The sequence below is a fragment of the Chanodichthys erythropterus genome, chromosome 16 (assembly GCF_024489055.1).
Source record: "Chanodichthys erythropterus isolate Z2021 chromosome 16, ASM2448905v1, whole genome shotgun sequence".
Taxonomy (NCBI): Eukaryota; Metazoa; Chordata; class Actinopteri; order Cypriniformes; family Xenocyprididae; genus Chanodichthys; species Chanodichthys erythropterus.
Genome location: NC_090236.1, coordinates 4,326,501 through 4,398,589, shown reverse-complemented (window position 1 = coordinate 4,398,589; position 72,089 = coordinate 4,326,501). Strand labels below are relative to the sequence as shown.

The window sequence follows — 72,089 nt, the reverse complement described above, 5'->3', positions numbered from 1 at the left end:
AAACAACTCAAATGTTGCCAAGTCAAAGGCATTTGAATCAAACACTTGATATATGAAATTACAACAAATGTTTGTCTATTATTTTGTGACAATTAAAAAGATACTAATCTGTCCATTTTGGATTTATTAATGCGCACGATAAAAAAAAAGAAAAAAGGTCACTAAACCATCTGACTCGCAGACCAAAGAAAAGCGACGTGAGCACACAGATCCATAGGTCACACAGACCTAAACATTATAGACTGGACTCAAATCACCCAGAGTTATGCAGACGACATATGCGTCTACATTAAAAGCACCATGTGTACAAACAGCAGTGGTCCGCTACAGCTACCTACTATACCAGTGACAGGACACTCCATCCACAGTTTGAGAAAGTTTCCTGTACCATCTTAAGACACATACTGACTCTAATGATCAACTAGATATTGGACTAAAGCAGGTGGTTCTGGTAATTGTGTCTTGTCTTTTTGTATAACATTCTTAATGCATTCTTGACCACATCTTACTTACAAAATCCCTGTTATCTAACCCAACATGACTGGTTTTACCATTCAGGAAAAACAAGGCAGATCTGTGGCTAAAAATCAAAATTGTAATTGTCTAAGATTGCATAAAAAAGTAAAAACTCAAGTTTATACATACTGTACAGTTCCAAAACAATGCATAGAAACACAGGTTAATTGATTATACTGAACAGTGGCAAATGCACAGCCAAAAGGTGATTTAAAAACAAACACAAAAAAAGAAGAAGAAAAAAAAAAGTGAACTTCAAATCTTCCGTTCCTCTTGAATTGTTCTGCATACAGTGTTGCTTGGAGATGGACAGATTCGTCCATTACTTGCCCTCATATTTTGGGTTGACCACCGTTGTCACAGCACTCTTGTAAATGGGGTTCTCACCCTGGAGGCCAAAATGAAGAGAGAATGATTAGATCAACCTTTAATACAAGTACATAATTGCCAGGTTAGGGCACTTCACAGCAAATACAGTAAACTTTGGTTGGGAAAAAAAAAAAAAAGTGTATACAAAAACCAGCAAGCATTACAAAAGGCACACAATCAAACGCAAACACTGTATTTGTAATCATTTTGTATATGCAGCAATGTAAAAAGTTTTAGTATTGGATTTTTTAAAGGAATAGTTCACCCCAAAAGTGAAAATATACTCATCCTCAGGCCATCCAAGATGTAATGAGTTTATTTCTTCAACAGAACCATTTGAGAAATTTAGCATTACATCATTTGCTCACCAATAGATCCTCAGCAGTGAATGGATGCCGTCAGAATAAGAGTTCAAACAGCTGATAAAAGCATCACAGTAATCCACACAGCTCCAGTCTATCAATTAACAAACTGTAAAGTGAAAATCTGTGTGTTTGTAAGAAACAAATTCATCACTAAAGGGTACTTCAATAAAACTTGGCTGACTATACAGCAGATGAAAATAAATTAAATTGGTGCAACCTGACTAGATAAAACATAGGGAAAAGGCTGTTGTTTTCCCATTTGCCAAATAGGTAGGAAAATTTCAACACCTATAATGCACTGGGCATGATACCATCCAAGGCCAGTCCCACCAGTCTGCTATGGATACGCTTGACCAAAGTCAAATACAAACTTTCATAATAGTGTCGACTCCCTGGGTGCAAGAATTCAATGGGTAAACATTTAGCGGGAGTGATTTACTTTCGGGTTACAGTGAAGGATCCAGCGTGTTGTAGGCAGTGGCTTAAGGCTGCAAAGAATCATAAATATGCAGATTACACCGCCAACGAAACTCTGAAAAATCTGTTTGTAATCACCATTTCAAACTGGACAACTACAAACAAGTGTTTTAGGTCAAACAGACTGAAAGGCTGAAAAAAAACTGCCATTCTGTGAGGTTCGCCCAACCCACAAAAGCAAAACGCTGTCATGTACAGGAAAGCTTTTGCCATTTTGTTCCATTTTTACCATGTTTAAAGACAAATTATGATATAATTTTTCAGTGATAAACCAGTGATACAATAACTGTTCTGTTAATAATGCTCTGTTGATCTGACTGTTTGAGGACGGGGACAAAAAAAAAAAAAAAGAAGGGGGAAGTGGAATTTGTGGACTTTTGCTGACAAATAAACAAATTTCTCTGTCCAGATAACACAAAGAATGAGTAAACATTGTTAATTTACTACAGACACTAACAATACAAAGCTTGTTGAAAAATCTGCAAAGTTACACTTTAAGGCATTTTAACTTTAAACCGTTGCTTCTGGTCAAAATGCATCAATACATAAGTCCATAAACAATAATATTGCTTCCTCTAGTAAAAAAAAATAATAATAAATAAATTAAAATCAAAATCCACAAACTAGTTATTCCACAAACAAATATTTTTTTTATAACTGTTTTGGACTCTTTTCACTTGTAAGCTGTGCTTGATCTGTGCATATTTCTGTCCTGATTCAGACGATATGACTTTTTAATTTAATTTAATTTAATGCAATTTAATGGATAGAGGACTATCTGGAAGTTTGACATTAAAAACCTCTTAATGATGGATTTGTTTCTTACAAATACCTATTCACTTCACAAGATATTAATCAGTGGACTGGAGTCATGTGAACTACTTGCAGATTAGTGTTATGTGTTTATAAGCAGTTTTTTAACTATCATTCTGACGGCACCCATTCACTGCATATTTCTTCAAATCTTTTCTGGTGAAAAAACAAACTCGTCTACATCATGAATGGCCTGGGGATGAGTAAATCTTCATTTTGTATGAACTATTCTTTTAGGGATCAAAAGTTCACGCAAAAATGAATTTGTCGTCATGTTTTCCTTGTTGTTCCAAATCTGTATGACATTTTTCTGTGGAAACAGAGTTCAAAATTGTGTGTTTCACAGATTAAAGTCATACAAGTTTGTAAATGATGACTGAATTTTTCATTTTTGGGTGAACTCTCCCTTTTAATTATTAGGACATGCCTTTTCTACAATGTGAATGTGAACACACATTCACATTGTAGAAAAGGCATGTCCTAATAATTAGTGAATTAAATTAGATAACTGCAAATGACTTTGCAGGCCGTCCTTATTATACACGGGTCTGAGGTTGATGTTAAAGTGACAGAAAGGTAAACAGACAGAAAGGGGGAGAAAAAGCACATGCAAGGAGCCAAGAAGAGTACAGACTCAGAGTGTGACGCCCTTATTTCCATAACTTGGATTCTGGAATTTATTAATGGGGCTCTTGTATATCGGGTTCTCTTGCTAGATATGACGAGAAGAAAAGGTTTAGAGAGAGAAAGGCAGAAAAAAAAACATGACAGAACGAGAAAAACAGAACTGAAGAAAGATAGAAAGCAGAACAGCTGGCAGTTTTGATTGATTCAGTGCAAATGGCATATGATAATATATTTATAAAGCCTCTAATTTGTTCATACTTTTTTAGCAAGTAAAGATCATTCTAAAAATGTCCATCTTCAGGTTGTGGTACATAAGTCATTTTGCTGTGAAATCTTGAATTATTTTTATAAAGTAAACATATGGATAACTTTTATATTATTATTAATATTTCAAGATGAACATTTACTGGACTGAAGCAACTTAGATTTACTTGATTATCCATACATAATATTTTAATGAAAAACAAAACATTTATTTGTGGATCTCTCTGTATTTTGCCACCCACAATTAAAATTATAGATCTTTCATCATAAAACTAAGCATTTAAATATCATCAAAATATTTAAACATAAGACACATTATTAGGAGATATAGAGTAACAACGTATATTTATATGCATTTTATCTAAGTAATTGTTATATTGTTATAAAGATCTCATTTTTTTACAATACAAGCTATCTTAATTTTTGGCAATATAAATTCCATTCCATATTCTCACTGTATGCCATTAAAGCCTGATGTATCAAATATGATACAAAACATAAAACACATATGCAACTTTTAGCAGATTTTCTTTTATATTTTGTCAAAAGATTCAATAAACTGGTTTATTTAAAATAAAAAATAAAAAATCAGACTATTAATTCATATGTCAGGCTTTACAGTGTTAATATACAGGACCCCCTTGATAATTCTACCTCTAAATGAAAGACAAATGACTCCATAAGTGCTATAACATTGACATTTTTTCTAATGCAGTAATTCTCTCTGATGCACTATGCTTTAAATAGATTTATATGCATTTTCACAAGCCTCAGAGCCAAACAAAAATGTTCTTGAAGCACCAAGCCCTTTTGTCTGTGTATGTTGCTGCAATATCCTGTAGGATTCATTTGCTGCAATGTTAGCAGCACCAGCAGGTGGCAGCAGTGACCTCCCCTGGTGCCAGAGAGGCCACACCCCACATGAGGCCAGATTTCTCCTTACAGCTGTACTGTGCATTATTAAAATGTAAAAAAAAAAAAAATCTACTTATTGAGGAAATATTACATTTTCATGTCATGTGGGCCGCTGAAGTGTTTACATATGATATGACAATGAATATAACTTTAAACGGATACTTGAAAATGAAATGTAACGTAAATTAGAGGAACTTACCGCATCCCACTTGGCGTTCATTTTCTCCTTCTCGAACTTGGCGAACTCTCTGCGGTCATGAATAATCATGAGCAGCTTCCAGATGAGCAGAAGCGCTAAACCAATCAAAACGATTCCTGCGACCACACCCGCTACGATGGGAATGATGTCAGGGCCAGAGGGACACTCTATGAACACAGGCACAAAGCATTATGGGACAGAAGTTAAATACATTTTTAAATCAAGATCTACTGGTACTCATTTCATCCCGCACTTACCAAGATCCTCCGCCACCTGGACCTCAATGGTGCCGTCTTCCTTGGTAGCGTAGGTGAAGAAGAACCAACAGTCGTTAGCATCCCGCTCTTTGCAGTGATTGATGTAGGGCTGGTCATTGGGCTGAGGAAGATCCTCCTTCTTCTTCACTATTTTAAGATTTAAGCCACCGCACTCTTTCTCACATGTGTCTTTCTTGTCACCAGTTTTAAATGCTCGGCATTGGACACAATCCCTGTGAGGAAAAAACATGGGCGAATATATTTAGTGCTGCTAGATGAGCATAACAAGCCAGTCGTTCAAGCAAGTGTTCAGTTAATAACTCACTTGTGCTCAGTACAAACTCCAGGGCAGGTTGGGCAGATTTCACAGGTCGGACCCTGAAACTTTGGGTCGGAACATTTACACTGGCCGCACTCGCAGGTTCCCCGACCGTTACAGATCTGTTTGTTACTGGCCAGACAGGTGGAGGTGTCCAAAGAGCAGTCACACGCACTGCCGGTGTAGTTAGCGTCACAGATACACTTTCGGCATTCACAACGACCATGACCTGAAAAGATGGAGAAACACTTTTAGTTTGTAACTTTTCCCTACATATGTCAGCCTACTTTATTTCAGTTAATGTTAATATTGTATTTCAAGTAACTATGGTTTTAGTTAAAGAACAAGCTGTTTTTATTGTGTGTGTGTGTGTGTGTGTGTGTGTGTGTGTGTGTGTGTGTGTGTGTACTTGTTTTTGTGAAATATCAGGACATAAATGTGTATAATGACATGGGTATGACATGGGTATTACAAAAAAAGGTGAAATATGAGGACATTCAGCATGTCCCCACTTTTCAAAAGGCTTATAAATCACACAGAATGAGTTTTTGTGAGAAAGTAAAAGTGTGCACAGTTTCCTGTGATGGTTAGGTTTAGGGTTAGGGGTAGTGTAGGGGGATAGTAAATACGGTTTGTACAGTATAAAAACCATTATGTCTATGGAATGTCCCCACATTTCACAAAAACAAACATCTGTGTGTGTGTGTGTGTGTGTGTGTGTGTGTGTGTGTGTGTGTGTGTGTGTGTGTGTGTGTGTGTGTGTGTGTGTGTGTGTGTGTGTGTGTGTGTGTATCCCTGGACAGATGCACAAAAATGTAGTCGTACCTCCACAGAGCTTGTTGTTGGAGCGGTCGCAGCTGAAGTTGTCGCACTCGCAGAACTTTCCGCTGTATCTCTCCTCTGGGTTGTCTCTTTTTTTGCACTCACAAGTTCCACAAACACAGTCTCCATTGTTGCCGCAGATATCTGTGCTGTTATCCACGCGGCAGTTTGCGTCTAGATCTTCTGTTCTCACCTCGTCTTTGCTACATTCACAAGTCCTGCCGATACGTCCCTCATTGCACCTGAATATAAGCAGAGGTAGATTGATATCAGAGCTGCTAGTTGAGGGTATGGATTGTATGGATGATACCATCAGTGTCAGTATATAACTCACCTGCATGCTCCACACTCCAGGGTACCGTTGCCGAAGTGACACACTGGGCTGTTTGGGATTCCGTCTTTGTGACACTCACATTCGCAGATGAAGTTGAGGACGATCTCCACCTCCTCAGTGAAGCCCAGAGGTTTGATCTTTATGGTCTCTGACTTGCCATTAGATGGACAACCCTTAGCCGTGATCGCTACCTCAAATGTCACCTATGACAAAAGGATAAAAGTCAGTGAGCAAAATACACATTTTTGCTTTATTTTTATTAGCAGTTATTAAATCATGTTGCTGCACAATTTAATTCCTTTAAAATAAAGAGCAGGTAAAAATGTTCTCTAAATACCTGCTTACACTAAGGACCATAACTAAAAAAAAAACTAACTATATCTTTTTAATAATCATTCTAATTCTATGAGAATAGGGAAGTCCACACCACAACTATAATGATAACAACACAGAGAAACAATATCGTTGGAATCACTTTCTGAACTATTTTTTTCTGCTGATGAATGAACATTGACAGCCAATCAGAATCCACCTAACTTTAAAGAAGCCATATTATGCCCTTTTGCAGTCTTGATTTTGTTTTTGTGGTTTACCTGAATAGGTTTTCGTGCTTGCATGTTCAAAATAAACATTATTTTTCACATATTTTACATTGTTGCAGCACCTCTCTTCCAGTCTGTCAGTAATGCTTTGTTTAGTTTTGGTCTCTATGAAGCCCCTCCTTCAGAAAAGAGCAATGTGATCTGATTGGTCAGCTGGACAAGCGTGTTGTGATTGGTCAACTGCTTTGAGTGCATGCCTCTTACATAACCGCAAATTTAAATACACTACAACTCAACCAAGCCAACCAAGCCAGATATTTTTCACGCATAAACGGCAACATGACACTAAAAAAAGTTGAAAAAGTAAAACAGCATAATAGGACCGCTTTAAAGAGCTCAAGCATTTTAAGCAGCAGAAGACATAACTGTAGCACACACTTATAATAAACAGAACGTTTGCTATTTTTTTGTTAGTGTAAACTGGCCTTAAAGATTGTCTGACTTAGCATCAGTAACTGGTAACAGTGATAGTATCCATTTATGAAATTGTACCCAATGGAAAGCACTGAATGCTTGATTAAACAAAGATGCAACTGCATAAAGTTTTCAACTGAAGGAAATAATTCTCACCTCATCCCCAATGGAGATGTTGGAGCACTTTCTCCCATTTTCTCCTTTTTCACTCACTCCATTCTTGCAGTGGGACACATAGGAGATGGACACACCTTCGGGCAGCCTGCTGTTCTCCAGAATGACCTCAGAGGACAGAGACTGAGAAAGACATGTAGTATAATATAATTTTAATATAATACAATTTTTACACATGCAGGATAGACTTTCAAGCAATGTTTTTTCAAGTCAACATGCTTTGCAATTTTTTTCTTCAAATATTTATTGTTTCAGGAATTTGGCAATAAACAAACAAAAAGCTAAATTAGCCAAGAAGAATGGACTAAATTGAATTTTAGCCTCAGTTCCTGTGATCTACTCACATTATATGCATCAATAATGAGGTCTATCACGTTGTTGGAGTCGGAGGATAATGTGCCCACAGCTGACTTTGGAATGAGGTTTTTCAGCTCCTGTGAATGAAACAAAAAACTGTTAATCCAGTTTTTTTTCTATGCAGTATTTTATTTCCATGACTGTTACAGGATCTTGCCTATTGATGTAGACACAAAAGGCTTTTTTTTTACCTCGTAAACGGGCTGGAACTCTTCAGTTACTGCAAAAATGGTCTGAATGTTGTTTTCGCTTAATTTTTGAACAAGATGTGCAATGGATGGATAGTCCTAAAAGTGACAGATTAAAATATGAGACATCTTCACATATATTAAATGAGGATAATACACAATGGTAGTGGATCATGGTTTAACACACACACACTTACATAATAATGGCTCATGGTGTACATGTTATCCTGCAGATGGCATTTCCCGTCATTAGGAAGCACGATGCCGCCTAATTTTCCATCTCCAGCGAAGTGGAATCCAGCATCCGTGGAAAACACAAGCAGACGGGTAACATTCCTCCAGCCGATCTGATTCTGATACACAATCAAGAGGAAGCATAAACTTTAGTCCCAAAAAGTCAGTAGAGGCTACTTCACTTTATTTGGTGATATGGACACACCTATCCAGTAGACACTTGGTTACAGTACAATAAAACAATAAAGATAAATTAAACATAAAAAAAAAAAATCACATTGCAATTGCTGCATTTATTTGGTGGGGAAAAAACAGTGAAAAACATAATACTGTGAAATATTTTCTATTTTAACATTTTAAAATGCAATTAATTCCTGTGATGCAAAGCTGTATTTTCAGTATCATTACTCCAGTCTTCAGTGTCACATGTCAGAAATCATTCTAATTTACTGATTTGGTGCTCAAGAAACATTTCTCATTATCAATGTTGAAAACATTTTGCTGCTTAATATTTTGCTGGAAACAACCATTCCGAAAATTCATAAACTGAAAAACTAGAATAATAGCATTGGAAAAGTCATCAGTCCCCTTTTTTAATACTTCGTCGAGACACCTTTTTCTTTAATTATAGCCATTAATCTTTTTGGATATGTCTGTACTAGCTTTGCACACCTAGATTGGTGAATATTTGCCCATTCTTCCTTGCAGAATTGCTCAAGTTCAAATTCTGTGGTGACCAGCAATAGATTGCTCTCTTCAATTCAATCCACAGATTTTCTATTGGATTTAAGTCAGGCCTCCGACTTAGCCACTCAAGAATCATTTACCTTCCTATCCTTAAGCTATTGCGTTGTTCTTTTGGCGGTATGTATTGGAAGGTGAATGACCTGCCCATCTTTTCCCTTCAATCCTGACCAATCGCCCAGTCCCCATTGAAGAGAAACACCCCCAACAACATAATGCTGCCACCACCATTCTCCACAGTAGGTATGGTGTGCTTTGGGTGATATGCCGTGTTTGCTTTTTGTCAAACATTTTGTCAAAGAGTGGACTGCAGCTGGAGTCAGTGCTTCAAGAACCACTACACACAGACGTATGCAAGACATAGTGTCAAGCCACTCTTGAACAACAGACAGCGTCAGAAGCGTCTCGCCTGGGCTAAAGACAAAAAGGACTGGACTGCTGCTGAGTGGTCCAAAGTTATGTTCTCTGACGAAAGTAAATTTTGCATTTCCTTTGGAAATCAGGGTCCCAGAGTCTGGAGGAAGAGAGGAGAGGCACACAATCCACGTTGCTTGAGGTCCAGTGTAAAGTTTCCACAGTCAGTGATGGTTTGGGGTGCCATGTCATCTGCTGGTGTTGGTCCACTGTGTTTTCTGAGGTCCAAGGTCAACGCAGCTGTGTACCAGGAAGTTTTAGATCACTTCATGCTTCCTGCTGCTGACCAACTTTATGGAGATGCAGATTTCATTTTCCAACAGGACTTGGCACCTGCACACAGTGCCAAAGCTACCAGTACCTGGTTTAAGGACCATGGTATCCCTGTTCTTAATTGGCCAGCAAACTCGCCTGACCTTAACCCCATAGAAAATCTATGGGGTATTGTGAAGAGGAAAATGCAATATGCCAGACCCAACAATGTAGAAGAGCTGAAGGCCACTTAATCGAAATTAAAAGAAATAAATACATTTGGAAAGGTTTTTTTTTTAAATGGGTTTTTCAGGCTACATAACATATAAAAAGTAACTATTTTAAAGGGGTATGATGATTTTATATAGGCATTGTAGATATATTTTAAGTTAATAAAATAAAAAATGACAAACCGCGCAGACAGCCACTTGCATGATGGCATCGAAACCTCCCTCTGGTGAGTCCAGGTTTCCTGATATCTGCTGCCTGCTGACAAGGTTATTGAACTGAGATCCATCCTCAGTCAGACTCAGCACATTTTTATAGCTGAACGGGCTGGTGCAGTTCTGGTCTGATGTACAGGGGTTCAGCAGCTTGGCTGGTGTCGTGCTGATGTATGGCATGACAGTTTTCTCCACAAAGGAGCCAAAACCTAGAAGCATTAACAAACATTAAAGGGAAATTGTTGTGAAATAAGCAGCATAAATAACATTGCACTTCAATAATACATGGATCCTCTAAGGTTCCTTACCAATCCTGAAGTCAGATGTGATTGTTTGCATTTTTTTCATAAGGTGGGTTCCCAGGTTTTTGACATTCTCTAAATCGTCTTTCATAGAGTAGCTGAGATCCATCAGGTAGTAGAGATCTATGGGATAATCCTCAGCTCTCTTGAATTTCAGAGGAAACGTCTGAGCTTCGCCTGAGTTGGAATGACAGAAGATCATGGGATTTAGACCGAAGCTTTTCAGGGGAGTGAACTGATTATTTCTAGAAGGAGGCCATCATTTCACTTGACATCCAACTTTATTAGGTGATGACCTAAATCGTTCAATCATTTTAGTGTTGCAGGAGTTGAGGTGGGAGTAACCAGTACCTGATCTGAGGTCTAGGGTGAGTTTCTGTGGCTTAATCTGGGTGATCTGGTCTGGTTTCAGTTTTACTCCATCCTTTGTGCGATTTGTTACAGGTTGGTCCTTGTCGACTTTAACTCTTCCCCGAGGATTTTCTATGCTGGCGTTAGAACAGCCCTTCTTAATCAGAGCATCAAGCTCGTCACAGCGTGTGGATTTCTGCTCACCCTGTTTCAGAAATTTCTGCAGAAAGAGGTGAGGGAATAAAAGGAAAAAGAAAAAGAGAGATTATGATCAATTGAACAAAAATAGTACCAGGTGGCTCCCCACCAGTAGTACTTAACCCTACAAAAAGATAATGCAATTTTGAGTGGACTTGTATATCCATGCTTAGTAATGTGTTCAAGTGTCCCTATTATATCTTCTTGGAAATTGCCTTTCATGTAGTGTGTAATAGCAAACGGTCTGCAAAGTTTCAAAGATCAAAGTGTAAGATAAATGAAGTCTCAAAAAAGAAAGAACTGATTCTGAACTGCCTGAAACAAGTCGTCAGTAATTTTTCCTGCTCAAACCTACACGTATTTTGTAACAAATTTGCATAATGCCAGTCTATGGTCTTCATTGGCTGCCCGCAAACAACTATTTTGACCCGCCCTCAAACACTGTAGTTGTAGCTGAGGCCTAGAAGGGTTTGGTTTGTGCTGTCGACATGTCATAGACACTGTTTTCTGTGCTGCGAAAGCAAATCCACTTTGCATGCACTTGCAAAGGATGAGGACTTTCAGATGTTTCAGAGTGCTCAGATTATTACGGTAAAACCGACATTACTGTTAGTATCACAATTTATCAAGTGCAAAGCTGAAATTCAGATATGGCGATGGACGTTTTGTTTCTGACACGTGCTGTAACTGGTAGACCAATCACAACAAACTGGGCCATCTGACCAATCAGAGTAGAGTAGGCTCACAGAAAGGAGGGGTTTAGAGAGACCGGATACTTTGAAGAGGTGATGTGAAATTAATATTACGAGGCCCTGTTTACACCTGGTATTAAGATGCATTTTGGACAATCGGAAGTGGACAATGCAAAATACAGTTGTAAACGGGGTCTTAACTTTTTGAGCTACAGGAGATGGTTGAAAACACATTAGTCCAGATTGCTTTCGTAGTGTAGACACTCATGTGGTCGAATGCACTCAAACAGCTACAAAAGACCTCCTACTCCTACGCATAAACGTTATGGGAAGCACACAAGCCACATTAAGCTTTGTCGGCTGAAGACCTAGGTTTGGTTTAAAGACGAAAAATGTACCAAGCACAATGTTCTCTAACTATTCCTGATTTCTAACACTCACTCACAGTGCTGGTTCAGCTCTCATAGCAGAAACAAAAGCTGTTGCTCTCCGTATGTTTGTCCGTTGCCTCATTTCACGTTTATATGTAAAATGCGTGAGCTTATTTTGTCCATTAGATTGTATGATCTGAAAAAGCCCATACATTTATCTACAGATAGACCCTCTCCTAAAATAAATTAGCAAAAGAGACGGATTTAAACACCAGGCGTAAACAGGAATGCGTCCAATCGACCAAAACGCATCTTAATAGCAGATGTAAACAGGGCTTAAGAAAATTAGTGTTTTTGACCTTGGATGCATGTAAACCTGTTGTAGGAGACCTCCAATACAAAATTAGGAGCCTTTAAAATAGCTTACTAGGAGCTAAATATCATTATCATCATTATCATTTAAATATCATTATATTCAATTTAAGTTCTTCCAAGACGTCCAGTCTCTAAATTATCATTTACAAATTTACTTGTAAAAATTTAATATACATTAAGATATTAAAAAAGTGAATATAATTAATGTAATTAAAATAACTTCATAATTACAACAATGACATCTTAAAAATATATATGAAATACTTCTATTATACTTTTCCCCATAAATTAGATGCAGAATTCATTTACAATTGCAAGGGCACATTTCATGGGATTGTAAACAGACTATCTGATTTGCATTGTGTAAACCTGAGTGATATTATAACAAGCATAAATAAACTAATATTTTTTTTTAAATAAATTAAACTGGAACATCTTTTTCTTTGTGATTAAAACATTCTATGGCTATATTAAGGTGAACTGTGAACCACAAATGCCACCAAATGGAACTGTCATGCCCCAAACTCATGCCATTGGTTGAGCTATAGGTTGAGCCAATGTTGCCGCGTTGGACTAGTCAGGATAAGGATGTGCAGTGTGTCTGTTGAAACAATTAAGAGGGGGCACATTCCTTACAAAACTTAAGCCCCCACCCTGTATTACATGCAGTTTAGTCATAGTACACTTCCAGTTTCTAATGTAGTCTGAGATGATTGGCGTTTCCTGTCCTGCCATAATCTGCTCCACATGGCAGGAGCAGACATGATCACACAGGACACTGACTCATGAACACTAAGGGGTAATATGTGCTCAAGATCCACTGAAATGACTCAAGAAACTCTGGGTAATAATCAACTACAGGCCAATAAAGTTGGGACAGGAGATGATGTCACTCGAGACATTTCAGAACACTAGATCCTTTGGATAGTTCCCTCTCCAAAAAAACAAGTTTAGGTTTTCAGCACAGAATTGTTTGCAGAATCACAGGATGTCCTCTACAGACTTGGATAAACAAATAATCTGACCACAGGAAATGGTTTCCCCCATAACATTTTTCCCTAAATGCACATCACTGCAAAAGCAGCCATTTCCTTCTGTAATGGTTTTGTCTGAACTCACCTCGTCTGTACACCAGCCACACTTTTCTCCGGCCTGAATGCATTCGCCACAGGACTGGGCCGAGGCCTTGGTGCATTCATTAACATCTGCACACACAGAGCACAAACATCCATCATCATCATCATTCTCAATTCCCTCCCAACACTAACACAGGGAATCCAAAGCAAAGAGCATTTAATAACTAACACTGTGGGCAAGCATACGATACCATATGATTCTCTCTCATGAGACTGTCATTCTAAAATAGACACAGAGATGTTCTGGAGTGGCCATATGCTGTGGGGAGGTCATGTGAACTGTATTAATGATGGCATCCTTACTGCCTTCTCTAAAGCCTTAATGCAAACCATGAGGCCAGTTCTCCCAGAATAAACCATGAAGAACTGTAGCAGATCACTAGATAAATATGATATATCCCGCCTTCCTATCATTCTGAATTAATGCTGTAGAGTTTTCTTTTGGTTTTTTTCTTGGATTCCACAACGCAGCCATATTTGAGATATTCCTGGAATGGAAATCATTGCAAATGTCTAACAGATGATCTGGACAGTATTGCAAAGATTTTATCAGGCTCTGGTCGGGTGTGTGTTCTCAGAGTTGAGCTTCTAAAAATCACTCAAAACATCAAGCTGCTTCTACACAAACTCATACTGATACAGAGAGGTTGAAAAGTCTGAGACCACACTGAAAATGTGATTGTTTTTTACTTACACCTGAAATTTGGATTTTTTTTGCAAGGAAAACAGCTTATTTAAAAAATTACTTTTAACATAAACAACACAAATGACAAAATTAATGCGAAATAATTGAGATTTGATAGTACTATGATTCCAATGAAACTTAAAACAACAGGCCCTCCAGGATTTTGCAGGGATTTTTTTTCTTATTGTTGCAAAAACAAAATAATAAATTCACAGATTTTTGGAACATGTCTTGCAACATTCTTGAAGCATTGCAAAAAAAGAGGGTGATCATGTTAAACTTTTTTTTCATGAGGTGAGGGTGACATCAAAAACCACACTGAAACCCACACAAACCTGAAAAATTCACACTTCCAGCTTTCTGACAGACCGTTAGTTTCATTTTAAAAATCATTTTACAGAGATCACTTAAAAAAGGAACAGTTATCAGATTATCAATACTGTAAAACCGAGCTGGAAAACAATTATATCCACTACAGAAAGTTCCATGACTCAAGTTAAATAATTAATAAATAATAACAAAAACTTTGATATATAATAATTAATGTAATAAATAAATTAGAAAAATTGCACAACAAGCATTTTCATTAGCAGCCTCAGACCTCTGAACCCTACTGTATATCTGATGCATTTGAAATCTTAAGTTCTTACCTATTTGTGCCCTGCTGAGTCCAAGCAGAACTGAAATCAAGAGCAGCCTCACATCCATCTGAAAACAGCACAAAAACAATAGTCAAAATCACCCAGGAAAAATATGTATCAATGCAACTTTCATGGAGTAAACTTTCAAAAAGAGCCTTCTTTCCACCGGAAAAAATGTTTTCCTCCCCGTGAACAGCAACAGAAGTTACATTATTACGCCATTAGATGGCGGCAAAGACTTTGAGTGTGTCAGTCAGTAGCGAAGACTTTTACATTGAAAAGTCTGATTGTTGTGAACACGGAACAAGACGCAACTGACAAATGTTTTGACTAGCGCTGTCAGTCACGGGAAAACCCCTTAACTGTTCAAAGGACAAGATAATACATCGCACATTTAAACAGATTTTTTATTATGAACATAGGACTGACCTGAAGGAAAATGCTTCATCTGAATGTAGGTAATAAACTCACTCACTCGATCTCTTTCTCACAATACTCTTCTACACAATACAGTTAGCTTCAATGAACAATATCAATTGAGAACATACAGTTTACGTTGCCAAGAGTGGTTGCTAAGGGTGCGATTTGTAGGGCGGGATGGGGGGGATTTCCCCTCTTCTGGTCTATGTATCCCTGCCTCTGCTGAATTATTTTTATCCCCCCCGGGTGATGCTACTCCACAAACCACCACCAAAGCATATAAAATACCAATAATAATTTTTTTTTTAAAACATCGCCAAGTAAAACGCTGCATTTATATAGAACTGTCTTTAATACAACCACATCAAAACGTACACTTTTCAGACGCGCATTCCGACTTCGCCTTGCAAGCCAAACGAGCGCGGAAAAGGTGGCTAAAGGTGACGATGAGGGAGCTTCAGTTGAACAACAGTGAACTGCAGTCAGATGAGATGTTTTCAGGCTATGTCGGTAAAACTCAGAAAAATTAACACGACTATCCAATCAGCCGTTATACTGTGCTCGTGGCATGCACTCAAGACTTGTATGCGCAAATGCGCCGGCGCGCACTGCATAATTATTATAGCTTAAATTAAGCGCAAAACAAACTACGAGCAATGACCGTCATTGTTCTGTTGTAACTTAAAGGTGCTCCAAGCGATCCTGGGTGGAGTAACTTCCTATTGACTTTCGAAGTGTTGTCAAACAAAACAGAGGCTAGCTAGACCCTCCCTCCGCCTCCTCCTCCCCCTCCCCTCCGTGCTTACTGAAACAGTCATGAACGCGCATGTAAAATCATTCTTGTCGGTAATTGGCTGGAGCGTGTTTAAATGTTTCGTGGTCCAGGCTGCACCAGGTAGTTTTTGTTGCCGTTTTTTGAGCTTGTGGCGACTACAGAGACCACGTTTTTTTTTTTTTACAGTGTGTTCAGGGGACAGGCAGCTAGCGGATAGTGAGGAGATGTTTGCTGTATGTGACAAAAAATGTTTTGGCCTAAAAACGCGTGACATCGCTTAGAGTCATGAAATTACCAAACATGCTATTAAAGCTCCTCAAAACTGTGCATGCATGTATTTGTTGACATGGTTTTAAAGCTATTGTTATCCAATTTGTTGGCCTTAAAACGTCTTAAAAATGCACATATGTAGACCAGGGAAATCTAAATTTTCTCAGGGGAGCATGCCCCCGTCACCCCGCTAACAAACTACTTTTTCTGACCTCAGTGATTATGAAACCCTGCGTATGGACCATCTTATATTCCATCTAATGAAATATGAGGTAAACGTGTATTTCTAAAAATGTGCGCACTTTTGGACTAAAAGTTTGTATGTGTATGCACTGTGATCAAAAATAAATGGTACCAAACGCGACTGAATGTAAAGGTTTGTGTCTCGTTATTCTATTAATAATTACCGATTGATTTTGTATTTCTATCACAAATTAAGAATTATTAGTGTCATTGTAGATAGCTTAGATATTTTGCAACTTTGCACTAATACTTCAAAGGTTAAAATAGGAAGATTTTTTGTAAAAATGTTTCTGTAACAGCTGCCAAAAATAGTATATAGCTCCACTGTTTTTTAACAAATTAAAATAAATAAATAAATTTAAAAAAACTTTTCAAAACAAATCGCACCCTGTGTGTGTGTGTATGTGTATATGTGTAATATATGTGTACGTGTATATGTAAATGTGTATATATATATATATATATATATATATATATATATATATATATATATATATAAAATTAAGTGAAAACATTAACACTTAGAGGAAAGGGTGTGCCTATGTATGCATTTACATGACTTCTCAAAGTGTACGCAGTGTTACAAGGTCATTTCCTGTTTCTCCTAGCACGAATGCATGATCTCAGTAAAGAATTCAAACACAGTTTGCACAGAACTGCAGAAACAGATTATTCCTCTTTATTTAGCAAACTCTTTCTCATCCAAAGTTACTGTTTTACAGGCACAATCCCAACGCAACACTCTTAGGTTAACTGTTTACAAGAACATATTTAGAAATCAAACATTACAAAGAAAGTAAAAACCTAGTTATTGTTGCCACAGTCAGCAACTTAACACACACATAACGAAGCCAGACAAGTACACACAGAGATCCAGGGAAAGCGAGAGAGACTCCCATATTTGGTATGACGATGGATCTGCTCTTCCCATAAAACACCTCGCTGATGAAACAAAGAGGAGGTACGTTTGCCTCAATCTATCAAGAGTACAGACACCAGTGCCAAAAAGTGCTGATTTGGCCTTATTAGGCATGGCAGCAAGTACAAACAAACAATAGCGTTACTTAGCATCCTAAAAAACACTTCAGTCACAGATGAGATACTTCTCAAAATCCAGCTTGAGAAATACACACACAGCAGAGGCAAAACTCCCGCTGTTTTGAAGCGGAAGATATGTGACAACACACTCATATTTCTTTGTTTAAAGTAGAAGAATGTCTGCTGTAGAGACGGGACGGGTGAGTGAACTGCAGTAGACTCAACCGCTACTCTATCTACACACGCACACACACACACACACACACACACACATATAAGACCTGTGAACACTTGAAGATAAGCAAACAGTGCCTCTTTCAGAACACTGGTGACGTTCATTTAGACCACAGAATCCAAGATATGTGTGTGTGTTTGTGAGAGTAAGAGACACCATGAAGGACAGTGAGTGATTTGTCTTAGTCCCATGATGACATATTTACTCTATATTTACCCCTTTAATAATTTAATAATATCAAAAATAATGTATTCCTTTTTGATAAATTAGTCGAATTTGTTTATTTAATCATATTTTCCATTATTTGCATTATTGTTTGACCTTATTTTGCACTTCTCTGGCAATAGAAATGTAAAATTTTTGTTCTGCCAATAGAGCTGTTCAGTCAGTCATAACAAACCAAAAAGTGTAAAGTTGCTAAGTAAGTTTCAAAACCTAAGTTGCAAGCAAACTGCTATAAAAGGACTACAACAGTTGTCAGTCATTACAATCAGTTTCATACAGTCCTTTATTAGCAGCTTGCATCAAAAAACATGACAGCTTTAAAATTCGAATGTGACATATGACTGTGTGCTATTAATGTCATTGACATTATTTTAGTCACAAATAAATGGCTATCATGAAAACAAAGGAACACGTGGCAAAAAAAAACCAAAAAAAAAAAAAACACTACTCCTCTTCTGGGCTTTTTTGGACTACAAAACCCAACATTTTTCCACAGCACACTATATTGACATTGAAACTGGAATAATAAGAGAAAGAAAAAGTACAGGCCCAAATACAGGCCCAATGCTTATAGTGAAACACACAATGTAACTGTAAATGCCGTTTCAGATCAGAAAATACAACTTAATTTCATTTTATGTGTTCAAGGAAACAATGAGCAAAACATCAGTCTAGTCTGCTGACTCAGACATGGGAAGTTCCTTTCTGAACAGATCTCTGGTGTGTCAGAGCATGTTTTCCGGGTTATTCCTTCTAAAGAATCATACAGTAATAGCTTCAAAGTGATTCACTGACTGTGATCAGAGACATCTTTACACTATCCGCACATTAACCACAAATCAGGTTTCAAAGCTAAATTCTCAGCAACCATTACTCCAATCTTCAGTGTCACATGATCTTTCAGAAAACATTCTAATATGCTGATTTCTTATTATCATCAATTTTGAAAACAGTTGTGCTGCTTACTATTTTTGTGGAAACCGTGACAATTTATTTGCAATATTCTTTGATAAATAGAAAGTTCAATATGTAATATTTAAATCTTCTTACATTATAAATGCATCTGTAATGTCACTTGATTAATTTAACACATTTAATGTGCTGAATAGTTTTAATTTCCTTCAAAAAAAATCCTGAGACCAAATTGTTTAATTGTAGTGTAGGTTTACAGCAACCAATCAGCTTTCAATCAAGTCCACAAACACACCTGTCAATGAACTAAATGAAAGACTGTCTTTGAAAGATTTCTTCATAGTAATATTCTGCAAAAAAAAACTATGAGCTGCTCTTTTATCTCAAACCTAGTGACATCATAGTAGACTAATCTTCAAAAATAAACTCCTCAACGCACAAAATACTCAAAGTGACCTCATTGGTCATGTATTTGACACATTCACATTTATGTCTGTCTCACTGACACAGAGGCAGATTAAGCTGCAAGACAGCTGGCTCTTTAGCCTGCCGTTTCATTCTTAGTGGTTCTTTGTAACACTATCTCCAGAAAGAGTATGTGTGTGGGAGAGACAGAGAGCTTCTCAATTCAGCCTTGTCTGCCTTCCCTAAGGCTGTGTTGTGAGTCAAGGCCTTGAAAATGCAGCCCTGAGGTCTGGGTGTTTCTAGTGTGTGTGTGTGTGTGTTTGTGTGTGTGAGAGAGTGTCTTTGATTCTTAATGTTCCAAAGCTCCGCCCACATCAAATACACCAATCAGATCACAGTTCTGCTTCAAGCAACACATTTTCTTGGCAATATTCTGTTGATAAGATAAAATAACAAGGGTGCATAAACTGTCTTTCAAAGTGAGGCACAAACAAAAGTTGTGGGAAGAGAGAAATATGAACTGACTAAAAAAAAAAACTTTTATTTTTGGTCCATATTAGACATGTGCCGGTATTCGGTAATATGATATATCACGAAAATTAACATGCACAAAATTGTTATTGTGGGCACTTTAAACTACCGTCAATAATTATTTATTATGAATTATCCAGATTTTTTAGAATGCATTTTAAGAATACTTTACCCATTAACCGTTTAAAATGCACAAAACCGCTGTATGCTGAGGCACACACTGATGTAAACAAGCCCAACACGCATGAGCAGTGCATGGTGGAATGAGTGAAGAAGACGCACTGAATGAAAATGCATATTCATGAGATGGCACTGATGGAACAGCAGAAATGCAGCGGCTACCCCAGAAACACCCATAAACAAAGCAGCTGCACTACCTTTTAGTTTCAAAAAGCCATTCAGATTTTTGTATTCGCAATGATGTTCATCACAGCACCAAATACTTAAAGGCAATGCTATTTCTTTTCAAATTTAATTTTTTTTATCATTTTAATCTGGACTACAACATGCCCTAGGTATTGTTTGCATTTGTTCTGATTCTGTTCATTCACACTTTTCAATAATGCTTCATTAGTTAACATAAACTGACAAAGAATAATACTTCTAAAGCATTTATTAATCTTAGTTAATTTCAACATTTAATAACATTATTAAAATCATAAATTGTAACTATTTAATGGAGCTAAAATGAACCAACAGTTATTAAACCTTTTATAGTATGACAACACTTTTTTATCAAATTATTTCAATATCATAATAATACTGTATACCGTGATAAAAGCTTAAGCAATTATCGCAACATGAAAATCTGATACCGTCACATGCCTGGTCCATATTAAAACAAAGTAACTCATTCAGTAACCACAGATTTGTCTGACTGATTCAATGCAGTAAATAGTCTTTTGAACTATTCATTAAAAGAGCTTGCTTCAAGGAATCAGACTACACTGGTCGCAGTGTTTTTGATTTACTAAAAAGATTACCATAGTATTTATTTTTCCTACTATGGCAGAAAATGGGGGGTGAGATCTGTTTGGTTACTGTCATTCTTCCAAATATCTTCCTTTGTTTTCAGCAGAACAAAAAAATTCATTCAGGTTTGGAAATACTTGAGGTTGAGTAAACGATGACAATTTTCATTTTTGGGTGAACAATCCCTTTAATATAACTTTGATTGTGTTTGTCTGAAAGAAGATAGTCATATACACCTTGGATGGCTTGAGGCTGAGTAAGTCATGGGGTAATTTTCATTTTTGGGAGAACTATCCCTTTAAGTTGCTGTTCTCGGTTATCCACTACCTGCTGATTTAAGTAACTGTCAAGACAAACATGCACACAGAGTGGCCATAAACCCCTCCACAGCAGGGTGGCCATTTCCTTAATTAAACTGCCTCACCCTGCCAACCCCCCACCATCCCTCACATTGCTGAGTGATGGCCGATTATTTATCACAGACGGTGACCGGCAGACACAGACTGGGGAAACTCCACCTCCACAAAAGTGACGCAAACTCACACTGCAGTGACGACCTTCCTTATACATTAAAAGGTAAAATATCAATTTTTAAAAGTTAAAATATCATAAAATGCATGTGTTGATTAACCATTAAGCAAAAACATTATGAAAATATTTGAGGAGCCAGTCAGTCATATCAGCTTCTAGATCAACCAATGGTGTGAGTTTGGGGTGGGACCTTTTCTTTCTGAACAATGGCAGACGGGGGAGAAACAATTTTGTTCTAAAGCCCAACTGTTCGATATACCATCCATCCATCCATACCTTCAGACAAGCTTTTTAAACTGCTTCAAACTTTTTAGCCAGTCGTTCTCAAGCCAAAATTCTATCTTGACAAGCTTCAACTATTTACAATTCTGTTCAGTGCTGAAGAAAAATCAGACTTTAGCTTTAAACTAAATTATAATTTAGTTAATAATTTATAATTAACTTCCTTTTCCTCACAGTAAGCGATGACTATTACAGCAGATCCATCATCTCTTTTGGTCTCTTAGCACTTCTAGAAAAGTCTAGCTTTGGGCCCTTCAGATTATAATGACCAATTTGTTTTCAATGCCTAGCTGCCCTGCCCCCATTTTATCTAACTGTTAATGTGTCATGGCAATCGGGGCGACAGGAAGTGAGTCAAAGCAACAATCTGGAGCATAGAATACATATTAGAATCAAACAATGTGACTCGCTCTTTAAACTCAGCTTTATGACCAACACTGACCTTTGACTGCCCTATCCACAATAGCAGGTTACATGCCACCCTGCTTATATAGATGTCCAACATAATGGCTAACCCTAAACACCTACATTTAAAGTTGCAATGAAACGGAAACAGCATAATTTTTTGCATAATATGACATACATCCGAGTGTAATAACAGGTTATCAAAACAGGAAAGGTCAGGAAAAACAAAATGCATTTAGAAAACTGCTTTATTTTCATTTATTTTCAATAATGAAAGGTTTTTTTTTTGTTGTTTTTTTTAAATCTGAAATGTCATTTTCCACATCATTTTTGTCAGTCCACATGAATGAATGACATTTTATTGAATCCTTTTCGGTCCGCATCACAGAGTCATTAAATTTGTATGATTTAAACACAGACTCTTGTTTCTGTTTCCCTTATATGTTCAAATCCAACCCCTTTCTTATCTGTCACAGTGAAAGACTTTGCTGTTAATAACAGAGCACTGAATAAACACAAACATGCGCACACATGCACAAACACACAGGAGGAGCCATTTTCTGTTAAAAGGGAAATTAATGTATATTCCTACAAGACAACAGAAAACAAGACTAAATATGTCCTTAAAAAAATTTACAATGCAGTCTTCCCTCACATTTGAGCAATTAATTTCTGTACCTTTTCTAATTATTTGGAAAGACTAGATAAGTATGTTTAAAATTCTTTGTACAGAGTTGGTACTCACAACTTGCAATTTCTACCTGTGGAAATTGTTTATTTCGAGGACATTTTACATTCATTAGAATTTTAGTTTTTTATTTGAGCCTTTTCGAATTACAAATAACTGATATCGCAACCATAGCTTCGATAGTTAACTACTAAACCATAATAAACATAGACCTCCCTTCAAACAGTGTACTAAGCTTTGGATTTTGTCACTTTTTTTGTGGTGTCTGACACCCAATTTTATTGTAGCAACAACAGATGTAGTAACAATAGCGTTTTGGCAGAGACTACCATTTTCTATAAGGTAGGTTCGATCAAGATTTGTAAGAGACAAAAATTTTTTTATAGTACTACGACAGTTCAAAACCCGGCAGAACTTTAGCAGCTGCCTACATGTAGAGTACATGACAATATTACTCTTTATAACATTACTCTTAATTCGGTTGTTAAGACTTGACGTCACGCAGCAGCGCTTCCGGGTCCTAACGCTCTATCTCATACCACAAGAAAACAACAAATGTTGGTAATATACATACACGATGTGGTGTAATACTAAAAAAATATATAATTATAACCTTTATCTACATACCAAAATTCTAGATGGCCAGACAATGATTCATCTTTCATAAATCGTTAAAATATTAATATCTGTGACGCTGCAAGCACAGAGACTTGTGTAGACTAAGTATTTAAAATGTTTAACTTTTTAAAATGACTGATGTTTAAAATGAATAAATAGCGCTCATAAACGGCCGTCGATGGCATTCTCAAGTGAAACGAGTCGAGGCTTGGGCCCGGAAACGGCGTTCCTTACGTCACAACTTAACAAGCGGATTGTAGGCCAACATGCAAACACAAGCCAACATAGTTGCCTTAAACTTAATACAGTAGGCCTATCATGAAACATTTTTCAGCTACCAAGGCCATGCAGGAATGTGCTATTTATAGTTAGCCACGATTAATTGAAGAGCAAAATAATTCAATTAGTCACGTGATGTTGCCCCATTGCGGCGACCCGCTCAGTAGCCTAAAGCAGCTTTTATTACTGGAATCTTGACTCAATGTATTTTAAAATATATCTTAAAAGAACTTTCTTTTATATGAAAACCTTTTAGTCAGAAAAAAAAATACCGTGAGTGCACCTTTAAGACATCCGTCAAAAAATACAACAACATTCTTCCACACGATCACGTGACCTGAATATGTAGAATGTGAGAGTTAATGCAGATCCGCTGCGGGATCTTTCCTTGTAAAATTTGCCAGATAGACATGGACCGGACTGTGGAATGCTATGTTGTCATGATTCAGTTTCTCCTAAAACATCACAATGGGCGACTATGGTGCTTTTCATCACATAACCGCAGTCATATTTTGTGCTGTAAGAATGCCAAACTTCTCCCAGCTGATGCGCTATGAAACATAATTATTCTTTGGTGTGGTCGCATCCGCTAGATCATATGTGGTCTAATGTGTTCAGCATGTCCTCTAAACAGGATCATGACTCACGGCTGCATCATTTCGACTTCCAGGGAGGCATTTTAACACAAGCAACTACCAAATAAAGCATTGTTCATGGGGCAGTTAACCCCCACAGCCCCCCTCGGACCCGCCGGGATTCTCTCAGGCTTGTAGACGACTTACAACAGATGTTGGGGACACATAAGACGCGACAAATAGATCCAAGATAACAGACGTCTGAAAAAGACAGCCTGAAGGGACTCTTTTTGCATATGATCTGTGAAACACGTTTGGGGCAGATCCATGTCTGTCCTTTGAAGTGAAATGGATGGGACATGATCCCCACCCAAAGTTCGTAACCAAAGATCATTTTCCAGATCAAACCCTAAAGCTCACAATCTGGCTTGCCTAAGAAATGCCCCATTCGACAAACTGTCCTGACTCCTAACTAAAGTTCTTTAAAAAGTGATATATTTTCCTTACCTTAACACGTGTTCCCCGGCGATTGTTCAGACTCTTTCAAAACCACATTTGTTAGGGAAATAAACCTCCGACAGCGTTTGGTCCAACAGTCCAGTTTCTCGTCCGTGGAGCCTTTGTTTCAGTGGGCCACTTAGAATCAACAGCTGGTTGCAAAGTACCAAAACACACAACCTTTGCCTACAACGAACAAACCATGGATATTGAGGCAAATAAATGGCTAAATGTGGGCAGAGAGTCCAGCTCGCCCTTCCACGTCTCGGCGTGCCCTCGGTCCGGATGGGGGTAATGTGTGGTCGGTGCGGTGGCGGACTGTAAGATGGGTTGGGTTTGCAGTGGTAGCCTCTCCCTTCCTCCGCCCACAGGAAATAATGCTACACCTCTCCACTGGAGAAGATTCTGATTCAATTGATTCATTTCAGTGATTCGAGTCTTTTGAATCATTTCACACACACACACACACAAAACACAGACTTTCTGCAGCTCCGAGTTAATCGAAACAAATCTAGATAGAGCATTTATAAACGGTTTCCACACAAATGACAACAAACATTTTTTTTTTTATTTTCATTTTGGAAGCTGTGCATAAGCTATCTATAATAAGCAGCGAGTTTATATTTGCGTTGTTTTATCTCATTAGAATGAGAATAGGCTAATGTTCCCCACAAATGATGCAGCAATCAATAATGACTGCAATATTTTTCGTCTGTTTTGGAAGCCGTGGAACGAAGCCATAGTCATAACCCGGTTAACACGGGGTCACGGGCTCATTTTGTCTGTTACAGACTTTTCCCACCTCAGGCAGGAAAACGACGTAATTCTTTTTACCGGATGAGATACCTCTATGATCTTGCATTTAACACTGTTGGAATCCGACAAGAGACTCCAATTGTACCTAAACGATACATTAAACTCATATAAAATTAAATATGTGTTAGGCTACTGTAAAAGGTAACAAGAAGTGTTTTGCCTCATAATACAAAACATTAGTCAGGTTTAGTTTTTCTCATATCTGATTATGGTCGTATATAAAATGTCTTGATTGTAGATAGAGCCAAGACAGACAGAGAGCTCCTTTGTTTACTTTTATGTAGAAATCCAGTTCAGTTCGGTTTTACTGCTGGTCCAGGATCAGTCAGAGTGAGAGTCTGGACAGTTTCCGGTGTGTCCCAAATACTGCTTGGCATTCATAAATGACTAGACGTCATTACTCAACTTATAGCCTACTAACAATACAGTGATTAAGAACTACTTAATCACATACTTTTAACGAACTTAAAAAACCCCTGAAACTATCATGATACGGGCGACTGCTGTGGGAAAAGTCTGCCTTTGCATGCAAACCGCACCTGAAGGTGTGAAAATGTGAATAATATAAAGCATTTCCTGTAGGCTTTAACTTACATCTCTGCTCTTTTCTTGTATGTGGAACTGAATTTCAAATATGATTTGGAAATACCTGAACACACACACAAACAAAACATTAGATTGAAATAAAAATATCTTTTGGTTGATTTATAAGCCTTTTAAACTAGTTAAGGCTAGTCAATGTCCTGACTAGTGGGTTGTGTAAGTATTTCACGATATAAGTATAGTCAAAACAGGTTGGCTACACACACACACACACACACTTGAGTTTCCATGTTCTATGTGCATTTTCCACAGACATAATGATTTTCATACTGTAAAGTATATATTTTATCCCCTAACCCTAACCTTACCCCTAAACATAAACTTAGACATGACTTTTCTGTGCATTTTTACATTTTCAAAAAATCTAATTTAGCATGATTTATAAACTGTTTTCCTTAATGGGACCAAAAATTGTCCCCACCAGGTCAAAGCTAAACCACATCTTGAACATCTAAACAAGATGCTTTGTTTTTATCATACAGTATAAACTATATTGACAAAAATATTGAGACACCGCTCCAAAATCATTGAATTCAGGTGTTCCAATCACTTTCATGGCCACAGGCGTATCAAATCAAGCACCTAGGCATGCAGACTGCTTCTACAAACAATTGTGAAAGAATGGGTCGCTCTCAGGAGCTCAGTGAATTCAAGCGTGGTACCGTGATAGGTTGCCACCTGTCTACTAAATATTTCAGTCAACTGTTAGTGGTATCATAACAAAGTAGATTAATTGGGAACAACAGCAACTCAGCCACGAATTGGTAGGCCATGTAAAATCACAGAACGGGGTCAACGAATGCTGAGGCGCACAGTGCGCAGAAGTTGCCAACTTTCTGCAGAGTCAATAAATACAGACCTCCAAACTTTGTGTGCCCTTCAGATTAGCTCAAGAACAGTGCATTGAGAGCTTCATGGAATGGGTTTCCATGGCCAAGCAGCTGCATTCAAGCCTTGCATCACCAAATGCAATGCAAAGCGTCGGATGCAGTGGTGTAAAGCATGGCGCCACTGGACGCGCTTCTCTGTCTGGCAATCCAATGGACGAGTCTGAGTTTGGCGGTTGCAAGGAGAAGAGTACTTGCCTGACTGAATTGTGCCAAGTGTAAAGTTTGGTGGAGGGGGGATTATGGTGTGGAGTTGTTTTTCAGGAGTTGGGCTTGGCCCCTTTAGTTCCAGTGAAAGGAACTCTTAATGCTTCAGCATACCAAGACATTTTGGACAATTTCACGCTCCCAACTTTGTGGGAACAGTTTAGGGATGGCCGCCTACTGTTCCAACATGACTCTGCACCAGTGCACAAAGCAAGGTCCATAAAGACGTGGATGAGCGACTTTGGTGTAGAGGAACTTAACTGGCCTGCACAGAGTCCTGACCTAAACCCGATAGAACACCTTTGGGATGAATTAGAGCGGAAACTGTGAGCCAGACCCTAAAATCTTGCTTTGAAATCTTGAAAATCCTACCTGCGCACCATCTCATGCCTCGCCCCCTCGCTGTGCTCCTCCTCCTTTCACTTTTCGCCTTAGAATCTTCGACTTGCAGTCAGATGAAAAGGATTTAAATTAATTTGTAGTTTAATGAGGACATCCCTTTTTCCAGATCCAATTTACTTGGCACCAATAACGATAACGTTAGCTTTTTAACTGCTAAAAAGAATGCTTGTTGATCTCTTCTAATTTGGCCAGGGGCGCGGGAACTATTTTCACACACTTTTTTTATTTTTAAATCAGTATACCTTAAGTAATGAATTTAACTTTAAATTATAATTGTGCTACAAACCTTTGTTCTTATTAAATTGTTTTAATTGTACAATGTTTTCTTTCTCGAAACAGGATAGGCGAGTCTGTTATTTCATTCCTCTTGGATCTTGATTGACGCACTGCACACCAGGGTCTGGAATTGATGGGGGCCTGTGGCAAAAATGGCATCAAAATGAACAAAAATTTAGAGCAAAATGAATGTGAATCAATGACTCAATAAGACGTGAATTGTCGCCACCAACCGGTGGGTTTCCTCTGTAAGGTATAGGAAAACGTTTTCTTTTTTTTAATTATTATTATTATTTTATTTTATTTTTTATTATTCCTTTTTGTTTATTTAAATAAGTTTAGATAGAAATTTGGTACAGTCAACTATCAAATAAAATGTAAACTTGCACTGATGGAAGTTTGAAAATGAAAATTTGATGTCTCGCGCAAAACACTTCCAAAACAGGAAAGAGCTTTGATTGACTGTACAAACAGCTCTGACACAAAACCTGAGGTATATATTTAAAGACTGCGGAAAGCTATAGAAAAAAAATAAACAATGGTTGCTGCAATTCACAGAAACAGCTTTGCAGTTATCATTTTGTGTCACATTGTTGGATTTTGAGGTAAAATCATACCCTATATATTGTATTGTTATATATTGTTGATAACTCATCAATTAAATATTTTCCGTCTTATATTCTGCATAATTTGGGTGTTTTTAAATAAACACTGACAAAAACTATACTATAAAACTATATATGTCTTAAGACTGGACAATATGACGATATAACATAAGTGATTAAACGGCTTTAAACCTACCTATATTGTAGTTATATAAAATATTCACAGGCAGATTTGCTTTATGTATAGAGTACCCCAAGGATGACGTGTTTTTGTAGGCCAACCCGGAAGTAAGCGGTGCACGGGTTCCCTCGATTGAAAGCCTATGCATTTTTCCCATAGACTTTTGGAAAATCACAGAAAATAAGCTCTGTGTTTAACAAAGGGTTATGACACTTACATGTTTTGTCTATCAAGATAATCTTTACAAGTTAACACAATATTTATAGATTTTGAAGCCTAAATAAAGTCGTCAGATATAAAAGGCTAACGCGGATCAACGTCACCACCACCAAGCTTCCTCAAACTTTATTTAGAAAACAACTTTATTTAAAAACATGCTCTCTGATTATGATCTGTGCTGTTATGAATACTTATCAACTTTTTCATGAGAAATGCTGTCCAAATGTCCCGTTTTTAATGATGATGAGTCCCCGCCAAAGGAAGTTTTAAGTTGTTAGCAACCGCCAATTTTAAGACACAGTAAAAGTTTAAAAAAATTACAAGTGGGTTACATCTGGTGTGTTTTATGTCATAGATCAAAACATGAAAGTATTTAGAGTCTTTGTTAACCACAGACCTTATTTCAGGCGATTTAGCAAAAACCCATTCAAAAAACCCATAGACTTTACGGCGTTGGAACCGGAAGTCCTAAAATGCGAACTCGCTTCCGGGTTTTGCCTACAAAAATGCGTCATCCCTGAGGCACTCTATTTCCCCGGTGTCAAATCAGGCACATATAAATATCAGGAAACACGACTCCTGGCTGCATGTCAATATCTATGGATAAGGTTTATTTGACAAGTTGTAAGGAACACATTCAATTCCAACCTTTAGTGTAATCGTTTGTTTTACTCGAGTTTTCGCAGTTTCCCCTATTAAATCCAGTCATGCAGCAGGTTCTTTTGCCACTCAGTCCAGCTGACGGAGTGCGTTTTCAGCGGGAAAGTGACGTCAACATGCTGAACGCAGTTGGACATAGTGGTGTATTGGTAAAAAATGATATAAATACTATTTGGTTTCTCACACAAACCGATCGTTTCTTGTCTTAGGACATCAATGTGCGATCATGAGCCGCAGGGTTTAATTTGGATTTGTCTATGCAAGTTTTTTCGACTCTTATTGTTCGAGTTCCCATTCACTCGCATTATTTGACTGACAGACCGCAACGGTTGCAGTTAAAAATCATCTTTTGTGTTCTACTGCAGAAACAAAAAAGTCACCTACATCTTGGATGCCCTGGGGGTAAGCAGATAAACATCAAATTTTTGGGTGAACTATCCCTTTAATGTTGTTGGTAATTGTTTGAAAATTACCATGGTAAAAACAGAGTTCCATGGTCATTTTAATTGTCAGCCACGTTTGATACCTAAAAATGTTTACAGGCGATTTAAGCAAAGCCCTTTATTGTAAATTAAAATTTAAATGTTTTCATGAAAAAAATCTGACATTATCCCAAAGGAGCCTACTTATAAATTTCCACCCCCCTACATTTAGAAGTACTTTTGAAAAATTCTTGAGGGGCCTGTGTCCCAGTAGTGCTTGATGCATTAAAAATAGCAACAGAACTATAACATTACGTTTAAAAGACAAACAATAAAACGTACTTACAGTTTGAAGCCAATAAACAGCAGCTTCTGCTTTTAACGCTGAACGCTGCTGCCTGTCTGCTGTCTGACCTACGCTCGGAGCTTCGTGGAGTTTATCCTAAATCCTTCTCTTTATTCCTATTCACATAATATAACTTTCTTATTTTCACTAGATTACTTAACCTATTGCATAGTATTACTAAACGGAACGATTTATTACTAGCAATCCACCAGCGTAATCACCTAGTGTTAGCCATAGCCCGCTATCCTGCTAGCAACCGTCTACTTTCTTTTTTTCCTTTAAACCAAACCTTCCTTGTCGATTGAATGGCGGATTTATCCGATGTATGTTATTCTGATCTGTCCTCGCCAGATCGGGAAGCTGTGGAGACGTTGCTGCCCGGCATTCATCGATCCACCGCGAGGTACAGCGTCCCGCACATCACCCTCGCCCCTGGGTGCCTGTGAGGTGGCATAATGGCAAGAACAAACACCACTCTTCCGTTCCGGGGTGCGTTTCCCAAAGCGAACTATGGTCGCAAGTTCCGTCTTTACCAATAGAGTTCAATGGGACTTACGACCATGGTTCACCAACGATGCTTTCGGGAAACGCACCCCTGATTAGAACATCAAACAGGTTCTCCCCACTCAGTGACGCACCCACTGAGAATCCTGTTGAAAGTGCCCTAGTAATTGGCAATTCTATTACACGGAACGTGAAAATAGAGACACCAGCCACCATAGTCACATGTTTGCCGGGGGCCAGAGCACCTGACATCAAAGCAAATTTAAAAGTGCTGGCTAATGCTAGACGTAAATATTCTAAAATCATTATCCACGTCGGCACAAATGATGTTCGACTTCGCCAGTCGGAGATCACTAAAATTAACATTAAAGAGGTGTGTGAACTCGCAAATTCAATGTCAGCAAAAGTAATTTGTTCTGGCCCTCTTCCTGTTCGTCGGAGTGATGAGATAGTTAGCAGGTTATCATCACTCAATGGCTGGCTGTCTAAGTGGTGTGCGCAGAATAATATAGGTTTCATAGACAATTGGAAAAGCTTTTGGGGCAGACCTGATCTGTTGAAAACAGATGGTATTCATCCCTCCCGGGATGGTGCTGCTCTTCTATCTAGAAATTTGGCAAATAGTCTTAGAGCTGAAACATGACAAACCAGGGCCCAGATCAGGACGCAGACAAACTGGCTAAACCGACCGTCTGCTAGCCGCCTCACGTCACAGAACTCAAATAATTCACAGCACATAGAAACTCTTTCACCTAGATACTATCACATAGAGACTGTGTCTGTACCTCGAACTAGTAAATACAAAAAACTTCCGAAACCTTTTAAGGGTAAAAATTTAATTGATGTTCAAAAAATGAAAATCACAGATAAATCAGATAAACAAATGATAAAGCTTGGGTTACTGAATATTAGATCTATTTCTTCAAAAGCACTTATTGTAAATGAAATTATCACAGACAATAAACTAGACTTGCTGTGTTTGACAGAAACCTGGCTAAAACCAGAAAATTACATTACTTTAAATGAATCTAGTCCTCAAGGTTATGATTATCGACACAATCCTCGACAGAAAGGCAAAGGGGGAGGTGTTGCTGTAATTTATAGTAATATATTCAGAATCACTCAAAAGAATTTCAAATATAATTCCTTTGAAGTGATGGTGCTTTATGTAACATTATGTAAGTTGACATTTGTGTTGGCTACTGTATACAGGCCACCAGGGCACCATACTGACTTTATCAAAGAATTTGCTGATTTCCTATCAGAGTTAGTACTGGCTGCGGATAAAGTCCTTGTTGTTGGTGATTTTAATATCCATGTAGATAATAATAAAGACGCATTTGGATTGGCATTTGCAGACATTTTAAACTCTATTGGAGTTAGACAACACGTGCCAGGACCCACTCATTGTCGTAATCATACCCTAGATCTAATACTGTCGCATGGAATTGATATTGATGCTGTTGAAATTCTACAGCAGAGCGATGATATATCAGATCATTATCTAGTCTCGTGTATAATACAATTTGCCAAGGCTGCAAAACCACCACCCAGCCATAAATATTGTAGAACCATCACGTCTACCACTAAAGATTGCTTTATAAATAATCTCCCCGAGCAGTTTCATCACCTTAGTATACCTGACAACTTAGAAGAACTCGATGCTGCAACAGAAACTATTGGCTCTCTCTTTTCCAGCACATTAGATGCAGTCGCTCCTTTACGTCTAAAGAAGATTAAGGAAACTAATCCAACGCCGTGGTATGATGAGCACACTCGGGCTCTAAAACGAGCTGTTAGAAAAGCTGAACGTAGTTGGAAGAAAACAAAACTAGAAGTTTTTCGCCTTTCGTGGAAAGAAAAAATTATTGAGTACAGAACGGCTATAAGAAATGCTAGATCTACTTATTTTTCAAATCTCTTAATAGAAAACAAACATAATCCTAGGTATTTATTTGACACAGTGGCTAAATTAACTAGAAACAGAGATTCAACTGCTGACGTTTCCACAGAGCACAGCAGTAATGACTTTATGAACTTCTTTACTTGCAAGATTGATAATATTAGAGAGACAATTAAAAACATGCAACCGTCTACAGTTTCGCTTCAGTCAGTGCACTGTAGTGTCCCTGAGGTAAAACTAGAATCATTCGCCGCTATAGAAGAGGAAGAATTATCTAAACTTATCAAATCATCAAAATCAACAACATGTATGTTACACCCAATGCCGACTAAACTACTGAAAGAAATGCTTCCAGAGGTCGTAGGTCCACTTCTTGATATAATTAATTCATCCTTAACACTAGGATACGTGCCAAAAACCTTTAAGCAGGCTATTATTAAACCTCTTATTAAAAAACCTCAACTAGATCCGAGAGATTTAGTAAATTACAGGCCAATCTCGAATCTACCTTTTCTGTCAAAGATACTAGAAAAGGCAGTTTCAACACAACTGTGTTCCTTTTTAGAAAGAAATGGAATCTGTGAGGATTTCCAGTCAGGATTTAGACCAAACCATAGTACTGAGACTGCTCTCGTTAGAGTTACAAACGATCTACTCTTATCATCCGATCGTGGCTGTATTTCTCTATTAGTGTTATTAGATCTCAGTGCTGCTTTTGACACTATCGATCACAACATTCTTCTAAAAAGACTTGAAAACTATATTGGCATTAGTGGAATTGCTTTGGCATGGTTCAAATCGTACTTATCTGACCGTTATCAGTCTGTAGTAGTTAATGAAGAGATGTCGTATCGATCACAGGTTAAATATGGAGTACCACAAGGCTCAGTACTAGGACCGTTGCTTTTCACTCTGTACATGCTGCCCTTAGGAGAGAGAATTAGGAAGCATGGTGTTAGTTTTCACTGCTACGCTGACGATACTCAGCTCTATATTTCCTCGCGCCCTGACGAAACCTACAAATTCACAAAACTAACAGAATGCATAGCTGACATTAAAAACTGGATGACAAGAAATTTCTTATTATTAAATTCAGAAAAAACTGATATCCTAATCTTTGGACCAAAAACTTCCTCACGAAAAAACCTTGAATACTCTCTAACACTTGACGGGTGCTCCATTAAATCTTCGTCCTCAGTTAGGAACCTGGGTGTGCTCTTTGATACCAATCTTTCATTTGAAAGTCATGTTTCTAGTATCTGTAAAACCGCCTTCTTCCATCTAAAAAAATATATCTAAATTACGGCATATGCTCTCAATGACAAATGCGGAACAGTTGGTTCATGCATTCATGACCTCAAGACTAGATTATTGTAACGCTCTACTGGGTGGTTGTTCTGCTTGGCTTTTAAACAAACTACAGTTGGTTCAAAATGCGGCAGCTAGAGTTCTTACTACAACCAGAAAGTATGACCATATTAGCCCAGTTTTGTCAACATTACATTGGCTCCCTATTAAACATCGTATAGATTTTAAAATCTTGCTACTTACTTATAAAGCTCTAAATGGTTTAGCTCCCCAGTACCTAAGTGAGCTCTTAATGCATTATAGTCCTTCACGTTTATTGCGATCTCAGAATTCAGGCCAGTTGATAATACCCAGAATATCAAAATCAACTGAAGGCGGCAGATCCTTTTCCTATTTAGCACCTAAACTCTGGAACAATCTTCCTAGCATTGTTCGGGAAGCAGACACACTCTGTCAGTTTAAATCTAGACTAAAAACACATCTCTTTGCTCTTGCATACACATAACACATTATCAATACATTAACATTTTTCAAATCCGTTAAAGGATTGTTACGCTGCAATATTTAGGTCGGCCGGAACCGAGAACATTTCCTATAACACTAGATATACCTGTACATCAGAATAAGAATGGCATCTCCGCTAATATCTGTCTCTCTGCTTATCCTGAGGTTTGCCGGGTGCTGGATTCAGGCCGTATCCAGATCAGATGGAGAACCAGTGTCTGGACCTGACTACAATGTAGCCCAGGAGACAATTGGCCTACAGACCCAGTTCTGGCTGCATCTATAATTTAGATTTTTAATCCCCGTATCCGCTTACATATATTTATATATAATCTATTTTTAATCTCTATAATAAAAATGTATAATTCAGATTTTGATCTCCATATCCATTTACATATATTATATATATCTTCCAAGGGTTTTTTTCCCTCCTAGGACTTTTTTCCCAGTGCTAGCACGCTGGGTTTTTCTCCTAGGGGGTTTTTTCCACCCCTGGGAGTCAGCCGACATTGGCTTAATGTAGCACCATCTTGTATATGTTACATATTACCACGCTTGGTTGTACAGCTTATTTTTAACCACTTCCCTTTTTCTGTGCTTCTAATATGTAAAGCTGCTTTAAACAATTAACAATTGTAAAAGCGCTATATAAATAAATTTGACTTGACTTGACTTGAACAAACTCTAGAAATGCCCCTGCTCTTCACCAGCTATGCATAACAAAAGATTTTAGTGTATGTGTGTTTTTCATCTTTCACAGGGAGGTTGCAGATTTACTCTAAAAATAGCCGTGGAATGAATGGACTTCATCTGGCTTGATGTTGAGCAGCAGTTCACATTTAGGACATTCCTGAGAAAGAGGGAGAGGGGGGAAAGAGAGGGAAAAATAATGTTAGGAGAGGAGAGGAGAGGAGAGATGACAGTCATTCTATGGATAGACATGATGGCATAGGCCTACTAAGGATTTGACTGTTTGTGGAAAGAAATATGTCAACCATATGAGTCAGTGTTTACAGAAGGACCATGATGAAGGTTAACTGGAATGAGATCATATCCCAGTGCTCACTCAATGTAGCTGATCACAGCTGATTACTACCTATTTAAGCACATGGGCCTATACATTCAGAAAGACCTTATAATTAATCACACATGATAATATTATACCAGTATAACAGTATGAGGAATTGTGCTGCATGTGTGGGTACTGTTTTCTGAGTTTTATTATTACTATCATAATTTTTAAATATATAGAGAAGTCTCTAGGCTAAATATATTACCTCATCACAGGTCCGCTGTTTGTGGGGGTTAACTGTGGCAGCATCTCTGGGGAAGTGGCACAGCGGTCACATATTCTCAGTAGTGAACTAACGCACACAGTGATATCAACTCAGTGCTTCATAGGCAGAAGTGATGAAGCAGCGGTTTGGATGTGAAACCACACCGCGTTGCCTCACGTTTAGGTAACAGTGACGGACAACACAACGAACGTTCAAAACAATACGTGTTCTTACTGTTCTGCCTAGCTTCCCTGGCTATTAGTGATTTAAACAACCGACTAGAAGGATTTTAAATAAATTCTAATTAAGAATATGAGTTCATTTATTGTTTCAACAACATAAAACTTGTACATTTAACTTGGATCAGGGAGGGGCGTTCAGTTTCGGAAATGGAGATTATATGGCCCTCTAGTGTCAACGATAAAGAACAACAGCCCAGTTGAACTTATAGAGCAGCGCCATCTAGTGGCAGATGAGCAGAAACAAGCAAATGTGTATTATGTGTATTTTGTGTTCAGCTCTCCAAACTACAATTCCAGCATTAATTAATTATTCAATAGTTCTTACAGTGTGAACACAATTAAATCACATTGGCATACTTAAGAGTTACATTAAAACAGATATGCTGTAAAAGATTTAGAATAGATATTCTCAATGAACAGCAGGTTCTTATTGCAATAATTTACTCAGTATAGTTAACAATGTGCCACGATTTTTGAACTATTTGCTTAGAAAACAAATAAAGATGCCATCAAAAAACTTTTATTCATGAATTCATATTTTCCCAATATGAAGACCATCAGTTATTTCAAACAAAATCTTTATAAAAACTTTGTTAACTTTGCTCTTTGGACGGCTGTAATTGAGAAATCCATAAATCTGAAAATTTAATTAGTTGATGCAGATGGGACAATTTAAAGTAATTAATGCTTTTATTACTATCTAAATCTTGGAATACTGAAGGACAGGGTTTTATTTTAGCGCTCCTCTCCATCTCTCGTTCATAGCAGACTAATGGTTGGAGGGGAGTGGTTTAAGCAGGGCCAGAGGGACACTCTGTGAACACAGGGACAAAGCATTATGGGACACAAGATAAATATATTTTTTAATCAAGATCTACTACTTATTTCATCCCGCACTTACCAAGATCCTCCGCCACCTGGACCTCAATGGTGCCGTCTTCCTTTGTAGCGTAGGTGAAGAAGAACCAACAGTCGTTAACATCCCGCTCTTTGCAGTGATTGATGTAGGGTTGGTCATTGGGCAGAAGAAGATCCTCCTTCTTCTTCACTACTTTAAGATCAAAGCCACCGCACTCTTTCTCACATGTGTCTTTCTTGTCACCAATACCAAATGCTCGGCATTGGACGCAATCCCTGTGAGGAAAAAACACGGGCGAATATATTTAGTGCTGCTAGATGAGCATAACAAGCCAGTTTTTCAGGCGAGTGTTCTGTAACTCACTTGTGCTCAGTACAAACTCCAGGGCAGGTTGGGCAGATTTCACAGGTCGGACCCTGAAACTTTGGGTTGGAACATTTACACTGGCCGCACTCGCAGGTGCCCTGACCGTTACAGATCTGTTTGTTACTGGCCAGACAGGTGGTGGTGTCCAAAGAGCAGTCACATGCACTGCCGGTGTAGTTAGGGTCACAGATACACTTTTGGCATTCACAACGACCGTGACCTGAAAAGATGGAGAAACACTTTTAGTTTGTAACTTCTCATCTGTTCAAAGTCTGCGTGAACCGGTAGTTGCAAACGACGTTTCTCCAGTGTTGTAATGCATTTCCAAGTGAAACGGAATATTGACATTCAAATTAACCAATTAGATTTGAGGGACAAGTTTACAGATTATGTCAAGTTTAGGCTTAAAATCATGAATTGGTGCTTCTACATCAGTGTTATTCATCTATCATTTAACTCTGATTTTTGGGATAACTTATGGGTAGGGTTAGGTTTAGGGGTTGGAATAGGGTTAAGACTAAATTTTCAGACTGGAATGTTGTTCCAGGATCAACAAAATATATTGACCCAGGAATGCATCTAACTCAGCAAAATCAGGACGTGCCCTCCTTTCCATCTCTCGCTCATAGCAGACATACGGTTGGAGGCGTGTGGTTTAAGCGTTTTCAACCCAAGCCGTCAAACTGACGTTATCAGAGAAGGAATGCAATTCCAGACCGGAAGACACTTTTCAGATTTTGATTAAAGATTACCACAACAAACAATTTTTTTTTCTGTGTATTAACTTGCACGGATTAATTGTTCACCACAAGACTAGTAATATGCACTAACAAATTAAATAGGGTCAATTTTGATTTCATGCCGACTTTAAACATTTACTGTTACCCTACATATGTCAGCCAACTTTATTTCAGTTAATGTTAATATTGTATTTCAAGTAACTAAAAAGTTATGGTTTGAGTTTTAGTAAACAAACAACAAGCTGTTGTTTTTATTGTGTGTGTGTGTGTGTGTGTATGTGTGTGTGTGTGAAAGATGCACAAAAATGTAGTCGTACCTCCACAGAGCTTGTTGTTGGAGCGGTCGCAGCTGAAGTTGTCGCACTCGCAGAACTTTCCGCTGTATCTCTCCTCTGGGTTGTCTCTTTTTTTGCACTCACAAGTTCCACAAACACAGTCTCCATTGTTGCTGCAGATGTCTGTGTCGTTATCCACACGGCAGTTTGCATCTAGATCTTCTGTTCTCACCTCGTCTTTGCTACATTCACAAGTCCTGCCGATACGTCCCTCATTGCACCTGAATATAAGCAGAGGTAGATTGATATCAGAGCTGCTAGTTGAGGGTATGGATTGTATGGATGATACCATCAGTGTCAGTATATAACTCACCTGCATGCTCCACACTCCAGGGTACCGTTGCCGAAGTGACACACTGGGCTGTTTGGGATTCCGTCTTTGTGACACTCACATTCGCAGATGAAGTTGAGGACGATCTCCACCTCCTCAGTGAAGCCCAGAGGTTTGATCTTTATGGTCTCTGACTTGCCATTAGATGGACAACCCTTAGCCGTGATCGCTACCTCAAATGTCACCTATGACAAAAGGATAAAGAGCCACCAGTGAGCAAAATACACATTTTTGCTTTATTTTTATTAGAAGTTATTAAATTATGTTGCTGCACAATTTAATTCCTTTAAAATAGTTGGAAGAAGTTGGAATCACTTTCAGAACTATTTTTTCTGCTGATGAATGAGCATTGACAGCCAATCAGAATCTACCAGACTTTAAAGAGGCCATATTATGGCCTTTTGCAGTCTTTTTTTATTTATTTATTTTTTAAATAGCCTACATATTTTTATTGAATTTTACAGCACATTTAACAAACATAACATACACTTCAATACAAACCTCCCTCCTCCTCCACAATAACCCTGGCAGTCTATTAATTAAAACAAAAAAAAAAAAAAAAAAAACATTATACACTCCTATTAAACAGTGTATATATATATATATATATATATATATATATATATATATATATATATATATATATATATATATATATATATACACACACTAATATATATATATATATATATATATATATATATATATATATATATATATATTAGGGCTGGGCAAGTTAACGCGTCTTTATCGCGTTAACGCATTAATTAATTAACGCTAATTAATTACCCACTGCTTATCACTCAATAAAAGAATCACATTGTGTGTTTTTGAACGTTTTGATTTCGTTTGGTTTAATAATTAACATTACCTTTGCGAGTCTGACTCTCACTGCGCTCGTGAATTAGCAGAACTTGACGGGGACATTCAAACGCTTCGTGTGACCAACAATTCTGTACATGTTTATTAAAGCATACTGTGTGGAGATACACAAATCAGCCCAAAATATGAATGCAACACGTTTATATCTTAAACGGTTTCCTCTCATGTCCTCTCAAGAAAACGCTTAATGCATTTAGACTGATATTAAAGAGACCCTTCTATAAAGCACATGCAGAAAAACGGATGACACCAAAATATAAACTTTCAGTATCACTTAAAATGTAACCATTTTATAAATTTTCTTCATAACGGTTTTATAAAGGTAGCTTAGTGTGGTTGTCATTTGTTAAAATAAATATAAAAATACAGTGTGTTCGTGTCCGTCTTTCCGCTGAATTTGACCCATAATCTCTGATTCTCCTCATCTGTGATCATGGAAAAGGGGAATTACAATGACAAGTAGGCCTACTCAATATGCTCGTTTAAGCATCATTTAAACGTTTCCAACAAATAAATGAATCGACTTTTCTCAGTGTGTTAATTACATAGATTTATTTGGATATTCATACGATGATATTCATACGATGGCTGAAGCAGCAGTGAGCGTCCAGCGTGCGACACGGTAAACAGATCAACACTGTAAACGAAATTCTACAAAACTTCAGTGAAAAAATAAATAAAATGATCATGCGATGCGATAAAATAGCTTCTATTCCATGCAAACGATACCATTAAAAATGTTAACGTTCCACTTAATGGCAGAAACAAAACAAAAGGTAAGCAAGAATCCGTATTAATTTCAGTACGAGTAATAGAGGGCGACCCTGTCAAAATGGCGGCGCCGCCCCGGCATGCAACGAGGTGTGACGTCGGTTCGTATTCTCTATTGTACTTTTGTTCATACAGCAGTATTTTGAAAGAATAAAATTACGCAATAGGCTACACTACTTTTGATTTCATTATTGAATTTTGCGCATGCTGCGATTAATCGCGATTAAAATATTTAATCGTTGCCCAGCACTAATATATATATATATATATGGTCATATAATTAGAATATCGTGAAAAAGTTCATTTTTTATTGTAAAATTATTTTTTTTAAATGAAACTTTCATTTATACTAGATTCCCTAAATGTAAAGTAAAACATTTTTTTTTTTTTTAATTTGTTGATTAGAGCGTACAGCTCATGAAAGTCCAAAATCCAGTATCTCAAAATATTAGAATATTTACATTTGAGTTTCATTAAATGACCATCCCTACAGTATAAATTCCGGGTATCTCCTGTTCTTTGAAACCACACTAATGGGGAAGACTGCTGACATGGCAATGGTCCAGGAGACAATCATTGACACCCTCCACAAAGAGAGTAAGTCACAGATGGTCATTACTGAATGTGGTGGCTGTTTACAGAGTGATGTATCAAAGCATATTGACTTGAAGGAAGAAATTGGGTAGGCAAAGGTGCACAAACAACAGGAATGACCACAAACTTGAGAATACTGTCAAGTAAAGCCGATTCAGACACTTGGGAGAGCTTCACAATGAGTCGGATGAAGCCGGAGTCAGCGCATCAAGAGTCACCACACTCAGACATCTTCAGGAAAAGGACTACCAAGCCACTTCTGAAACAGAAACAATGTTAGAAGCATCTTATCTGGGCTAAGGAGAAAAAGAACTGGACAGTGAACAGTGGTCGAAAGTCCTCTTTTCAGATAAAAGTAAATTTTGCACTTCATGTTGAAATCATGGTTCCAGAGTCTGAAGGAAGACTGGAGAGGCACAGAATCCAAGCTGCTTGAAGTCTAGTGTGAAGTTTCTGAAGTCAGTAATGATTTGGGGGGTCGTGACATCTACTGGTGTTGGTCCGTTGTGTTTTATCAAGTGCAAAATCAATGCAGCCATCTTCCAGGAGATTTTGGAGCACTTTATGCTTCCATCTGCTGACAAGCTTTATGGAGATGCTGATTTCCTTTTCCAGCAGGACTTTAGCACCTGCCCACAGTGCAAAAACCACTTCCAAGTGGTTTGCTGACCATGATATTACTGTGCTTTATTGGCCAGCCAACATGCCTGACCCCTGAATCTTTGGGATATTTTCAAGAGAAAGATGAGAAACAGTCGATCCAACAATATACAGATGATCTGAAGGCTCAATAGTGCCTCAGCAGTGCCACAGGCTGATCACTTCCATGCCACACTTCAATGATGCTGTAATTTGTGCTAGGAGCAAGTCATTTGCTGTAATATGTGCTGCCGACCAAGTATTGAGTGCACAAATGAACATACTTTAAAGAACTTGAACTTTTCTGTTTTGAAAATCCATTTTTTGATTGACCTTAGGAAATATTCTAATATTTTGAGATACTGGATTTTGAATTTCATGAGCTGTACGCTCTAATCATCAAAATTAAAAAAAAAAAAACTTTTGAAATGTTTTACTTTACATGTAGGGAATCTAGAATATATGAAAGTTTCATTTTTAAAAATAATTTACAATAAAAAAAAATGAACTTTTTCACGATATTCTAATTATATGACCACCACCTGTATATGTATATATGTATATACTTCACACATCTATAGCCTCTTCAATATCACCTCTTTTAACAAATTCCAAAAATATCTCCCGAATATCATAAAATTCAGAAAACTTCTCCTTTAGTACATACCCTTTTGCAGTCTTGATTTTGTTTTGGGGGTCTACTAGAATAGGTTTTCATGCGTGAATGCTCAAAATAAACATTATCTTTATTTATTTTTTTGCACCTCTCTTCCAGTCTGTCAGTAATGATTTGAAACAAAAGATTCATTAAGCTTCAAAGCTTTATGAACCAGTTTTCCAAAATCACCCATTTTTCTGTCTTTTTTTAATCATTGTTAGTGTAAACTGGCCTTAAAGATTGTCTGACAGCACCAGTAACTGGTAACAGTGATAGTATCCATTTAGGAAATTGTACCCAATGGAAAGTAATGAACGCTCAATTAAACAAAGATGCAACTGCATAAAGTTTTCAACTGAAGGAAATAATTCTCACCTCATCCCCAATGGAGATGTTGGAGCACTTTCTCCCATTTTCTCCTTTTTCACTCACTCCATTCTTGCAGTGGGACACATAGGAGATGGACACACCTTCGGGCAGCCTGCTGTTCTCCAGAATGACCTCGGAGGACAGAGACTGAGAAAGACATGTAGTATAATATAATTTTAATATAATACAATTTTTACACATGCAGGATAGACTTTCAAGCAATGTTTTTTCAAGTCAACATGCTTTGCAATTTTTTTCTTCAAATATTTATTGTTTCAGGAATTTGGCAATAAACAAACTAAAAGCTAAATTAGCCAAGAAGAATGGACTAAATTGAATTTTAGCCTCAGTTCCTGTGATCTACTCACATTATATGCATCAATAATGAGGTCTATCACGTTGTTGGAGTCGGAGGATAATGTGCCCACAGCTGACTTTGGAATGAGGTTTTTCAGCTCCTGTAAATGAAACAAAAACAGTTTATCCTGAGTTTTTTTGTATTTTATTTCCATGAGTGTTACAGGATCAGACTTATTGACAGACACAAAAGGCTTCTTTTTTTTACCTGGTAAACGGGCTGGAACTTTTCAGTTACTGCAAAAATGGTCTGAATGTTGTTTTCGCTTAATTTTTGAACGAGATGTGCAATGGATGGATAGTCCTAAATGGGACAGATTAAAATGAGACATTTTCACATATATTCAGTGAGGATAATACAGAACGGTAGTGGACACACTTACATAATGGCTCCTGGTGTACATGTTATCCTGCAAATGGCATTTCCCATCATTAGGAAGCACAATGTTGCCTAATTTTCCGTCTCCAGCAAAGTGGAATCCAGTGCCCGTGGAAAACACAAGCAGACGGGTAACATTCCTCCAGCCGATCTGATTCTGATACACAATCAAGAGGAAGCATAAATTTTAGTCCCAAAAAGTCAGTAGAGGCTACTTCACTTTATTTGGTGATATAGACACACCTATTTAGTAGACAGTGGACACTTGGTTACAGTACAATAAAATAATAAATACAAATAAAACATTAAAAAAAATTGGGTTACACTTTATAATAACGTTCAGTTATAAGTCACTTGTAAATTATTAGTTAATGATGAACTAATCATTTACAAAACATGATTATATGTTCATAAATGATTGATAAGTGATATGTTAATATTTTATGAATGTTTTATTAATTCAGTTATAGGTCATTTATAAATGATTAGATAATGTTCAACAAATCATTTACAAAACATGAATATGCATTCATATATGATTAATAAGTGATAAACTAACATTTTATGAATGTTTTATTAATTTGGCTATAAGTCATTTATAATTTATTAGTTAATGATCAGTGATTAGTTAATGATTATTAGTAAATTATCATTAGTAAATGACCAGTATATGATTTATGTTATGTTAAGTTGTAAGATGGTCTGTGTTCAAAAGCACAGACATGCAGGTATGGTAAAGCACTATTTTTAAGAAGAGTAATTTATTTGTTTTGAAGTGGATAAACATTTATAAATGCCTTACAGTCAGGTGATTCCAGTGGATTATATTAAATCCTTTCACTTATCAGCACAGACTTGTGTTCTGTGTGTGGAGTCTAGTGATGAAGTCATCCACTGATCCGGATTTACCTTCCACTGAAGCTCACATCAGGTACACAGAGTTAAACACTCCATGTGTGTCAGAGAAGACAGCTGTCTATACCCTTACCAGTCAGCACTTACACTGCAGTACACACTACAAAGTGTTCAACACCTGTTATAGATGATGTGTACATGCATGAATAAATAATTTACAAAGCTTTCTGCATACCCTATTCTAAAGTGTAAACTATTCTTCACTTGTAAATGTGTCACGTATCATTTGTAGACCTTTCATTTCCTGTTACAAATTATTATACGGGCTCTCATTGAAAATGAATGACTTCCTGTCACTTTGACGCTCTCGCCGCCGGCGGTGTGAACACACAGTTAGATTGACTACAGCGGCGAGAGCGTCAAAGTGACAGGAAGTCATTCATGAAGTCATTCATTTTCAATGAGAGCCCGGCGTCGAGCTCCGGCGAGAGCGGCGTGGTGCGTCTTGGACGGTGAGAGCGGCGAGGAGAGTTGAAATCAGGTTAACTTTATGGTAATGAGCTATGACTATAAGGTAGGTATCATTTGATAGAAAACATTTAAAATTTTAAGAAAATATAAATTACATTTGGACATTTTCTTGCTGAGAAACAGCTGATAAAAGACAAAAAATATATATAATTTTTTAAAAATATTTTTTCTTTTTTTTTATTTGACATGGAATAACTCAGGAACACAATAAGATCGCTAAAAAATTCTTTTTTGGTGATGCTCTCCTATATGTGAGCTGCATCTGGTTCAAATTTCGTGGTGATAGCATAAAGAAGAGTTTGAAAAATTGTTGTGCAGCCAGGTGGCGCCAACGGGCGGTAAACTCCGGTTTAGAGGTGCTTCTCAGCACTCGTTAGGAGTTTGTCAAAATGGTTAGATGCATTAAAAAGATGAGATACAAAGCTTTAAAATGATATCTATTTTGTGTTATTCCACGTTGGAAAACGAACATGGATGGGTCCGGGAACATTGGATACACACTGCATCCCGGAGAGATGAGAGACATGTTTTTAGCCAAGTATGTTAAATCATTCCGTGAGTAATATCTTGTGATCAACGCAATATATTATATTGATTTTGGATTCATTTTAATCTTGAGAATCTGCTTTAAATATTGATGTGCCATTTTTATGATCTGTGCATTTTTCATGAAGTTATGAGCACGTGAAATATACATACCTGTATAGTTAGCGGCTGTGCTGTTTTTGTTGTAAACGCATATTACTCAGACTCAGAGGGTGAAAACAACACAACAGAAGCATGTTGGAGGCTTGATATGAAAGCTTAAAGTCTCTGGTTTTTGTATGCAAAAAGAATTTTTGTGCTACCTATATGAATTCAATTTTTATTGGCTTTTAAAGAGACACGAAAATGGGAGTTTTATTTTATAAGGCGCGCTAGTCTGACAGGAGGATGGCTGGACCGATCGCGTGCCTGTCAGTCGAAACGGGGCTTCCCATTGTTAAAAATCAGCGTTTAGGTCATGTGTTTACATTTCTAAGCTTTTTGATTGGTTCTATACAACGTGTAACCCCATATTTGTAGAGCAGAGATAATGACGTTTCAGGGGATACCGGGAAATGCTCATAAGTGATGAGAGGAGTTGAGAAGTTCAATTCCAGCGAATTTAGTAAAACCATGTCAAATTTAATAGCCATTTAAATACCTTTAATCAATTATCTGGACTACGAAACTTTGGGAAATTTTTTTTTGAAAGTCTGTTCTTTGAAATTAGCTTAAAAAAAACAAAACGATTTTTTCATTGTTTTTCCACATTATCGGCCCATATCTTAAAATAGAACGTTGCGACTTCCGACTCATTTCGCCAGATCGGGTCACATCATCTTTTAGCTTAGGATATTTTCTTTCAAATGAGACCATTTTCACGTTTCTGTGAGCTTTCGTTCGTAAATAATCAATGCGAAGAAGAGGAAATGCACTCTCGAACGGAGAAACATGTGATCTCCAAACAATCGATCAAAGCGTGCTAACGTTTTAGGACAGGTCGATGGTATATAAACATGCCCGAACGTTAGCGTCTATCAATCAAGCCAAACCATCCATTCAGAAACCGAGAATTTGACATTTTAAGGTAAGGAGGCTGATCTCTCAGATTGACAGTAGGGGTTCAATCTTCAGCTGGCTGGCGGTAGCAGCCACTGACAGGTCACGTGACCTGGTGGCAGCTGCCAGTCTGGTTCTGGCTGGTCACGTGACCTGCCATTGGCGCTGGTGGCAGCTGCCAGTCTGATTATGGCAGGTCTGTCAGAGGTTCTGGTGGCTGGCAGAGTATAACACGTTCCCTATATCTCTGTCGCTGCATGTAAATACATAATTGTATTATTAATAATATAACATTATGACTTTATTCTTTTGTATAATTCACGTTTTAGATGGGTTTATCTCAATTAAAGCAGTAAAATGACCGTGATCTCAACTGGTGGAAAATGACGCATAGCCCAGCCAGCCACTGCTGAGACGCGAGTATAACGCGTTCTCTAATCACTCTCGCTGCATGAAAATACATAATTTTATTTTTATTAATATAATATTATGACTCTATTCTTTTGTATAATTCACGTTTTAGATGGGTTTATCTCAATTAAAGCAGTAAAATGACCGTGATCTCAACTGGTGGAAAATGACGCTCAGCCCAGCCAGCCACTGCTGAGACGCGAGTATAACGCGTTCTCTAATCACTTTCGCTGCATTGAAATACATAATTTTATTATTATTAATATAATATTATGACTATATTGTTTTGTATGATTGACATTTTAGATGGGTTTATCTCAATTAAAGCAGTAAAATGACTGTGATCTCAACTGGTGGAAAATGACGCTCAGCCCAGCCAGCCACTGCTGAGACGCGAACGCGTTCTCTAATCACTTTCGCTGCATGAAAATGCATAATTTTATTATTATTAATATCATATTATGACTATATTGTTCCCTTTCAGTCGGTCACGTTCGACGTACGTCAGTAGTGACCGACGAATTGGGATATCGCTTAGAGAGCCCTATCATCTTCGTGTAAACTAAAACAAGCCAATGGAATTGGCGTGCGATATTTGCATAATGCGCACCGCCCCCGACAGGTGTATATAAATAGGAAGCAGATGCAATCGCACTCTGTCTTTCGCTTCGGAGCCATTCACTGGTGTCCTGTTTTAGAAGACTCCTTTCTTCGTTTGTTTTATTCTAAAACATTGCCTCAGAAGAGGATTTACAGCGAGCTTTCAGTGCTGGTGAAAGGGCACGTTCAGCGAGGTCGCGAGTCTCCGAGGAGCTGAGCTATAAGCTCGAAAACTGCTGTTTTCACAGCAACACAAAGAGTGTGTGCGTGTGTAGCGATTTGGGCCGGTTCCTCGGTGTGTCAGGGAGTGGTGTACCTGACACATCGCGTCGCTCCCTGGGTGCTTCAGCACGAGTGAGTTGACTTCCCCTTCTAAAAGAGCTTTACAGACGAACCCTGACAGTATGTCATTTCGTCTGTGCGTTAATGGGTGCGGTCGTTCCCTGGTCCCTGCTGATGGGCACAATCGTTGCATCTCGTGTTTGGGCATTCTGCACGCTGAAGCAGCTTTTGTGGATGGTTCATGTTCCCATTGCGGGAACATGACTATCGCGATGCTGAGGTCGAGACTCTCCTTCCTGAAGTCTCAGGAAGCGGGGGTCCCCTCTCCTATGCCGCGTACGACCGTTTTTTCCGGCCCCGGGAACCGGAATGACGGTACGGCGCTGTATAGGAAGGGTGACCAGAGGATTACAGTCAGGGCTTCCCCGCCGAGCGGAAACGCTCCTCGGGCCCCTGCCGCCTCATCAGCACCGCAACCCATCGTGCCACCGTTGGTTTCCGCTGGGCCCTCTACGGACTGTCCAGCCGTTACCTTTGGTGTGCTGGCGGCGGATCGGATGTTGATCGCTGCATCGGAAGGTGAGCCTGAGTCCTCGGGGGAGGATTCGGACGCGCTGCCGCCCGGGACGGTAGCGTTGCCCGAGTCAGATCCCGAGCTCACGGCTGTGCTCTCCCGGGCCGCCTTGTGCGTCGGGCTTGAGTGGAACCCTCCACCCTGTCCCGGCCCATCTCGGTTGGACGATTGGTACTTGGCGGGGGGTCGCGCTGGTCAAATCCAGCGTCCCGCCCCAATGCCTTTCTTCCCGGAAGTACACGATGAGGTGACCAGGTCTTGGCAAGCTCCGCATGGGGCTCGTACAGGGCCTGGTCCCTCGTCCGCCTTCACCTCCCTGGACGGCGGGCTAGCCAGGGGGTACGCGAAGATCCCGCCTGTCGAGCGGTCTGTTGCGACGCAGTTGTGTCCAACGGCCGCTGGCTGGCGCGGTGAGCCGCGTCTCCCGTCCCAGGCCTGTGAATTCTCAGCCGGTCTGACTGAGAAAGCTTACAGTGCCTGTGGGCAGGCTGCCTCTGCCCTGCACGCGATGGCCCTTTTGCAGGTCTATCAGGCAAAAGCGCTGTCGCAGATGCCCCAGGAAGGTCCTGACCAACAGCTGCTTGGGGAGCTGCGCGCGGCCACTGACCTTGCCCTCCGGGCAACGAAGGTGACAGCGCGTTCTGTTGGCCAGGCGATGTCTACTCTGGTAGCCCAGCAACGCCACCTCTGGCTGACCTTGGCAGACATGAGGGAGACCGACAAACATCGGTTCCTGGATTCCCCCGTGTCTCCGGTCGGCCTTTTCGGCGACGCGGTGGAGAGCTGTGCCCAACAGTCCTCCGCTGCACAGAAGCAGGCTGAGGCTATCAGACATGTCATGCCACGGCGGTCCGCTGCTGCCTCCACCCAGCCGCCCGTGGCTCAGCCTCAGCCCGCTCGTCGCCGAGGGCGCCCGCAAACGCTCCTCGGGCCCCTGCCGCCTCATCAGCACCGCAACCCATCGTGCCACCGTTGGTTTCCGCTGGGCCCTCTACGGACTGTCCAGCCGTTACCTTTGGTGTGCTGGCGGCGGATCGGATGTTGATCGCTGCATCGGAAGGTGAGCCTGAGTCCTCGGGGGAGGATTCGGACGCGCTGCCGCCCGGGACGGTAGCGTTGCCCGAGTCAGATCCCGAGCCTGATATCTGATCCCGAGATCTGATAGCCTGCGTCTTCCTCCGCCCCTGCTAAGTTGGCAAAGCAGCAGCCTACACCAGCCAAACAGCAGGGTGCCGGGCGCGGACGTGGTGCCCAGCCCGTCTCTGCCAGCCAGGTGGCAAGCGGTCGGGGAAAACTCGGCCCTGAGACGGGCGACCTGGAGCGGAAGGTTCCTGCCCTCTGGGAGAGTATTCCATCTGCTCTCCCACCCCCGGAGGAGGGCCGGGGGGGATTTTGTGGCGGCTGTCCATCTACCGCCGCTGGCTCTCCGGAGTCCAGCGGTACCCACTTTGCCACAAAAAGAGCAGTTTCCTCAAACTCCAGGTCACAACAGGGGGTGTCTGCCAGTGTGCCAGACTCCGCCTCGCCGCTGACAGCTCCCTCCCCATTCGCCAGCAGGTGGCAGTGTGATGGTGCAGACCGCGTCCCGTGCGCCGTCTCCCATGCACACTGCTGCCTCGCAGAGTCCGACCCCACTCCGGGCCGCCCTCAAGCCGTCCAAGTCGGGTCCCTCTCTGCCTTGCTGCCCCACCCCCGGTGCGTCTGTGGTGCCCTTGGTCCCGCTGGCTCAGTGTCTGGAAGCGTGGATAGCGCTCCCCAGCCTGTCCAGTGGGCTCATTCGTACTATCAGACTCGGCTATGCGATTCAGTTCGCCCGGCGTCCCCCGGTCTTCAGGGCTGTCCACTTCACTCAGGTGTCGTTGGACAGTGCACCTGTTCTCCGGGTGGAGGTTGCTGTCCTCCTGGCGAAGGATACAATCAAGCTGGTCCCTCCAGCCGATATGAAGTCAGGGTTCTACAGCCCCTACTTCATTGTACCGAAAAAGGGCGGTGGGCTACGGCCAATCCTGGACCGTCCCCAGGATTGGTTTGCAGCAATAGACCTGAAGGACGCGTGCTTTCATGTCTCGATTCTGCCTCGACGCAGACCCTTCCTAGGTCGGTCTGTGTTCGAGGGTCGGGCATGTCAGTACAAAGTCCTACCCGACATGGTTGTAGCTCCCAGCCGGTTGGGTCTTCAGGTCAACTGGGACAAGAGCAAACTCGCCCCCGGGTAGAGGATCTCTTGTTTCGGTCTCGAGCTAGACTCGGTCGCACGGACTGCGCGTCTCACCGAGGTGCGCGTCCAGTCGGTGTTGAACTGCCTGAGCTCGCTCAAGTGCAGGACAGCGGCTCCACTGAAAGATTTTCAGAGGCTCCTGGGGCATATGGCATCTGCAGCCGCGGTAACGCCGCTCGGATTGCTTCATATGAGACCGCTTCAACACTGGCTCCGCGGCCGGGTCCCGAGATGGGCGTGGCAGTGCGGCACGCTCCGTGTCCCCGTGACACCGAGCTGCCGTCGCACCCTTGTCCGGTGGTTGGACCCTTCGTTCCTGTGGGCCGGAGTACCCCTCGAACGAGTGTCCAGGCACGCTGTGGTCTCCACAGATGTCTCTGCCACGGGATGGGGGGCCACGTACAACGGGCATGCAGTGACAGGTCTTTGGACGGGGCCTCAGCTGCATTGGCATACCAATTGCCTCGAGTTGCTAGCGGTTCGTCTTGCGCTGGCCTGCTTCAAGGAGCTGTTGTCAGGCAAGCACGTTCTAGTCCGCTCACTAAGCACTGCGGCCGTTGCGTACACCTACCGTCAAGGTGGTCTACGCTTCCGTCGCATGTTGCAACTCGCCCGCCATCTCTTGTTGTGGAGTCAGAAGGATCTGAGGTCCCTTCGGGCCACTCGTGTCTCAGGTGTGCTCAACCGTGCAGCCGACGAGCTGTCACGGCAGCATCTACTTGCGGGCGAGTGGCGGCTCCACCCCAGGCGGTCCAGCTGATTTGGCAGCGTTTCGGCGAGGCCCAGGTAGTCCTGTTTGCCTCCCCGGAAACTGCCCTCCGCCAGTGGTTTTATTCCCTGACCGGCGGCACGCTCGGCACGGATGCCCTGGCACACAGCTGGCCCCCGGGTCTGCGCAAACATGCGTTTCCCCCAGTGAGCCTTCTCGCACAACTCATGTGCAAGGTCAGGGAGGACGGGGAGCAGGTTCTGTTAGTGGCTCCGTACTGGCCCACTCGGACCTGATTCTCAGACCTCATTCTCCTCGCGACAGCACCTCCCTGGCCGATTCCTCTGAGGAAGGTCCCCCTGACTCAGAGACGGGGCACCCTGTGGCACCCGCGTCCCGATCTGTGGAACCTCCACGTGTGGTCCCTGGACGGGATGCGGAGGTTCTGAGTGATCTCCCGCAAGCGGTCGTAGACACCATCACTTCCGCTAGAGCTCCTTCCACTAGGAATCTCTACGCGTTGAAGTGGAACCTGTTCGTCGAATGGTGCGCCTCTCGCCGAGAGGACCCCCGATCATGTTCGGTCGGATCCGTGCTTTCCTTTCTGCAAGATGGGTTGGAGCGAAGGCTGTCTCCCTCCACCCTCAAGGTGTATGTTGCCGCTATTGCCGCACATCACCATGCAGTTGAGGGTAAGTCCCTGGGGAAACACGATCTGATCGTCAGATTCCTGAGGGGGGCCAGGAGACTGATTCCTCCTCGCCCTTCCTCCGTACCCTCTTGGGATTTGACCCTGGTTCTCACAGCTCTCCGGGGTCATCCATTCGAACCTTTGCAATCAGTCGACCTGAAACTAATGTCTCTTAAGACGGTTCTTCTGGTTGCATTGGCTTCCCTGAAGAGGGTAGGGGATCTGCATGCATTTTCGGTCGACGAAACGTGCCTAGAATTCGGGCCCGGTGATTCTCACGTCATCCTGAGACCCCGGCCTGGATACGTGCCCAAGGTTCCTACCACTCCCTTCAGAGATCAGGTAGTGAACCTGCAAGCGCTGCCCTCGGAGGAGGCAGACCCAGCCCTAGCTTTGCTCTGTCCCGTCCGCGCTCTGCGCGTTTACGTGGACAGAACGCGAAGCTTCAGGACCTCAGATCAGCTCTTCATCTGTTACGGAGGCCAGCAGAAGGGAAAGGCTGTCTCCAAGCAGAGGATGGCCCACTGGATAGTGGATGCCATCGCCTTGGCGTACGAATCCCAGGGCGTGCCTTGCCCGCTCGGGTTGAGAGCCCACTCCACCAGAGGGGTGGCCTCTTCCTGGGCGCTGGCTCATGGCGCCTCGCTGACAGATATCTGTAGAGCTGCGGGCTGGGCGACACCAAACACGTTCGCTAGGTTTTATAGCCTACGTGTAGAGCCGGTATCCTCACGTGTACTCGCATCCACTAGTCGGTAGACGTGTTGTACCCACTCTAAGTGTCGGCTTGCAATGCCATTCCCGCCACTGGCCGGATACGTGCATACTTCCACTCCAGTCGTGTTCCCTGCTTGGCGAACCCTGTCGAGTTCCTCCGCCTCCCCCTTTCGGCTCGGACATTGCGGAGTGTCTGATGCCAGGCCTACATCCGTCGCTGACGCTGTCTGTTGGCTGGGGCCCATATGTCGTGACCCCTCTACGTGAGCGGTCCCATATGTGTATTTTCCACGGTTTAAAACTCCCTACGGGCCGAGTCCGTGTCTTTCCCTTAGCAGAGCCAGCTCTGCTGTCACCTGTCAGATGAGTCTCCCCCTAACCAGGTGGAGCCATCCCAGGGACTCCATATGCGTACTGCCCCCCCGGGCCAGTCCATGTGTGTATTTCCCACGTAAACTCCTCCCCCATTGGGTAGGTAGTGGTCTCCGCAGCGTCCCTTACGGGTTCGCTTTCCCAGTGTGTCTAGTTTACTTAGTGGGTAGTGGTTAGACAGCAGTAGACTCTCTCGGTGTAAGCTCGCCCCCTTCACCGCCAGCCGGTGCTATGGGCGGCTGAGCTTGCGCTGGGCACTGGAAGGGGTTTCGTAACTGTGGCGCTTTAGTTGGGATCCCAATTCGTCGGTCACTACTGACGTACGTCGAACGTGACCGACTGAAAGGGAACGTCTCGGTTACGTATGTAACCCTCGTTCCCTGAAGGAGGGAACGGAGACGTACGTCCCGTCGCCACAGTTTCTGTACCCTCGCTGTAGTGCGGACACCAGTTGTCTCCTCAGCGAAAAACAGAGTGCGATTGCATCTGCTTCCTATTTATATACACCTGTCGGGGGCGGTGCGCATTATGCAAATATCGCACGCCAATTCCATTGGCTTGTTTTAGTTTACACGAAGATGATAGGGCTCTCTAAGCGATATCCCAATTCGTCGGTCACTACTGACGTACGTCTCCGTTCCCTCCTTCAGGGAACGAGGGTTACATACGTAACCGAGACGTTTTTTATGGTGGACGTTTTAGATGGGTTTATCTAAATTAAAGCAGAAAATGACCGTGATCTCAACTGGTGGAAAATGACGCTCAGCCCAGCCAGCCACTGCTGAGACGCGAGTATAACGCGCTCTCTAATCACTTTCGCTGCATTGAAATACATAATTTTATTATTATTAATATAATATTATGACTATATTGTTTTGTATGATTGACATTTTAGATGGGTTTATCTCAATTAAAGCAGTAAAATGATCGTGATCTCAACTGGTGGAAAATGACGCATAGCCCAGCCAGCCACTACTGAGACGCGATTATAACGCGCTCTCTAATCACTCTCGCTGCATGGAAATACATAATTTTATTATTATTAATACAGCTAATCTTATGACTATATTCTGTTGTATGGTTGGCGTTTCAGATGGGTTTACCTCAAATATATATACAATCTACTTAATGCTTTCTGTCCTCTGATTGACAGTACATAGCCTACATATGAAGTATGTGTAAGGCAAAAATGTACTGTACTGAAGCAACTTGATTATTCATATTTATACACAATTTTTAATGCTAAAAATTACTATTACTAATAAACTACTTTTTTCGTGTTAATGTAAGTGTCAAATATAACACAGCATGCTTTCGGGGAACATTCTATTATGATTGATTTTCAAAAAATTGAGCTATAAAAGCCTGATGTATAAATATGATGCTCAACAACAAAAAACATGCACATACTTTTGAGTATCATATTTCATACACACATGCACTGGGACTCATGATTTTTATTTATACTGTACAAACTGTACATCCTCCCATATATATAATTAATGAGAAATGGACAAATAAATGTTACCCAAACGCCTGTTGTTTACATTAACATTAAAAAATGTAAACATGTATTTTATTATTTTTAACATTAAAAAAAGAGGCATGAATAATTAGGTAAATCAAAGTTGCTGCATTCCACAAAATTTTTATCTTACACTTACTTACAAGCTAACACTCAACAACAACTTTTTAAACATGCAAGTCCCCTCCAAAAATTGTAAATATGTGAAACATATTTGTGAAACAAGTTTTCTCAGAATATGAGCAGATTTACAGGTGGTCATGTTGCTTATGCTGCCCGTGACCTTAAAAGAAATGAACAAAGTCAATGTATCTAAATATTTACATCAAACACACCTTTTTAAAATGAAATCAAGAAATGAGACCTAAACTTCCCCACAGCCGCTAAAATGATTGTATCCAGATTTAGGATTAATGTTGAGAAAGGGTCGTATTATTAGAATAATTCAAGTTTTAATTGCCATTTTTATGCTATATATTATTGCATAACTCGTGTTATTACAAAACATAAAATCGTCACAACTATTAGCAGTATGCATACAAATTAGGGAGAGTGATTAGAGAGCGCGTTATACTCGCGTCTCAGCAGTGGCTGGCTGGGCTGAGCGTCATTTTCCACCAGTTGAGATCACGGTCATTTTACTGCTTTAATTGAGATAAACCCATCTAAAACGTCAATCATACAAAACAATATAGACATAATATTATATTAATAATAATAAAATTATGTATTTCAATGCAGCGAGAGTGATTAGAGAGCGCGTTATACTCGCGTCTCAGCAGTGGCTGGCTGGGCTGAGCGTCATTTTCCACCAGTTGAGATCACGGTCATTTTACTGCTTTAATTGAGATAAACCCATCTAAAACGTCAATCATACAAAACAATATAGACATAATATTATATTAATAATAATAAAATTATGTATTTCCATGCAGCGAGAGTGATTAGAGAGCGCGTTATACTCGCGTCTCAGCAGTGGCTGGCTGGGCTATGCGTCATTTTCCACCAGTTGAGATCACGGTCATTTTACTGCTTTAATTGAGATAAACCCATCTAAAACGTCAATCATACAAAACAATATAGACATAATATTATATTAATAATAATAAAATTATGTATTTCCATGCAGCGAAAGTGATTATAGAGCGCGTTATACTCGCGTCTCAGCAGTGGCTGGCTGGGCTGAGCGTCATTTTCCACCAGTTGAGATCACGGTCATTTTACTGCTTTAATTGAGATAAACCCATCTAAAACGTCAATCATACAAAACAATATAGACATAATATTATATTAATAATAATAAAATTATGCATTTCCATGCAGCGAAAGTGATTATAGAGCGCGTTATACTCGCGTCTCAGCAGTGGCTGGCTGGGCTGAGCGTCATTTTCCACCAGTTGAGATCACGGTCATTTTACTGCTTTAATTGAGATAAACCCATCTAAAACGTAAATTATACAAAAGAATAGAGTCATAATATGATATTAATAATAATAAAATTATGTATTTTCATGCAGCGAAAGTGATTAGAGAACGCGTTCGCGTCTCAGCAGTGGCTGGCTGGGCTATGCGTCATTTTCCACCAGTTGAGATCACGGTCATTTTACTGCTTTAATTGAGATAAACCCATCTAAAACGTCAATCATACAAAACAATATAGACATAATATTATATTAATAATAATAAAATTATGTATTTCCATGCAGCGAAAGTGATTATAGAGCGCGTTATACTCGCGTCTCAGCAGTGGCTGGCTGGGCTGAGCGTCATTTTCCACCAGTTGAGATCACGGTCATTTTCTGCTTTAATTGAGATAAACCCATCTAAAACGTAAATTACACAAAAGAATAGAGTCATAATATGATATTAATAATAATAAAATTATGTATTTCGATGCAGCGAGAGTGATTAGAGAGCGCGTTATACTCGCGTCTCAGCAGTGGCTGGCTGGGCTGAGCGTCATTTTCCACCAGTTGAGATCACGGTCATTTTACTGCTTTAATTGAGACAAACCCATCTAAAACGTAAATTATACAAAAGAATAGAGTCATAATATGATATTAATAATAATAAAATTATGTATTTCGATGCAGCGAGAGTGATTAGAGAGCGCGTTATACTCGCGTCTCAGCAGTGGCTGGCTGGGCTGAGCGTCATTTTCCACCAGTTGAGATCACGGTCATTTTACTGCTTTAATTGAGATAAACCCATCTAAAACGTGAATTATACAAAAGAATAGAGTCATAAGATTATATTAATAATAATACAATTATGTATTTTCATGCAACGATAGAAATAAGGAACGCGTTACACTCTGCCAGCCACCGCTGACAGACCTGCCAGAATCAAGACTGGCCACCAGGTCATGTGACCTGTCAGTGGCTGCTGCCGCCAGCCAGTTGAAGATTGAACCCCCACTCCAGATTGACGCGCGAGCTGGCTTGACTGAAGTTTTCGTGAGGATTATGGACTGTTTTGATTTCGTCAATTACATCTTGAAAGGCAAAAGCATTGATGGCATCTATAAAAGAGATATCTGAAATAGAAACAAAAGTGATATTGCCTCATCCAGTGGAGGACGCACGAGAGGAGATCTGTGCGTTTCATTGGTATGTGTATACTGTAATACTGCATTTACAATGCTTATCATCAGTGGCGTGCACTTTGATCGTGAAAGTGAAAGTGCCTTTTGCGGTCGCATCACGGTGCTCCCATGTTCCCGATGTGAACGTGAGCTCCAGTCCATTACAATTTAGAGCGGTTAAGGCCCAGTGCCCGGTTGCATAAAGCACCTTAAGTATAATTTTCCCTTAAGATCGCCCTTATGTTTCCCTTAAACTTAAGGGTGTTGCAGAAAATAACCGTTAAGTGTTACTTAAGGGTTTCTTTAGGCGAAACGTCATAAACCCTAAGAATTTCCCTTAAGTATATATATTTTTCACTTAAGTAATGCGTAAGTGTTGCATAAAGCCCCTTAACCTTCATTTCCCTAAGTATATCGTAAGGTTCGTAAAACTTCACCTTAAGTGTTACACAGAGTGAGCAGGTTCAATCCAAGTCGTATAACGTGCCACGATCGGCCGCTTTATATGATAGACAAATTGTACTTTAGCGGTTTATTCACATAAACATTGATGAAATATAACATATCTTATAACATATCTTATATGGTCAACGGAAGCGAAAACGTGCTTGCATCACACGCAAAAACAAACCTCATTGGTTCTTGCGCGCAGCACATTTGAGCTTCCGACACAGCCGTAATCATATTGATGTCTTTCAATAAATGGACATAAATGATGAGAGAATATTAAAAATATCTTTATAATTTTTATCTTTATAAAAATTCTACAATAGAATTTTTTAACGGCAAAACCTGGGATGCTGTCGTTAAACACTTAACGGTTTCCCTTACCTAAGAGAACAGTTTAAGAGATTATATGCAACACCCTTAAGTCATTCCCTTAGTTAAGGGGAAATCACGCCTTAAGTGTCATACTTAAGGGAAAAACTTAAGGTGCTTTATGCAACCTGGCACTGGTATACTTAATTTCCCGCGTTCCGTTCAGTCTCGCGCGAGCCTTTCAGAGAAACTCCTTTGCCCACGAGCGCGGAAAGACCATGGGAAAGACGTGTTTGGCGCATAGGTGCACCGCCCGTTGTCATAAAGCCCCCCCCCCCCCGGAACGCAGTTTGGTCCCCCTCACTTTGAAAATGTCTCCTGCGCCCCTATGTGTGTGTATATACATATAATACATATACATATATTTTAAAGTTAATCAAATAAAAAATGACAAACCGCGCAGACAGCCACTTGCATGATGGCATCGAAACCTCCCTCTGCAGGGTCCAGGTTTCCTGAGATCTTCTGCTTGCTAACAAGGTTATTGAACTGAGATCCATCCTCAGTCAGACTCAGCACATTTTTAAAGCTGAATGGGCTAGTGCAGTTCTGGTCTGATGTACAGGGATATGGCATGACAGTTTTCCCTACAAAGGAGCCGAAACCTAGAAGCATTTACAAACATTAAAAGGGAAAGTGTTATGAAATTAGCAGCATAAATAACATTGCACTTCAATAATACAATTAAAGACAAATCCAGCATGGATTCTCTAAGGCTCCTTACCAATCCTGAAGTCAGATGTGATTGTTTGAATTTTTCTCATTAGGTGGGTTCCCAGGTTTTTGACATTCTCTAAATCATCTTTCATAGAGTAGCTGAGATCCATCAGGTAGTAGAGATCTATGGGATAATCCTCAGCTCTCTTGAATTTCAGATGAAACGTCTGAGCTTCGCCTGAGTTGGAATGACAGAAGATCATGGGATTAGACTGAAGCTTTTCAGGGGAGTGAACTGATTATTTCTAGAAGGAGGCCATCACTTCACTTGACATCCAACCTTATTAGGTGATGACCTAAATCATTTAATCATTTTAGTGTTCCAGGAGTTGAGGTGGGAGTAACCAGTACCTGATCGGAGGTCTAGGGTGAGTTTCTGTGGCTGAATCTGGGTGATCTGGTCTGGTTTCAGTTTTACTCCATCCTTTGCACGATTTGTTACAGGTTGGTTCTTGTTGACTCTAACTCTTCCCCGAGGATTTTCTATGCTGCCGTTAGAACAGCCCTTCTTAATCAGAGCATCAAGCTCGTCACAGCGTGTGGATTTCTGCTTATCCCATTTCAGAAAGTTGAGGGAATAAAAAGGAAAGAGAAGAGAGATTATGATCAATTGAACAAAAATAGTACCAGGTGGCTCCAGCAGTACTTAAAAAATAAAGCGATTTTGAGTATATCCATGCATGGTAATGTGTTCAAGTGTCCCTATTATATCTTCTTGGAAATTGCCTTTCATGTAGTGTGTAATAGCAAACGGTCTGCAAAGTTTCAATGGTCAAAGTGTAAGATAAATTAAGTCTCCCAAAAGAAAAAAAGATTGTGAACTGCCTGAAATGAGTCAATAGTAATTCCAGTCTCACTTCCTGCTCAAACCTTTGCAGGTTTATAATACATTTGCATAATGCCAGCCTATGGTCTTCATTGGCTGCCCACAAACAACTACTTTGACCCTTCTGAGGCCTAGAAGGGTTTGGTTTGTGCTGTCGACATGTCATAGACACTGTTTTCTGTGCTGCGAAAGCAAATCCACTTTGCATGCACTTGCAAAGGTTGAGGACTCAGATTGTTAAGGTAAAACTGACACCATCATTACTTTTGACAATGTATCATATTACTTATCACAATGTATCAAGTGCAAAGGAAGCCTCCGGAGCTGAAATTTGGATGTTTCGTTTCTAGACTGGGCCATCAGACCAATCAGAGCAGAGAACGCTCTCAGAAAGGAGGGGTTAGAGAGACCGGATCCTTTATTGAACAGTTTCAGACATTGTGAGAAAAGAGGTGATGTGAAATTAATAAAGGCCCTGTTTACACCTGAATTGGATGTCATTAAAGTTCATGTGCACATAAAGGCAGGCATCCCAAAACGTTTGGCAATATTGTGCATGTGCTCAAGATCCACTAAAATGACTCAAGAAACTCTGGGTAATAATCAACCACAGGCGAATAAATGTGGGACAGGAGATGATGTCACTCGAGACATTTCAGAACACTATCCTTTGGATACTTCGCTCACCCAAACACAAGTTTTCAGCACAGAATTGTTGTCAGAATCACAGGATGTCCTCTACAGATTTGGATAAACAAAATAATCTGACCACAGGAAATGGTTTCCCCCATAACATTTTTCCCTAAATGCACATCACTGCAAAAGCAGCCATTTCCTTCTGTAATGGTTTTGTCTGAACTCACCTCGTCTGTACACCAGCCACACTTTTCTCCGGCCTGAATGCATTCGCCACAGGACTGGGCCGAGGCCTTGGTGCATTCATTAACATCTGCACACACAGAGCACAAACATTCATCATCATCATCATCATTCTCAATTCCCTCCCAACACTAACACAGGGAATCCAAAGCAAAGAGCATTTAATAACTAACTGTCGGCAAACATATGATACCATATGATTCTCTCTCATGAGACTGTCATTCTAAAATAGACACAGAGATGTTCTGGAGTGGCCATATGCTGTGGGGAGGTCATGTGAACTGTATTAATGATGGCATCCTTACTGCCTTCTCTAAAGCCTTAATGCAAACCATGAGGCCAGTTCTCCCAGAATAAACCATGAAGAACTGTAGCAGATCACTAGATAAATATATCCCGCCTTCCTATTATTCTGAATTAATGACACAATACAATACAATATAGTACAATACAATTGTACAGTTTTCTTTTGGTTCTTTTCTTGAATTCCACAGTGCCTTATTTGAGATATTCTTTTAATGAAAATCATTACAAATGTCTAACAGATGATCTGCACAGTATTGTAAGGATTTTATCAGGCTCTGGTATACGGTGTGTGTTCTCAGTGAATGGAGCTTCCCTCAAGCTGATTGTTTTTTACTTAAATTAGAAATTTTTTGTAAGGAAAACAGCTTATTTAAAATATACTTCTTAATGAAATAAAAAAGAATGAGAAAAAAGTGAGATTTGGTATCATTAGCTTTCTGGACCCCAAAAGGTACAATGATGTTGCTGCCTATGTGTGGTTCAGATACGCTAGGACTTCATAAAAAATTTCTTAATTTGTGTCCCTAAGATGAACAAAGGTCTTACGGGTTTGGGACGACATGAGGGTGAGTACTTAATGACAGAAATGTAATTTTTGTGTGAACTAACCCTTAAAGTTATTACCTATGAGCTTGCGAGCTTCTTTGGGTTTTCCCCCTTTTTACACACATTAACTTTTCTTAATTATTGTTAATTTTGCCTTTAAAATGAAGTGTGTGAAATAAATTATCAATCAATCAAATTTTCAATCAAACCTATTTGTGCCTTGCTGAGTCCAAGCAGAACTGAAATCAAGAGCAACCACACGTCCATCTGAAAACAGCACAAGAACAAGAGTCAAAATCACCCAGGAAAACTATAAAATAATTATAAATTATATATATATATATATATCTCGATTCCAAAAAAGTTGGGACACTGTACAAATTGTGAATAAAAACAGAATGCAATGATGTGGAAGTTTCAAATTTCAATATTTTATTCAGAATACAACATAGATGACATATCAAATGTTTAAACTGAGAAAATGTATCATTTTAAGGGGAAAATAAGTTGATTTTAAATTTCATGGCATCAACACATCTCAAAAAAGTTGGGACAAGGCCATGTTTACCACTGTATGGCATCCCCTCTTCTTTTTATAACAGTCTGCAAACATCTGGGGACTGAGGAGACAAGTTGCTCAAGTTTAGGAATAGGAATGTTATCCCATTGATTCTTGTCTAATACAGGCTTCTAGTTGCTCAACTGTCTTAGGTCTTTGTCGCATCTTCCTCTTTATGATGCGCCAAATGTTTTCTATGGGTGAAAGATCTGGACTGCAGGCTGGCCATTTCAGTACCCGGATCCTTCTATGCAGCCATGATGTTGTAATTGATGCAGTATGTGGTCTGGCATTGTCATGTTGGAAAATGCAAGGTCTTCCCTGAAAGAGACAACGTCTGGATGGGAGCATATGTTGTTCTAGAACTTTGATATACCTTTCAGCATTGATGGTGCCTTTCCAGATGTGTAAGCTGCCCATGCCACACGCACTCATGCAACCCCATACCATCAGAGATGCAGGCTTCTGAACTGAGCGCTGATAACAACTTGGGTTGTCCTTGTCCTTTTTAGTCCGGATGACATGGCGTCCCAGTTTTCCAAAAAGAACTTCACATTTTGATTTGTTTGACCACAGAACAGTTTTCCACTTTGCCACAGTCCATTTTAAATGAGCCTTGGCCCAGAGAAAACGCCTGCACTTCTGGATCATGTTTAGATTCTTAGATTCTTTTTTGACCTATAGAGTTTTAGCCAGCAACGGCAAATGGCACGGTGGATTGTGTTCACTTACAATGTTTTCTGGAAGTATTCCTGAGCCCATGTTGTGATTTCCATTACAGTAGCATTCCTGTATGTGATGCAGTGCCGTCTAAGGGCCCGAAGATCACGGGCATCCAGTATGGTTTTCCGGCCTTGACCCTTACGCATAGAAATTGTACCAGATTCTCTGAATCTTTGGATGATATTATGCACTGTAGATGATGATAACTTCAAACTCTTTGCAATTTTTCTCTGAGAAACTCCTTTTTGATATTTCTCCACTATTTTTCGCCACAGCATTGGGGGAATTGGTGATCCTCTGCCCATCTGGACTTCTAAGAGACACTACCACTCTGAGAGGCTCTTTTTATACCCAATCATGTTGCCAATTGACCTAATAAGTTGCAAATTGGTCCTCCAGCTGTTCCTTATGTACATTTAACTTTTCCGGCCTCTTATTGCTACCTGTCCCAACTTTTTTGGAATGTGTAGCTCTCATGAAATCCAAAATGAGCCAATATTTGGCATGACATTTCAAAATATTTCACTTTCAACATTTGATATGTTATCTATATTCTATTGTGAATAAAATATAAGTTTATGAGATTTTTAAATTATTGCATTCCTTTTTTATTCACAATACAGTGTCCCAACTTTTTTGGAATCGGGTTTGTGTGTGTATATATATATATATATATATATATATATATATATATATATATATATATAAAATACTACGGGGCTGTTGAATGCTTGAATCTGATTGGTTGAAGAACGTTCTAAGGTGTCCAATTATTTTCAGGGAAACACACAGCTAAAGTAGTTCTAGGCACGTCTTGACCACATAACAAAACTGCAAAAGAAACAAAACCCACAACGACACAGGCCAAGCAAATAAATATATTAAACAATAGGATAAAAACGGCAAATTATTGTCATGGTTTTTGCTACAAAATACGATTTATTATATCCTGAAATGTCATACTCTCTTTCTCCCACTTTCTCTCTCTCACTTTTTGAGTCAGATACACACACATAGTATTGACACACACATTAATCAGTAAAACTTAAGAGCTACATGACATTTCTCACCAGTGAGGTTATAATGGTGTGGTTCTTTATTAACTATTTAATGAAAGTGTCCCTATTATGGGTTTTTGAAAATTACCTTTCATGTAGTGTGTAACATAGCTCTAAGTGAATGAAAACATCATGCAAAGTTTTAAATCTGAAAGTGCACCGTTTATAAAATTATTGTCTCTCAAAATTAAGAGTCGACTCTGAGTCAATTAAACGAGTCGTTTGTAAAACGAATCCTAAGCTGTTACTTTGTGACGTCACAACGATACATTAGCATATTGTCCGCCCACTTATTGCGCGCGCAGATGCCAGGGAAAATCCATTTTTCAACAATACCACAGCGGTACAATTTTTTTCGTGTGTTCCCGTCATTTTACTGACGACTGCTTCTCGAACCTCAGGAGTTTAAGGCGGGACTCACAAAATGCTTGGTGGTAAAATATGGATCAATGCCCAGTTTATTTGGACCAGCTTGCTCCTCTGAATCTCAACCTGTAAGTATGATTAATAATTGATGTTTATATTTTCTAGCAATCGTTCAAAATTTGTTGTTTTGTATGTTATGTTGTGTAATGTACACCCTAGTCTGTATGTCTCCTGCTAACAGGCTAACTCATATTTCTGTAGTTCTGCCATTCAGATGTGGGTCCAATATTGTCTAAAAATGTGTCGATTAATGCAGCTTGTCTGTCTTATAACTTGGAGTAATGATCAAGGATGGAGCACGACTTTCGTTTACAAAGTGTTATGCATTATCAGCTATTCACATTTGTGCTCGACTAATGTGGGAGTTTATAACATACAAAACAAACTTTTTTTTCCCTCTGCGTTTTTATTGTTACAGTAGAGTGGAGCTATATCTGTATTGTAAAAGGATGTTAAAGGGATAGTTCACCCAAAAATGAAAATGTGATGTTTATCTGCTTACCCAGCGCATCCAAGATGTAGGTGATGTTGTTTCTTCAGTAGAACACAAATGATGATTTTTAACTCCAACCTCGAATAATGCATGTGAATTGGAACTCTATCAATAAGAGTCAAAAAAACTTGCTTAGACAAATCCAAATTAAACCCTGCGGCTTGTGACGACACATTGATGTGCTAAGACATGAAACGATCGGTTTGTGCGAGAAACCGAACAGTATTTATATAATTTTTACCTCTAAAACACCACTATGTCCAACTGCGTTCAGCATTCGCTTAGTGAGGTCTGATCGCGCTCTGACAACAGCAGTGATGTCTCACGCTCATTGAAGTATATGCGTGAGACATCACTGCCGTTCTGATTTGTCTAAGCAAGTTTTTTTTTACTCTTATAAAGGGTATGCATCGACGTCACTTTCCCGCTGGAACACGCTCCCTCAGCTGGACCGAGTGGCAAAAGAACCTGCTGCATGACTGGATTTAATAGGGGAAACTACGAAAACGCGAGAACAAACGATTACACTAAGGGTTGGGCTCGAAAGTGTTTCTTACAACTTGTCAAATAAACCTAATCCATGGATATTGATATGCAGCCAGGAATCGTGTTTCCTGACATTTATATGTGCCTGATTTCGACACAGAGGAAACACATAAAGCAAATCTGCCTGTGAATATTTTATATAACTACAATATAGGTAGGTTTAAATCCGCATAATAACTTATATCAATGTTATGTCGTCATATTGTCCAGCCCTAAAACATAGTTTTGTAGTATATTTTTTGTCAGTGTTTATTTAAAAACACCCACTTATGCAGAATATAAGATGGAAAATATTTAATTGATGATTTGTCAACATAATATATAAAAATACAATATATACGGTATGATTTTACCTCAAAATCCAACATTTTGACACAAAATGATAATGCAAATCCATGTTTCTCTGCTGGAGTCCAGTTGTTTCTGTGAATTGCAGTGATCCATTTGCTTCTTTTTTCTGTAGCTTTCAGCAGTCTTTAAATATATACCTCAGGTTTTGTGTCAAAGCTATTTGTACAGTCAGTCACAAAGCTCTTTCCCATTTTGGATGTGCTTTGTGTGTTTTTCGCGGCATTCACGCTGAAAACCAATGCTGCCGCTCAGTCTTTGTGCCACTCAGTGGGCGTGAACGCAGTCGTAACGGTCGACGATGACGTCACGTGCATACCCTCTATCGATAGAGCTCCCATTGACATGCGTTATTTGGCTGACAGACCGCGACGGTTGGAGTTAAAAATTATCATTTGTGTTCTACTGAAGAAACATAGTCATCTACATCTTGGATGTGCGGGGGCTAAGCAGATAAACATCAAATTTTCATTTTTGGGTGAACTATCCCTTTAAGATGCTAGTCCGCGCTAACTAGTTTAAGTATTCTCTCTGTAAACAGCAAACACCTATTGTAATGTCAAACATATAGCCATTTTTTAATCGTTTGTTAATAGTTATGACGAAAAAGTATCTGTACACATCTGGCCTAAATGTTTATCTTATGTTTAGAGGTTTTCAGCTTCGCATGGCATTCTGATGCAGTGCCCAAAGGTACAGATACTTTATGCACCTACATAAAGTATAACAGCTATCACGTCTTATAAATAACACAAACTACCATTGAGAACACTTACCATAGAGAAAAGTCGAACTCCAGTCGTGATTGTGAATTGGTTTCTGGTTGATCGACTATTTCAGACTATTCATCATTGGACTCGGGCTCGAATTGATATGGTAAAATTGATTTTATCTTTTCTGTCCATACATTGTATACAATGTCTTGCGAATTAATAGCTGTCATTCAGTTATAGCAATGGGTGCATGGTGTGGGCAGTAAACCAATAACAAAGGATTGGGCCATGTGACCAATCAGAGCAGCGTAATCTCACGGAAAGGAGGGGTTTAGAGACTGATTCTTTGAACTGCTTCTAACGAATCGTTTACCAATCATTGAGAACTGAGGTGAAATTAAATGTATATTCTGAGAAAATAAAAGTGTTTTTAAACCTTGCATGCATGTAAACCTGTCGTAGGAGACTCCCAAAACAATATTAGGAACATTTAAAAAGGCATAATAGGGGCACTTGTGGAGCATTTTTGACAAAACCAATATTAGGTCCAAATTTGCTTCAGTCTATCAAGTGTACAGACACCAATGTCAAAAAGTGCTGATTTGGCCTTATTGGCAGCAAGTACAAACAAACAATCGGGTTACTTAAAAAACACTTCAGTCACAGATGAGATACTTTTCACAATCCAGCTTGAGAAATACACACAGCAGAGGCAAAACTCCAGCTGTTTTGAAGCAGAAGATATGTGACAACACACTCATATTTCTTTGTTTAAAGCAGAAGAATATCTGCTGTAGAGACGGGACGGGTGAGTGAACTGCAGTAGACTCAACCGTAACTCTATCTACACAAAAACATCAGACCTGTGAACACTTGAAGATACGTAAACAGTGCCTCTTTCAGAACACTGGTGGCATTCGTTCATCACCATGAAGGACAGTGAGTGATTTGTCTTGGTCCCATGATGGCGTATCACTTAAAAATTTAATATTATAAATAATAATGTATTATTCCTTTTTGATAAATTAGTCAAATGTATTGTACATTTGTTTATTTGATCATGTTTTTCCATTGTTTGCATTATTGTTTGACCTTATTTTGCAATTTGCACTTTTTCTGGCAATAGAAAAGTAAAATTTTTGTTGTGCCAATGGAGCTGTTCAGTCAGTTATGACAATCCAAAAAGTGTAAAGTTGCTAAGGAATTTTCAAAATGTAAGTTGCAAGCAAACTGTTATAAAAGGACTACAATAGTTGTCAGTCATTAAAATCAGTTTCATACAGTCATTTTTTTTTAGCAGTTTGCATTAAAAAAAACACGGCAGCTTTAAAATTCAAATGTGAGGTATGACTGTGTGTTATTAATGTCATAGGACATTATCTTAGTCAAATCAGGGAACACATGGCTAAAAAAACACTACTCCTCTTCTGGGTTTTTTGGAATACAAAATTAACATTTCTCCAAGAATCAAAGTAAAAAGTGATATTTTTCATGATCCTTACCTTAACACGTGTTCCCCAGCGATTGTTTACGCTCTTTCAAAACCACGTTAGTTAGGGAAATAAACCTCTGACAGCGTTGGGTCCAACAGTCCAGTTTCTCGTCCATGAAGCCTTTGTTTCAGTGGGCCACTTTGAATCAATAGCTGATTTCAAAATACTAAAACACACAATTCCTTTGCCGATACAACAAACAAATCGTGGATACTGAGGCAAATAAATGGCTACATGTAGGGAGAGAGTCCAGAGTCCAGAGAGTTAAAACATATTTTCACTCAGGGCCACTTCAGCATTGTGGCTGCCATCAAAGGGCCGGTTGTAACCGCAAGACTGTATAAATGTTACTAATCTTAAACATATTGTTAAATAACTGTGTCTTTATTTGATTATTACTTATTTAAGTTAAAAATATTGTATTCACATTTGCATAGATGTAAACATATGTTATTGCTCTATTATTTTACCATAAATCCTTTTAATTGATCAAGTTAAGAAACCAACATTATTTCATCAATCAGAGTAAATGACAAAGCCAAATATCATCAAACACAAGTCATTACATTAACTTTGTTTGTTAAAAACATTTTTTGTCCCATTTGAGAGTGGCAGAACTATGGAACAACTAATAATTGTGAGCTGCTAAGAACGTGTGACAGATGGCATTTACAAAAACAAATGGCTGAACATAGCCTTGCAGAGAGCATACATTCAACAAATGAGAAATGGTTTAATTACAGTAAACATTTGGCTGCATGAATATCATAGACTGTAAAAAAAAATATGGACGTAGCGTCCGTGACGTCACCCATAGAGTTCTGAACAGCAGTTTTGAAGCGAAAATGAGGCCGCGGCCATCTTAGCTGCGCGTCACCGCACGTCACTCCCGGATAACTGAAAATGAGCAAAGAGGCGGGGAGGTGGTGTGAGCTGATATGACTGGTTGTTGAAACCATGCCCGTCTAGATTGACGTGACCATGTTAGCAGGCAAAGGAGCTATCTATCTATCTTAGATAAAATATTAATGAAGATAAGTTTTATCATCAGAACGTTCTAAAGGTTTACTGTCAATCTACGGTGTTTTTTTAAGATATACATCCTCCAACACCAGTAGTGTTGTGTGTGCAAATAACAACATGGAAAATCAAATGGGACTTCATACCTTTATAATGAAATAGAGAACGTGAGATAAATCCAATCTGTGGCACTTGGGTAAAATATGAGTGTCCATTGCAAAACAAAAAACATGTCATTTCTTCTGAATGATCTGCTCTCTGTCATCGTTCTTCAAGAAAGGATGCAATCTCTACATCTCACATCTCCACAGACACACAAGCCATATTTTATAATTGTATAAAATAATCGAGAAAAAAAACGGCTGAGATGCCAAATTCAGTGACAGCTGAGGTAAAGTGACAGCTCACAGACAGCAGCGCAATCTGTCACTCAAGTGACCATGCCCTTAATTATGCAGAACTTTAAGGCTTAATATAATTTAAACGGATAAGTTATAAAAAAATTCACCCCCCTCAGAGTTGTCACGAAGGGCCAAAATAGCAGTATAGACCAAAACCACAATTTGAACCAACTTGTAAACATGTTTTTTTTTCTGCTATAAACTTGGCCAATTTACGAGGGACTCTATGAGATTCTGCTCTCTTTTGGAGCCTGTCCCTAGCGGCCAGTCGATGAATCGCAGTTTAAGTTACTTTCGTATTGGCTTCACGAGAGAAAGGGGGGGGGGTTGCCGCTTGATGAACATACAGCTGTACGCTGTTCAGAGTAGTATGTATTAACTCAAAATAACAACAATGCGGGTTGTCTTAGTTCACAACTATATTGGTTGAGTTTTGGGTTGATGAGGTGATGCTGCTTGTCCTTGAACACACCAAGTAAATCCCTCTTTATCCTGAGATACCATATCACACACCATTCTCATGCTCTGAAAATACACATAACAAAATGTAAGCACAACCATCAAATTATACATATATGTATACATACTAAACTGTTCTTATTCTTGATTGAAATACATTTTTTAAATTTATTAATTCATTTATTTACTTTTAATACTTACATATTGGTTTTCTGGCCAGATGTCTGACACCATTTTAGCATGGTCAGAGTGTCAATGTCTGTCTGGTCTTAGGTCTTGCGCTGTAGCAATCCGTAATACAGCATGGAGTGATATCACGCATCGGTGATGCTTCTTGTTCAGATTCATAATTGAAAACAGATGTGCACAGATGTGCTCCCAAACATTGACAGAACTTGAGCAGCATGAAGTCGGAGCTGTGGCATCAAAGCATGTGGCAGAAGACGGTAAAAAAAAGGATTGCAGCATCCTTAAACTTTGCTCTCAGTCCACTGTCGCTTTGAAGCTCTATTAACTCCATCTGAGGGTGAGGGGTGCCCTGTTGACATTGGAAGTCAAAGGATTGGCAAAGATGGCAAAGGATGATAGCTGTGTTTTTAAGTAAGTGAAGCGCTGATCAAACTCATTAATTAACTGGCTTACTTTGGTAGCCGAAGCACTGGCAGCTGAGGCTGAGATGCTCTGACAAACAGGAAAGTGGGTAAGATTATCCCAGTTTCAGTTGGGACTTCCAAAGGTGAAGTTTACACTGGAAAGCTACAATCATGTAGGACATCTGCGTGATGACTTGTTTGCGTCCCTGCAGCTTCTGATTCATTTGGGCAAGATGTCTCACAGCATAGCAAAATCACACAGCCAGTTTGGATCTGACAGTTCAGGCAAGGGTTTTCCTTTACTTTGCATGAAAAGACCCATTTCTTTCGTAAGCTCAAAAAATCGTTTGAGGACTGCACTTCAGCTCAGCCACCTTACTTCTGTATGGTACTGCACGTCTCCATGCTTTGAGTCCATCTCCTGCAAAAACACCTGGAACTGGTGGTGATTCAGGCCATGCGCCCAAATGAAGTTCACTGTTTTCGTCACTGTGGTCATTATATCATTCAGCTCCAGAAACTTTCCACACAGAGTTTCTTGATGGATTATGCAATGACACATTATCAGAGGTGTGTGTCCCTTCCCGTTGTCGTCCCATGGATGGCAGCTACATCCAAAAGCTCTTCAGTGACAGATAAGTCAGGCTTCACGCCTCTTATAAAAATGGATAGCTGCACTGAATCCACATTATCTGTGCTTTCATTAACAGCTAATGAAAAAGCCAGATAACTGGGGGTCTCTTTGGCCAGCTGTATTGTTAGATTTCCTGATAGCTACTTAATTCGGTCTGTGATGGTGTTTCTTAAAAAGCTGACATTTTTAAAACCCTATCTGGTCGGGACACACCTGCTGACACACCTTCAGCATGCACCGCTTCACAAATGCCCCCTCTGAAAAATACTTTGATGCCCTTCCGTTCCCTGTCGATACTACACTCTTACCGCATCGTATGCCTTTAGGCTAGACGTATATGGGGAAAACTCCTTTTCTCAGATTTCTGAAGCCTTTTTCAATCACGCAGTGAAACTGCACAGCCATTGGTTTGTGTAGCTGTAATAAAACGAACCAATGAGCCTATGGTGAGCAAGCTAAAAGGGCTGGGGCATCTGGCTATATAAGTGGGTGTCTCACCCATGCAGTGTTGCCAAGTCCGCGGTTTTCCCACGGAATTGGGCTACTTTTACACTGTTGCTGCAGATTGTTTTTCATGTCCACAGGTGGAATTGACCCAAAATAATGTGATGTTTAGTCCATGGAATGCGAATTGTACCAGGGAAGCCCCACCAAAAACGGAAATTTTTTTACAGTGGGACCCCCACCTGAAATGCCATTGAGCTAGTTTAGGGCTGGTTTTGAGGAGCAATTGGGCAAGTTTTGTTGTTCTCTTTCAGCAATGACAATCATTTATCTTGACTTGAAGCCGCTTTGAGAGGCCAAAAAGCAGCTGGAAGAAGCTGACTAGGCTATCTCACTCTCGCTGCTTGCTGCAAGCTGGCCAACTCACCACTCTACAGCAGCCGGATCAGCTCTCTGCTCTCAAGTAGCTCTGATATTTGCGCAAGCAGCCCGATCAACGCTTCGTTCACGAGCAGCCTGCAGCACAGAAAGCACTTGTGTCAGCGCTTCCCCTGCCACAGTTTGACGAATATAACACTGCCTGCTCTTCTTCAGTTGATTGTGCCACTCACAAATTTCAGCTCATCCCCTGCCATCTTCTGTTAGGTGAGCATATAGTGCTTATTTTACTATTCTCACTGGCATTTGTTTCAAAATGCTGAGCCTCTGAGCGCGTTATTTGCTGGCTCCGCCCCCACCCCCACAAGCTGCCTCCATTGAAGATGGATGCTCTCACCATGAGAGCGAGAGTCTTGCCTCGCTGCATTCCCAGACCGCTTCTCTGAAGATGGCTCTTCTCCTTGTTCTTCACTGTTCATTTTATCTCTAGCTTGAGATAGAAGAACAATGCAATCACAAAACTGATTGACTATTCCCACGTGTCTTATCCTCCCGGCAGCAAGGGGATTCTCCAGCTCTATGCACGCTGCAAGAGCAGGTACAGCACTGAAAGCACTCAGCTGAATGCAGTGCTAACAGCTCGTTAATGTATGACGTTCTC

General features: G+C 39.8%; 2 protein-coding genes and 1 long non-coding RNA gene across 4 annotated transcripts; 1 reads left to right on the top strand and 2 right to left on the bottom strand.

The window, feature by feature from the left end:
- Positions 1-122: 122 nt before the first annotated feature.
- LOC137002641 (integrin beta-1-like) lies at positions 123-25,090 on the bottom strand. 2 transcript variants are annotated; one of them, XM_067362409.1, is made up of 17 exons: positions 24,762-25,090; positions 14,860-14,917; positions 13,508-13,593; positions 10,753-10,972; positions 10,408-10,578; positions 10,070-10,308; positions 8,210-8,365; positions 8,016-8,111; positions 7,812-7,901; positions 7,450-7,590; positions 6,278-6,480; positions 5,947-6,185; positions 5,128-5,350; positions 4,803-5,035; positions 4,546-4,712; positions 3,175-3,252; positions 123-904 (listed from the first exon to the last, which is right to left on the bottom strand). In XM_067362409.1, the coding sequence occupies exons 2-16, from the start codon at positions 14,915-14,917 to the stop codon at positions 3,175-3,177; spliced, it is 2,400 nt and encodes a 799-aa protein (XP_067218510.1). In that variant the 5' UTR covers positions 24,762-25,090; the 3' UTR covers positions 123-904. The 2 variants fall into 2 exon arrangements, with proteins under 2 accessions (XP_067218510.1, XP_067218511.1); XM_067362410.1 differs by lacking the exon at positions 3,175-3,252.
- Positions 25,091-28,007: 2,917 nt separating this feature from the next.
- Positions 28,008-31,858, top strand: LOC137002643 (uncharacterized). The gene is made up of 2 exons (XR_010891896.1): positions 28,008-28,196; positions 30,728-31,858. It is a non-coding gene; the product is annotated as an uncharacterized lncRNA (long non-coding RNA).
- A 4,369-nt stretch (positions 31,859-36,227) lies between these two features.
- LOC137002642 (integrin beta-1-like) lies at positions 36,228-67,605 on the bottom strand. The gene is made up of 15 exons (XM_067362411.1): positions 67,509-67,605; positions 61,350-61,407; positions 60,273-60,358; positions 58,935-59,130; positions 58,591-58,761; positions 58,263-58,471; positions 43,399-43,551; positions 43,224-43,319; positions 43,027-43,116; positions 42,665-42,805; positions 38,728-38,930; positions 38,397-38,635; positions 37,337-37,559; positions 37,016-37,248; positions 36,228-36,928 (listed from the first exon to the last, which is right to left on the bottom strand). The coding sequence occupies exons 2-15, from the start codon at positions 61,405-61,407 to the stop codon at positions 36,906-36,908; spliced, it is 2,121 nt and encodes a 706-aa protein (XP_067218512.1). The 5' UTR covers positions 67,509-67,605; the 3' UTR covers positions 36,228-36,905.
- Positions 67,606-72,089: the final 4,484 nt, after the last annotated feature.

What these genes read in the sequence shown, in the direction of transcription:
- LOC137002641 (XM_067362409.1), bottom strand. Translation starts at nt 14,917, where the DNA reads ATGGATGTGAGGCTGCTCTTGATTTCAGTTCTGCTTGGACTCAGCAGG. An exon ending in GGAGTTTGTACTGAGCACAA is followed by an intron (nt 5,036 to 5,127) that starts GTGAGTTATTAA and finishes TTTTCCTCACAG; the next exon opens with GGATTGTGTCCAATGCCGAG. An exon ending in CCAGGTGGCGGAGGATCTTG is followed by an intron (nt 4,713 to 4,802) that starts GTAAGTGCGGGA and finishes CTGTGTTCATAG; the next exon opens with AGTGTCCCTCTGGCCCTGAC.
- LOC137002642 (XM_067362411.1), bottom strand. Translation starts at nt 61,407, where the DNA reads ATGGACGTGTGGTTGCTCTTGATTTCAGTTCTGCTTGGACTCAGCAAG. An exon ending in TGCAAGTGGCTGTCTGCGCG is followed by an intron (nt 43,552 to 58,262) that starts GTTTGTCATTTT and finishes ATTGTGTATCAG; the next exon opens with AATCAGATCGGCTGGAGGAA. An exon ending in CCAGGTGGCGGAGGATCTTG is followed by an intron (nt 36,929 to 37,015) that starts GTAAGTGCGGGA and finishes CTGTGTTCACAG; the next exon opens with AGTGTCCCTCTGGCCCTGCT.